A 72089-nucleotide genomic window follows, 5' to 3' on the forward strand; every position below is an offset into this window, starting at 1 on the left:
AACTTTCATGGCAGGGGTGTTCGATATCAATCTCTACATTATTCGGGACATAGAACATAGAATAGTATCGCACAGGTACATGGATAGGACAGGTTTAGAGGGATATGGGCCAAACGCAGGCATGTGGGACTAGTGTAGTTGGGACATATTGGCAGGTGTGAGCAAGTTGGGCCATAGGGCAGGAACAGGTCTTTTGGCCCTCACTACCCATGGCAAAAAAGATGCCAAGCCAAACTGATCTCTGCCTGCACAAGATCCATACCCCTCCATTCCCCACGTAACCGTGCCTATCTAAATGCTTCATAAATGCCATTATCGTATCTGCCGCGACCGTCTACTGGCAGCATGTTCCAGGTGCCCACAGCTCTCCTCTCGTAAATAATTTGCTTCTACACATCTCCGTTAAACTTTGCCCCTCTCACCTCAAGGCTGTGCCCTTTAGTCCTTGGCATTTCTCCCCTGGGAACCAAGTTTCTGATTGTCTATCCAATCTATCCCTCTCATAATTGTACATCTTTCCATCAGGTCTCCCCTCAACCTTCGACTTTTCGGAGAAAACAATCTAAGTGCTTCTTATGGGCAATACCCTCTAATCCAGGCAGCAATCTGATACTCAGGGAATGGCTGATTTGTTATTACATTTTGAATATGTGGAGTGAATGGTAATTTATAATGAACATACAGGTTGTTTCTGAGTCTAAACCCATTATTCCTGTAATATAACCCCAAGCACAGCATCACAGAACGCTAATGATATTCTCTGCTCACGGCGGGCACTCTGTGAACATCCATGTTGACTCACAGGTAATTTTTTATACCTTTTTTTTCTCTTCTGCATCCTCTTCAAACACTCCTCTCCCATCTTCCAGTGTAGAAACAAGGAACAGGTTTACAAAAAAAACCACACAAAGTACTGGAGAAACTCAGCAGGTCAGGCAATACCTGGGAGAACAGGTCAGGCAATATCTGGGGGAACATGGATAGGTGATGTCTCAGTTTGGGTCCCTTCTTCAGTCTACCCAAAACGCCACCTTTCCATGTTCTCTCGTTAAGCTGTCTGACCCACTGAGTTACTCCAACACTTTGTCTTTTTTTTAACTTCCATTGTCCAGCTGATTTTATCTTTTCCTTCCAATCACACTCACTGTGCCTTAGCTTCCACCTGCATATTGGTATCAGAATCCACCAAGGATCTATTCTTGGACACCTCCCAATCTCAACATGCTGTCCTTTTGAGATGCATTTAAAAAAACAGACATTAGGATCCATGTTTGCTTCCAACATCAATAATCATCGTCTCGCTCTCAACATCTTCACGATTTTTATGTAGATAGGTATTTGTAATAGACAAACAGAAATCTGAAATTAATTATTAAGCAGACTGACTCCGGTTTGTGGGGCTGGGCAGCTGAAGTGGAATGGATCCCAAATTGAAGGCAAGGGGAAGTAAAGATGCAACGGAGGCTGGAAGTGAAAGAACAGAGTCCTTCAAATGCCAAGGGGGCAATTGGAGAGCATGGAGACAGGGTGAAGAGTTGGCCATTGCATTAACTTTAGAGTTTAGAGATTACAGATACAGCATGGGAACAGGACCTTCTGCCCACTGGCTTCACGCCCACCATTAATAACCCGTTCACATTAGTTCTACATTATCCCACTTTTTCATCCATTCCCTATGCTCAAAAGTGCAATTTTACAGAGGCCAATTTACAACAAAAAAAACGGAAGTCTTTGGGATGCGGGAAGAAAACAGAGCACCCAGACGGAATCCACACGGTCACGGGGAAAACATGCAAACTCCAAACAGGTAGCACCTGAGGTCAGGAACACAACCAAGTCTCTGGCGTTGTAAGGCAGCAGCTCTACCAGTTGTGCCACCGTGCTGCCCATTAGAGAAAGCGGATGCAAATTGTTCAGGGCATTCTACTTGATTGGAAGTTCATGTCATTGGAGCAGAATTGGGCCATTCGGCCCATCGAGTCTACTATGGCATTCAATCATGGCTGATCTATCTTTCAACCCCATTCTCTTGTCTTCTCCCATAATCTTTGACACCTTTACTAATTAAGAACCTATCAATTTCCATTTTAAAAATACCCAAAGACTTGGCCTCTATTGTCGCCTGTGGCAACGAATTACACAGATTCACCACCCTCTGGCTTAAGAACCCCCCCCCCCCCCCCCCTCATCTTTCTAATGGTACACTATTTTATTTTGTTAGCTAAAAAAATGATTAAAATACATTAAGTTTTAAAGGAACAATTCAATGGTTGAATGGATGACTTAAAGGTACAACAGTCTTTGTTTCAGAATGACTGCAGCTTGAACATTCAATTACCACAGTGAGCTTTTCTGCATGTCCAGGGCAACAGATCTGTTGGCCGCTGTGTGATATTGTACATACCTTTGTGAGGAATGTGATTATTTATTGTTCTGTTGTGTGAATAGTGTTGTTGACACTCCAAGAAGTAACAACTACTTTCCATCACCAGGGGAAAAACGTTAAAAACATATTTACACTTCTTTTTCTTCAAAAGCATAATTTTAACACAAAATATCTTTGAGGTGGGGAGGAAAATTGCTTGACTAACACTCAAGAAACATCCATTTTAGTAACAGAGAACATATGATTTCCAAGTTCCAATTAATGTATTGCCCTAGATAGAGCAGATGTGGAGAAGATGTTTCCACTAGTGGGAGAGTCTAGGACCAGAGGGCACAGCCTCAGAATAAAAGGACGTACCTTTAGAAAAGGAGATGAGGTGGAATTTCTTTAGTCAGAGGGTGGTGAATCTGTGAAATTCCTTGCCATAGACGGCTGTGTGTAGACCAAGTCATTGGGTATTATTAAAGCAGAGATTGACAGATTCTTGATTAGCATGGTGTCAAAGGTTATGGGGAGAAGGCAGGTGAATGGGGTTGAGAGGGAAAGATAGATCAGCCATGACTGAATGGTGGAGTAGACTCAATGGGCAGAATGGCCTAATTGTGCTCTTATGAACTTACATTGAGATGATAAAATATCAGGATGGAAGATGAGACAAAAGTTCCTGGAATACATTTGACCAGTGACAAGGCCATATTGATGCCGCATTGATTCTCACGCATTTTACACATGCATGTTGCTATCAGAGGTTGCTGCTGATGGCTTTCTCCATGAACCAGGGCAGCTCGCTGATGAAGACTATTCACATTGTGACATTAGGTAGGATTCTCTCTGAATGATCATTCACAATATTAAGAGCCATCAGATTGTAGCAATGCAGTTACTTACATTGGCCAGAAGAGGGCATGAGGGGAGAGTTCCTCTGGTTCCATAGAAGATCGAGGAGATTCAGCATGTCGGTGAATACTCTATCAAACCTCGACAGAGAGCACACTGACTGGTTGCATCACGGCCTGGTTTGGCAACTTGAATGCACAGGAACAAAGGAGATAACAGATAGTAGACACATTCCAATCCATCACAGGTACCGACCTCCCCACCATCAAAGGGATCTACAGGTGACTCACAATGGCAGCCAATATTACCAAAGGTCCACACCATCCAGGCATTGCTCTCATTTCACTGCTACCATCAGGAAGCTGGTACAGGGACCTGAAAACCATGACCACCAGATTAAAGAACAGTTTCTACCCAGCCATCAATAGGCTCTTGAACATTGCACAACACTAACCTCAGCAATTATAATCCTTTATGCACTATGCCTTTGCTGCACTATGGTTTTCACATTTGTGCTGTTATGGTCACCTTGTGTTGCAATTATTCATTTATTGATCATTATATATTTATCTGTGTCTTATTGTGATAATGGGCCTGTTTTGCTGCAGCAAGTTAAATTTTCATTGTTCTGTTGATGATAATGTAACAATTAAACACTATTAACGCCTGAATGTTAGTGTATATTTGAATATTAGTGACAGGCAGGCAGTTGCTAAAGGACATTTTTCTGATAGTAGCATGCAGAGTTCACGAATGAATTCCGTTTAAATAAAGATACAAAGTGATGGAGTAGCTCAGCAGGTCAGGAGAACATCGACTGGTGACATCTTGGGTTAGTTTGCCAGTTTCCCATTTTTTAGATTCATGCACTGGTCTTCCACTGCAAGCAGTACTATACCCAAAATGTCACTGCACATAGCAGGTTTCATCCCAGAGAGCATTTAATTAAAAATCCCTTCACCAGCTTCTATAACTTGGCACCTTTCCTGAAGGTCACTGCTGAGAATTGGGTGGCGTGGTAGAACAGCGGTAGAGTTGCTGCCTTGCAACGCCAGAGACCCAGGTTTGATCCTGACCACGGCTGCATGTCTGTACGGAGTGTGTACTTTGTCCCCGTGAACTGCGTGGGATTTCTCACGGATCTCCAGTTTTCTCCCACACTTAAAAGACATACAGGCTTGTAGGCTAATTGGCTTGGTATAATTGTAAGTCACCCCTAGTGTGTGTAGGGTAGTGTAAGTGTGCGGGGATCGCTGGACGCCAGGGACACGTTGGGAAGAAGGGCCTGTTTCTGTGCTGTATCCCTAAACTAAACTAATTGCTCACAATTCCCTGCTCTCTACCCATGAGCCAAATACTACCCACTACTCCCATGGGCATTTAATCCCATGTCGGTCAGTTTCACCAACAACTATAATGTACTATTTTATTGAAAGTTAATTTACAAGTGACTTCCCTATGGTCATCAGCATTCACTAATATTCCAGAGAATACCAAATGTCACTCATTTGGCAGCAATTATTGTCCGTTCATCAATAAGTTATGCATTAATACTCATGCAATATTACCAATCACAAGGTAACAATGGGTGGATTGTTAAGCTTTGATGCTTGGTAGCACACAGATCAAACATTACTCACACAATAAGAGAGCACTGATTGTGTTTGTTCGTTGGTTACCAATGAAAGGATGTTGGCTTAGATTTTGAAGTGAATGGTGTATTTATGTATTGAACTAATAGCAGCCTTCCAGCAACATGCTTATTCTGGAAGTGCGCAGTGCAGGTGGCCAAATAGGGAGAAAGCAACCAAAACAAAAAGGCCACTCTTGGGTCGAACCAAACAAAACTCAACAAATGTCATGTAGCTCAGGCAAATTCATGATACTTACGTCATTGGATGAGAGAGAAAATACTTCAGAAATGTTTTCAATGATGCAAACTGATTTGCAGGAAGAAGGGGCAATCAGGTTCGATCCTGACTACAGGTGCTGTCTGTACGGAGTTTGTACGTACCACCATTATTATGCCCACCCAATATATTCAGATTTTTTAACTTCCTCCCAATTTATCTTGCCCAGAATCTGCAGGCTTTTGCAAAAGGATCTCCTAGATCAATGCAATGAAACAAGAGTGGGCCATTTCTAAGCATTGCCTATTGACATTTGTTTTCTGCATTCAATGCTGGTCTCTAACAGTACCTAGATGCTTGGCAATCCAGCTTTTGGCTTTGTACTTTTTCACTTCAGTTTCTTGTGCCAGACTCTAGGTACAAAGCGAATGCCCAGGTCAAAGTAACACCAGTCATCAAGGGACTATAATCTTCCACAAAGCACAAAATGCTGGAGGAACTCAGCAGGCCAGGCAGTATCTGTAGAGGGAATAGACAGACAATTGGAGGGAATTGATGGAGTACGACCTTTCAACCCTGTAGAACATCCTTTCATAGACACAAAAAGCTGGAGTAACTCGGTGGGTCAGACAGGCAGGAACGGGGTACTGATTGAGAATGATCAGCCATGATCACATTGAATGGCGGTGCTGGCTCGAAGGGCCGAATGGCCTCCTCCTGCACCTATTGTCTATTAACAGCATCTGTGGAGAAAAGGAATAGGTGATGTTTCAGGTCGAGATACTTTTTCAGTCTGAAGAAGTGTCTCAACCTGAAACGTCACCTATTCCTTTTCTCCAGGTATGCTGTCTGACCTGCTGAGTTACTCCAGCTTTTTGTGTCTATGGTTTAAACCAGCATCTGCAGTTCCTTCCTGCACATGGAACATCCTTACAATGAACTTCACCCTGGCAAAGGGACACATTGTCAAAGTGTGAACAACAGTGATAACTTGATTAGCATGCTTCATTTGAGAATAAGTTAGATTACAAAGGTAGAGATGCTGCCTCACAACAGTGTCCGGGTTTGATCCTGACTACAGGTGCTGTCTGTACGGGGTATGTACATTCTCCCTGTGACCACAAGTTTTCTCCAGGTGCCCTGGTTTCATCCCGCACTCCAAAGACATGCAGGTTTATAGGTTAATTGGCTTCTGTAAATTGTCCCTTGTCTCTAGGATAGAACTAAAGAACAGGTGATCGCTGGTCGGCTTGGGTTTGGTGGGCCGAAGAGCCCGTTTCCACGCTGTACCCCTAAACTATAGGAACAGTGTGTTTATTTTGTTCTTAAATTGGCAATGGTCCCTTTGAATGTCATGGGCTGAGCCAATTTTCCTGCAGAAAAATGAGTGAAGATGTAAAACTTCACACATACAAAGCTGGGCTTTAGAGATCGTGGACCATCCTTTTATTTCACTACTTACAATTTGGCCCATGGCACCACCATGTGGAATATTGAGCAAATTACAATGGTCAAGTCAAGTCAAGTTTATTTGTCACATACACATAAACGATGTGCAGTGAAATGAAAGTGGCAATGCCTGCGGATTGTACAAAAACAAAATTACAATTACAGCATATAAATTAAAATTAATACAGAAAAAAAATGTTAGTCCCTGGAGATATAATAGTTAACAGTCCTGATGGCCTGTGGGAAGAAACTCCATCTCATCCTCTCCGTTTTCACAGCGTGACAGCGGAGGCGTTTGCCTGACCGTAGCAGCTGGAACAGTCCGTTGCTGGGGTGGCAGGGGTCCCTCATAATCTTGCTTGCTCGTGACCTGCACCTCCTGATGTATAAGTCCTGCAGGGAGGCAAGTGTAGTTCCCATGATGCGTTCTGCCAAACGCACTACTCTCTGCAGGGCCTTCCTGTCCTGGGCAGAGCTATTCCCAAACCAGACTGTGATGTTGCCGGACAGGATGCTCTCTACAGCCCCAGAGTAGAAGCATTGAAGGATCCTCAGAGACACTCTGAATTTCCTCAGCTGTCTGAGGTGGTAAAGGCGCTGCCTTGCCTTACCCACCAGCGCAGGGAGGTTCTACTGCAGTTGTACAGGGCCTTGGTGAGACCGCACCTGGAGTATTGTGTACAGTTTTGGTCTCCTAATCTGAGGAAAGACATTTTAGCCTTAGATGGAGTACAGAGAAGGTTCACCAGATTGATCCCTGGGATAGCAGGACTTTCATATGAAGAAAGACTGGATAGACTAGGCTTATACTCGCTGGAATTTAGAAGACTGAAGGGGGATCTTATAGAAACATATAAAATTCTTAAGGGGTTGGAGAGGCTAGATGCGGGAAGATTGTTCCCGATGTTGGGGAAGTCCAGAACCAGGGGTCACAGCTTAAGGATAAGGGGGAAGTCTTTTAGGACCGAGATGAGAAAGCATTTCTTCACACAGAGAGTGGTGACGTTTTTTTCTCACACAGAGAGTGGTGAATCTGTGGAATTCTCTGCCACAGAAGGTAGTTGAGGCCAGTTCATTGGCTATATTTAAGAGGGAGTTAGATGTGGTCCTTGTGGCTAAAGGGATCAGGGGGTATGGAGAGAAGGCAGGTACAGGTTACTGAGCTGGATGATCAGCCATGATCATATTGAATGGCGGTGCAGGCTCGAAGGGCCGAATGGCCTACTCCTGCACCTATTTTCTATGTTTCTATATATGTTTCTATGCGGCAAAGTTGCAACTCATGATTGTCAAAATAAAGAAAACAATTGGGGCGTTTGTCCGGTGCAGTCCACTAACCGAGATTAAAAGTCGAAAGTGTGCTACACTTGTCGAGGAATTCTAGGGAACCATCTGATCACCACTTGCACCCGCGGCCCAATGTTGACGAAAGGAGGAGCCAAAGGAGATGCCAGGACGGTGAAGTACACAATCACAGCCCTGGTTATGGGAGAGGGGTGCAGGTGGAGAGCACAGTCAGGGTCCAGTGCTTGTGCTGAGGAGTTTAATCAGGAGTGGAGCAAAGTAGACCAAGCTGCACAAGTACATGTGCAGAGGGGGAATGTGGAGGATCGGCAGTTTAGGTTGTGAGTGGGGAGGAACAGTGAGGGAGGGGGGGAGATGATTGGGAGGAAAGCTGACTCACGCCCCCTGTCCGTGGGTGGAGTCTTATGATCTAGGTGGGTAGCTAATCACTTCAGGGATCTGGGCTGGTCTGCAGTGCAGTGCACACAGAAGCCATTCACAAGGAAAAACACAGCGCACATTCATTGCTCCAAAAGAAGCATTGCGCGAGCATTGATGTCATCCCAGAAATCTCATTGGAGTCACGAGGGCGACTGATACCAGGAAGTGCCCTGGCAAATGTTTGGAGAGATGCAGAATTAACAGCATTATATTGTCTCATTCCTGAAACAGGATGAATGATTTTCAATTGTACAATGTTGGGAAAGAAAGCACTCTCCAATTTAAATTTCTAGACAACCATCTTTCTTCAGAAGTATCTCCCATATTTGACTCTCTCCATCTGTAGAGAGAAGGATAGAATGTACACCATCCACAGGCACACATGATATGAGAGCACAAGTAGCTTATTCAGTCCTTGTGCTTGTTTAACTAGTTATCTGTGGCTGAACTTTCACCCCGACACCACTTTTCCTTTGCCTTGATTTCCTTAACGTCAACCGTTTGCCCAACTCTATCGTTAATATCTTCACAAAATGGATTCATGCTATGCTCGTCAGTAGGGAATTACAGACACTCACTAAGATCTAGCTAAAGAAGTATTTTCCACCACAATCCTGAACTTGCCAACCCCTGAGGACCAGAAAGGGAATATCATTGCAATATCTACTCTGTGGAACACTAAGAATGTTGTATGTTTGATTGCACTCACTTCTTACTCATCTGAACTCTAGCCTGCTCAATCGCTCCTCGTGGTTCAAATCCACCATTTCAGAAATCAATCTGGTGAACCTTCTCGATCTCAAGTATATGTTATTCTAGTTTAAAAGACCAGACGTGTGCACAATATTCTGGTGACACAAGGAACTGCAGATGCTGATTAACAAAAGAAAAGTTACTCCAGCACTGGAGCATTTAAGTCAGGCAACATCTCTGGAGGACTTGGATGGGTAACAATTCAGGTCAGGACCCTTCTTCAGATTTCTCTGGAGGACATTGATGGAAGACAATTCAGATCGGGACCCTTCTTTGCCCAGAAGAAGGCCCCTACCTGAAACATCACCTATCGATGTTCTCCAGTGATGATGTCTGACCCACTGAGTTACTCCAGCACTTTGTGTCTTTCTTTGTAAATCAGCATCTGCAGTTCTTTGTTTCTACCATCAGGCGATACATTGCTGTGTTAAATCCTAGCTTTTTCTACCCAAACACCTATAATGGGAAAAACTTTAGTGTACCATCTGCAGCCATTCACAAAAGCAGCTGTCAAGGAATGAACATGATGTTGGGCATGATGATGCACGAATAATTACAAAATAACAAATGACAGCAAATCTGCCAAGCCATACGCAGATCATAAGAGTGAATGGTGCAATAAAATTTGAACCCTGAACTATATATATATATATATATAACATTTTGTTCCATTGCATACTTCAGCTCTTTGGATCTCTGTGGTAGAGCCTAAAGTCAGAGTTTCAGTAAGCATGAGAAACGGTGGTTCAAATGGCCAAAGCTGCTGCCTCACAGCACCAGAGACCTCGGTTTGATCCTGTTTTCGGGTGCTGACTGTGTGGCGTTTGCAAGTTCTCCCTGTGGCCAGGTGGGTTTCTTCCAGAAGCTCCATTCTCCCCCCACATCCCAAAGACGTGCGGTTTGAAGGTTAATTGGCCGCTGTAAATTGGCCCTCATGGGTAGGGAGTGGATGAGAAAGCAGGATAACATAGAGTTGATGTGAACAGGCAATCAATGGTCAACGTGGACTTGGTGACACCAGTCTGAAGAAGGGTCTGGACCCAAAATGTCACACATTCCTTTTTTCTCCAGAAATGCTGCCTGACCTGCTGAGTTACTCCAGCATTTTGTGATCCCTTGGTCGACTGAAGAGCTTGTTTCCATGTCATATCTCTAAACTAAATTAAACAGGCATGACAAATTCTGAACCGATCAAACTATGGCAGAAGTGGCCCTAACAGAAGAGGCTTGAGAATTCTGTTGGGTATTGATGGCAGAAAATTCACCTAAACACTGCAGAGGAAAGAAATGTAATGATACAAATCGTGAACTTAGAACAATTGGAAAACCAATTGAAAGATATTAAAACTTGATTAGTAAAGGTGTCAAAGGTTACGGGGAGAAAGCAGGAAAATGGGTTTGAGAGGGAAAGATAGATCAGCCATGATTGAATGGTGGAGTAGACTTGATGGGCCGAATGGTTTATTTCTGCTCCTATGACTTATGAACTTGGATACTTCCATTGGCGTTCTGCCATTCTGCTGTGAGATTACAGGAAAGGTAACTGTTATAGACAATAGTCATACGATATGGAAACAAGCTCCTTGGCCCACTGCAGACTGCACTAGCCATTACGCTTCCATGTGCACTAGGTCCATTTTGGTCCCCCCCCCCACCCATCAAATCACCTCAGAATCTATGACTCACTCTACAGGCCAATGGTCAATTAAACTACCAACCGGCACATCCTTGGGATATCGGAGGAAACCAGAGTGCCCATGGGAAACCCAGTGGTCTCAGGGAAAGTTTTCTGTTCACAAAGAGAGTGTACAAACTCCACGCTGACAGCACAAGATTGAACCCAGGTCACCAGAGCTCTGGGCCACTATGCTGCCCATCACTGAAGATGAGCTACCATCTTTTAGAAAAGTACTGTGCTACATCTCCAAGGGATATACCGTTATGATAAAATCGCACAATCAGACGTTTGTAAGTGCTAGGAGCAGAATTAGGCCATTCGGCCCATCAAGTCTATTCCACCATTCAATCATGGCTGATCTATCGCTCCCTCTCAACCCCATTCTCCTGTCTTCGTCCCATAAACTCCGACACCTTTACTAATCTAGAACTTATCAATGTCCACCTTAAAAATGGCCAATGACCTGGCCTCCACAATTATAATTCCAGCCTGATTCAGCATTTTCTGTTATTATTAAAGCAAACAGAGCATTTAGACCTATGCACAGTGTAGTATACGAATATATTGTACAGTATATACAAACTAATCTGAACTTCACTGGAGTAAGATTGGCGATTGAGGCGGTGCGAAAACCGTCGTGCTACGGTTCGCCGTTTTGCTGCAATCGCTGTTACGAATATATCAGGCCAAACCACAAAAAAATATATATATAAGATCTGAGTTTTAGTAGTATATAGATAGATAGATAGATAGATATATATATATATAGGCTTTGAGAACTCAAATGTATCAGGTGATATAACTTTCTTGTGCACAGAAGTAGTTAATTATTAGCGGATGACTCCAGTGAAGAATCTTATGTTGAAGCTCTACCACAGACCGTGGGTCTTCATTGCAACATGGGCTGCAGTGAATGTAATAAGGGGAAGGACTGCAGACATTAGGGACTTCCTTGCAAAAGGTTACAGCATCATTGGTCCAGGACATGTAGCAAGTTTGTTGCAGTAGTCATATTCACCACTTTAGCTTCCCAGTGGCAATAGTTCAACTGGAAAACTGACAGCACACGTTTCGAGATCAACCACAAATTACTGCTTTGCTTAGTTTGGCATGCTGTCATTTCTGGTTTGAGTGCCAAAATTATGTTAGCACGGCTCAGATATAACATTGCTGAGCTAATTTTAACTGTAATTCTTCTGAATAGTTGCACGTCTTGAACTATCTTTTATTTGTACTGATGTTCTCCCTACTGTATTCATTTTCATGCGAAGAATAAAATACATTTGGTCCTACGAAAGAAGGGTGAAGCATCAGGGGAAAGAAGATAGTTTATTCCCAGAGCAGAATGTAATTACAAATACTTCTGGAGAGAACATGCTATTCCTGAGATTTACCTGGACACCATCAGTTGAAAAACACCCTTACACTAAACATAGGACAGAGAAAAGTACAGTGCAGGAACAGGCCCTTCGGCCCACAACATCTGTGCAGAACATGATGCCAAGATAAACAAATTTCCTCTGCCTACAAGTGATCCATACCCCTCCATTCCCTGCATATTCACAAGCCTATCCATTTAACAGCCTCTTAAACACCACTCTCGTATCTGCCCCCACCATCACCACTGACAGCATGTTCCAGGCACCCACCATGTTCTGTGTAAAAACATTTGTCCAACACAACTCTTTTAAACTTTGCCTTAAAGCTTTGCCCTCCAGTCTTTGGCATTTCCACCTTGGGGGGAAATGTTCTGACTTTCTACCCTATCTAGGCCACTCATCATTTTATATCCTTCTATCAGATCTCCTCTCAACCTCTGGTCCGATTGAAAACAATCCAAGTTTGTCCAACCTCTCCTTGGTGCCGACACCACCTAACCCAGGCAGCATTCCGGTAAACCTCTTTGGCATTCTCTCCAAAGCCTCCACATCCTGCGATGGGGCGATTAGAACTGATGATGCATGGGAGCATGTCATTCCTCAAAAGCAGGAAGTTAGATTATGTTGTATCAAGGTGCATTGGTAGCCACCTAAAACAGATCCCAGCCCAGCAATAGAAGAGCTGAGCTGAGCTGAGCTGAGCTGAGCTGAGCTGAGCTGAGCTGAGCTGAGCTGAGCTGAGCTGAGCTGAGCTGAGCTGAGCTGAGCTGAGCTGAGCTGAGCTGAGCTGAGCTGAGCTGAGCTGAGCTGCTGTCTGTGCAGAGTTTGCACATTCTCCCTGTGACCGTGTGGATTTCCACTCCAGCTCTCAAAGATATGCAGGCTGATTGGTTAATTGGTAACTTTAATTTGCCCCTGGTGGGCAAGTGAGTGTTTGAAGCTGGAGGGAAGTTAGAAACATAGAAACATAGAAACATAGAAAATAGGTGCAGGAGTAGGCCATTCGGCCCTTCGAGCCTGCACCGCCATTCAATATGATCATGGATGATCATCCAGCTCAGTAGCCGGTACCTGCCTTCTCTCCATACCCCCTGATCCCTTTAGCAAAAAGGGCCACATCTAACTCCCTCTTAAATATAGCCATTGAACTGGCCTCAACTACCTTCTGTGGCAGAGAATTCCACAGACTCACCACTCTCTTGGTGAAGAAATGTTTTCTCATCTCGGTCCTAAAAGACTTCCCCCTTATCCTTAAGCTGTGACCCCTGGTTCTGGACTCCCCCAACATCGGGAACAATCTTCCCGCCTCTAGTTGATGGGAATGTGGGGAGAATGAAATGGGATTTGCACAAGATTAGTACAAATGGATGATTGACGACATGGTGGGCCAAATCTGTGCAGAAATCTTTTCCAAACATCAAAATAATTTTTAAAAAGAAGAAAGTTGCAAATCATGTTTTTCACCTTCTGGATGATTAAATTCTAATGCCTGAGTATCTTCTTGAGTATTGCTGGCAGGTCAAAGACAGGCAAAACGTCTGTGTTTTTTGTTGTAATATATAAGACAAGGGGGATGTTGTGATATTGCTGGGACTACTTTGTGTATCCAAGGACTACTTTGTATGCCTGTGTATATAAGTGATTGGTGTGATTAGGCGGTGACTCTGGATCCAGGCGGCCTTGGAATAAACAGCCTGGAGTACAAGCTGCACCATGATCACATTTTAAACACGTGTACTCGTGGTCCGTCCAGCGTCACCACGGAGAACAACATGGTGGCAGCGGTTTGGGTGTTTAGCCTAGAAAAGGAAAACAACAAAAACCCCAAGAAAAAAAGTTAACAAGTGTGTAAGAAAGAAATAAAAAAGGAAGGTTAACAAAAAGGAACCCAGCAAAAAGGTTCACAGGTAGATAAGACAGAGCCCTGAAGAACGAAAAAAGTTTCCCGCTCGGTAAGGGGCCAATATATGTAGGTATACTTACCTGCTCAGTAGTCAGCGGTGAGCTGCCGACGTGACGCTGCAAGCTGCTGAGGGCGGTGTGTGAAGGCCCACATCGCGCCCCAGCACCTGTGCAGGCCCGAGATTGGGAGCCTGCGACTGCTTCGCGGGGGAGAGACCGGAGGCGACCGGGAGACCCGACACCCAGGGAGGTGTGCGGTGACCGGGGAAGACCGACACCCACGGAGGTGTGCGGCGACCGGTAAGACCGACACCCACGGAGGTGTGCGGCGACCGGTAAGGCCGACACCCACGGAGGTGTGCGGCGACCGGTAAGACCGACCACCCGCGGAGGTGCGGCGGCCGGTAAGGCCGAGGCACTACATACTTACCCAGGCGCGTCGACCATAGAGTCGGGACGGCCCTGGGCCCGAGACAGCGGCAGCGCGTTCAAATTGCGCGGCAGCTGCCGGGAGCACCTGTGGGCGGGGCCGGGGAGCACCTGTGGGCGGGGCCGGGGAGCACCTGTGGGCGGGGCCAGCGCGCAGCGGCAGCGCATTCGAAAAGTTGAGCGGCAGCTGCCGGGGAGCACTTGTGGGCGGGGCCAGCGCGCACTGCAGCGGAGGCGCGATCGCACCGCGATTACAGCAGTGGGAGCCCAGCAATGCCAGCCCAGCAGTGGGAACCCAGCAATGCCAGCCCAGCAGTGGGAGCCCAGCAGTGGGAGCTCAGCAGTGGGAGCCCAGCAGTGCCAGCCCAGCAGTGGGAGCCCAGCAGTGCCAGCCCAGCAGTGGGAGCCCAGCAGTGGGAGCCCAGCAGTGCCAGCCCAGCAGTGGGAAGCCAGCAGTGGCAGGCAAATCGTGGTGGTGGAGCATCTAGAGCCTACACTACGTTTGATCTACACAGCACGTCTTCTTGAGGGGAAGATATGGAACAAAATGAATATTTTGTGTTTAATGACCTGTGTAGTGATCTGTGTACTGAAAGCTTAATGTATTATATTTGATGCTTTTGTATATATGTATATATCTGTGGAGTGACCACACGGAGTGAGTGACCACCCGGCGATGAGTGAAATTCCACAGAGGAGTGACCACCATGATGGCGAAAAAAGCAATTGTGTTTAGTTGTGTTATTGGTTTTGTTTGCAAAAAGCAATGGTGTTTTGGTTTTCTTTGTTAAATATATTTTAGCCCTCGAATGGTAAAGAAAACAATTTTATATAAGACAAGGGGGATGTTGTAATATATAAGACAAGGGGGATGTTGTGATATTGCTGGGACTACTTTGTGTATCCAAGGACTACTTTGTATGCCTGTGTATATAAGTGATTGGTGTGATTAGGCGGTGACTCTGGATCCAGGTGACCACGGAATAAACAGCCTGGAGTTGAGCTCCAGCATTGTAACCTTTTATACATGTGTACTTGTGGTCCGTCCAGAGTCACTAAAGGTACAACAGGTACCGGACCACGAAGTACAACATTTTTCAACCAAGTGAATGATTAAAAAAAGTGTCTTCTTAACCTATGACCAATACTCCTCATTGAGAACATTGATTGGCAATACCATATTTAACTTCTAAAGTAATTGATTGGTCCATGCTAAACATGGCCCACACAATCAAATGTTATTTTTATTTTCTGCTAACTCTGTCCAAATGCCAAGGCAATTCATTGCTGTGTACCATAAGTTCATAAGTTGCAGGGGCAGAAATAATGGTTGATCTCTCTTTCCCTCTCAACCGCATTCTCCAGGACAACCACCATGTCCTTATGAACATGCTGTTCAGATACAGTACCGCTCAGGGGACAGCTTAGTTTAGTTTGGTTTAGAGATACAGTGTGGAAACAGGCCCTTCGGCCCACCAAGTCCGCACTGACCAGCGATCCCGCACACTAACATTACCCTACGCACAATTGGGACAACTTTTACATTTATACCAAGCCACTTAACCAACAAACCTGTACCTCTTTGGAGTGTAGGAGGAAACTGAAGATCTCGGAGAAAATCCACGCAGGTCACGGGGAGAACGTAGAAACTCCATGCAGCTAGCACCCGTAGTCGGGATCAAACCCAAGTGCTGTAACTACCGCTGTGCCACCATGCTGCCTAGTATCAGCCGCTATGGAATTAACTTAAATATGGAAAAGACCAATCCTTCACAAGGCACAGATTGATTAATGATAGTCAGTGTGGCTTTGGGTGTGAGAAATTGTGTCTCTCAAATTCAAAAGATGTTTTTGAAGAGGCATTCAAGAAAGCTGATGACAGTGTGGTAGACATTGTCAGCATAGACTTTAGCAAGGCTTTTGACAAGGCACCGCATGGTAGGCTGGTCTGGAAACTTTGATCACAGGTGATTGAGGATGAGTTAGCCATTTGGATACAAAAATTGGTTTGAAGGTAGGAGACTGGATGGTGATAAGAGGCTGTTTTTCAGACTGGAGGCTTGGAACAAAGGATGTGCCCTAGAGATTGGCGCTGAGTCCACGATTGTTCGTTATTTATATTAATGATTTGGATGTGAATGCAGGTGACATGGCTAGTAAGTTTCCGAATATCACTATAATTGGCAGTATAGTGGACAGTGAATAAGTTTATCTAAGATTCAATGCAATCTTAATCAACTGGGCAAATAGGCTGAGAAATGGCAGGTGGGGTTTCATTTAGGTGAATGTTTGGTGTTGCGTTTTGGTAAGACAAACTCCAGCATGGCCTACATAGTAAATGGTTGGTTGATGCCTGGGTGAGTGGGGTTAGAGCGATGTGGGACTGGATTGTGGTGGAGTGCGGACATTGTCAGGTTGGGCTGATCCACAGGAGGTGATGCATCAGTGGGCGGCATGGTGGCGCAGCGGTAGAGTTGCTGCCTTACAGCGAATGCAGCGCCGGAGACTCAGGTTCGATCCTGACTACGGGCGCCGTCTGTACGGAGTTTGTACGTTCTCTTGGGTTCAATCTTGACCTCAGGTTATGTCTGTGTTGAGTTTGTACATTCTCCCTGTAACCGTGTGGGTTCCCTCCAGGTGCACCGGTTTCCTCCCACATCCCAAAGACATGCGGGTATGTAACATAATTGATCTCTGTTAATTGCCCCTGGTGTGTTTGGAACAGATGCAGAAGTGGGATGCCAGGTGATCAATAGGCAACATGGACTCAGTGGGTCAAATGGCCAAGCTGCATCTTTCCATCAATCAATCAATATATATCCATTACATAAATGGTTAATTCATTGCAAGTCTAATCTTTGACAGGAAAAGTGCAATTGAGTATCCGGACTAGCACAATTCAAACCAGCATAATTATATTTCATTCATCAAATGTGGCTTTTGAAAGGAAATTGGATAGTCACAAGGAAAAGTTATTTGCAGAGCGACAGGGAAAGCTGGAGAATTGGACTGCTCTATAATAAGCTGGTATGGACTTGATGGACACAATGGCCTCCCTTTGAGCCATAACAGTTCAATGTTTAGTGTGGGAATGAACTGCAAGATGCTGGTTTACACTGAAGATTGCCACAAAATGCTGGAGTAACTCAGCGGGTCAGCCTGCATCTCTGGAGAAAAGGAATAGGTGACGTTTCAGGTCGAGACCCTTCTTCTTGTTTTAATGTCTCATGCAATAAAGATTGTAAATTGGAAATTTGAGAGCCATAAACACAACCGGGTGACTGTCCCTTCCAGAAATGGAGCGGTTTTGCACTTAATGCATCAAGCCATCAATTACTGAGGATGTTTGACATTGTTCCTCTGTTGCTGGGGGAGCTCTTAGTAATTTATTGCAGGGCGTTAGGTTGGCATGAGCATCACTGAACTTGAAATTTCAATATTTATGGTCTAATTATTTCTGATCTCAATAACATATTAGAATGTTCCAACAATTGTTATTTGTACCTTGTGGTGAAGGGAAGGATTAAAGGCCTGTCCCACTTTAGGCGATTTTAAGGCGACTGCCGGCGACTAGGCTTGCCGGGATATCGTGGGCATGATCGCGAGGAGTCTTCCAAAAATCATAGTGGATCTCAGCACGTCGCTGAGAAATCATCCGGTTTGAAATTTCTCGGCGACAGCTGGCTTGTCGGCAGGTATCGTTGCTTATTGCGGGCGCTGTCGCATGCTGTCCCCAGGTTTACTAGGTTCTCTTCGATGCATTTAGAAGCACATTATATTAAAATAAGAAAAGTCATTTCAAAATACCATAAAATGCTTGTTTAATCAATTTATTTACCGTCAGGACATTTGACAGGTTGATTGGAGGCGACAGTTTGACGCAGGTAAGCGTGGGAATTTTTGCGATGTTTATGACTATCAGCCATTACATTTAAAGTGGGCTCCAAACCCAGATATGCAACCCAGAAACCAGATCTAAAGTGTGTCTGTCAGAGGGGCTTTAAAGCAGTGCATTCCTTCTGAAGTGAGTATAAAAGATCCATGCCAGTATCCAAATAGTGAGGAAACAGTTGCATCCATGCTTAACTGAACCAAATTATCATTTTAATTTTGCTGCTTTATATGAGCTTGATGTATGTAAATTAGCAATGGCACTTCCTATAATTGGGGCAACATTTCAAAATGTTCTGTGAACAGTCTGTGAACTCCCTGAACTTGTATAACTCTTGAAGATCCTAAAACATTTTAAAGGGGTTCTCCGAGAATGCGCAAGTAATTTCAAATAAACAGAGACATCATTTGGATGCAATTTTGATTGATCCATTAAACTTTATTTGCACATAAACATTTTTACAATACAAACAAGATTATTTTCCTCAGAAAGACCCCATTTTCTTTTCCTTGATTGCTGTATATTATTTTAAACCATAAATTATGTACAATCGTCTGCCACAAAAAAAGCTTTGATGGTTTCTCAATGCATGAAAAAGGTTAGCATGCAGTGAACCTTTTGGTTGGTGTAATCTTCTCATAATTCTTCAGAGGTTAGGTCCTTCTGCATCATAATTAAAATGCATAAACACGACGGGTACACTAAGGATGAAATCACCACATCAAGGAATCATCGTATCTGTGAAAAGGAATATTGAAATAGGCAAAAAGTATATTAAGTGGAAGTTTACACCCATTAAAATGTCAAAGGAACGACACAGTAGTGAAATGCAAAACACAAAGAGCAGGAGCTACTTAATGGGTCAAGCAACATCTGTGGAAGAAATGGACACTTAATTGATACTTAATTTCACAGCCGGCAATGATACAATGTGAAAACAAGCCCTTCGGCCTAACTTGCCCACACCGGCCAACAATTCCCATCTAGACTACTCCCACCTACTCGTGTTTGGTCCATATTCCTCCAAACCTGTCCTATCCATGTGCCTGTTTAACTGTTTCTTAAATGCTGGGATAGTCCCTGCCTCAACTACCTCCTCTGGCAGGTTGTTCCATACACCCACCACCCTTTGTGTGAAAAAATTACCCTTCAGATTCCTATTAAATCTTTTACCCTTCACCTTAAACCTATATCCTTTGGTCCTCAATTCACCTACTCTGGGCAAGAGACTCTACATCTACCCAATCTATTCCTCTCATGATTTTATACACCTCAATTAGATTACCCCTCATCCTTCTGCGCTCCAAGGAATAGAGTCCCAGCCTACTCAACCTCACCCTATAGCTCTGACCCTCTGGCCCTGCCAACATCCTTGTAATTCTTCTTTGTACCCTTTCCAACTTGACAACATATTTTCTATAACATGGTGCACAGAACTGAACATAATACCCTAAATGCGGCCTCACCAACATTTTTTTTATTATCAAGAAATAAATATATACAAAACAGGTTCCTTCCAAAACTCCATCCGACATTCTCGGAGGCTACACATACATTCAATACAGATATTCAATACACCAATTACACAAAATTACCCCCCTCCCTTGCCACTCACCAATATCTTATACAACTGCAACATGACCTCCCAACTTCTATACTCAATACTCTGACTGATGAAGGCAATGTGCCAAACCACCCGATCTACCTGCGACTCCACCTTCAAGGAACCATGCACCTGCATTTCTAGACCCCTCTGCTGTACAACACTCCCCAGAGCCCTACCATTCACTGTGTAGGTCCTGCCCATGATACACTTCCCAAAATGCAACACCTCACCTTCCATCAACCATTCCTCAGCCCACCTGCCTAACTAATCAATGCAATCTTTCACAACCATCTTCACTATCTGCAAAACCACCACTTTTGTATCATCTGCAAACTTGCTAATCTTGCCGTGTGTGTCCTCATCCAAATCAGTGATATAGATGATAAACAATAACGGGCCCAGCACCGAACCCTGAGACACACTAGTCACAGGCATACAGTCCGAGAAACAATCTTCCATCATCACCCTTTGCGTCCTTCATGAAGCCAATTTTCTATCCATTCAGCTCTCTCTCTCCTTGGATCCCATGCGCTGCAATTTGAATTGAATTCAGAGATGTTATTATGTGAACAAAGTGCAACGTATGTGCGTAGAACTAATAAGAGTTTCATTTGGATTACCAGTTGTTCTTCAGATCTCAGCTTAAGCGATATCCTTATGCGGTGTGAATGTCCTGAAGCTTTGATAATTAGTGCGTACTGGTGCCATTTGGAATTTAAATTTTCTGACTGTGAACACACTGATCAAAATCTGGCAATGTGAGTAGAACAGTGATTTCAATTCTGTTCTATCAGGAATAGTCAGCGTGATTGAAAAACCACCAGGCTCCTGCAAATTGGGAAAGTTACCAGACTAAACTGTTGAGCAGTTATTGCAAGGATTGCGGGCAGTACAGTGGCGCTGCGGTAGAGTTGCGGCCAGACAGCGCCAGAGACCCGGGTTCAATCCTGGCATCAGGTGCTGTCTGTACGGAGTTTATACATTCTACCCATGAGCACGTGGGTTTCCCCTGCCTGCTCCAGTTTCCACCCACACTCCAAAGACATGCAGATTTGTAGGTTAATTGGCTTCAATAAAAATTATAAATTGTCCTCGTGTGTTGGGTAGTGCTAGTCTAAGGGATTACTGGTCAGTGTACTTTATCAATATTTACATGAAAATGACTGGAACATCCGCCATCCCTGATAGGAAATTACGTTTCTTGTCATGTAACTTGAAATAAACCCATTCTAAGTCAAAACCACAACAAAATTGAACACACACACACACACACACACACACGTTTGTCTGTGCAAGGCACCACCAAGTGTACTTTATCAGCAGAGTTTGCATGCATTTAGAGAGCTTTTCCCAGTGGAATACTGGATTTACATTGTGCCGTCATGTCACACCAATACCAATTGCCAGTCCCACTCTTTGAGCCACGTTAGCACAGACTGTGCAGTGGTAAAGATAGTGGAACTTCCAGGGTTCCCATACAGCAGTGACAACTCTTTACGAGCTTAGAAATGCAAAAACAGAGCAATTTGGTGCAGGAATAAGCCACTAACCCTTCTGAATCTCATCTGCCATTCAATAGGATCATAACCCAGAGTACGGGTGTCACGAACCAAACGGCATAGGTTTCATGTGAGAGGGGAAAGATTTAGTAGGAACCTAAGGGGCAACTTTTCTTCACACAGAGGGTGGTTCAATATGGAAGAATTGAACAACTCAGTTCAATATGGAATATGGAACAACCAGAGGAGGTAATGGAGCTAGGTACTCTAACAACATTAAAAAGATATTTGCACAGCTAAATGGATAGGAAGGGTTTGGAGGGATATGGGCCAAATGCGGGTAAGTGGGACTAGTGTAGATGGGGCACCTTCTTCGGTGTGGGTAAATTGTGCTGACTATGTGACTCTATCAACTGATCAATATTCTATTCCAGTTTTCCCCATATTCATTGATCTCTTTAGCCAGTAGTACGCTATCCAACGCCTTTCTTAATATAGTTAATAATTAAATCTCAAACTGCCTTCTGTTGTAGAGAATTCCATAAATTGGTCTCACTTTGGCTGGAGAATGTTCTCCTCATCACAGTCTTACTTGGCCTCGCCTGCATCTAATGGCCGTGACCCTGATCTGAACTTCCCAACCCCCGGGACATTTTTGTGCATTTAGTTGGCACAGCTCCATCAGGGGTTTATGAGTTGCAATGAGATTTCCTCTCATTCTTCTAAACTTATATGAAATTTACCCCAGATTGCCCAATGTCTTTTCAATCATCAGTCCTAGAATCTGTCTTCACTACATTCATTCTGTAGCAAGAATATTCCCATTTGGAGTATTGCGTGCAATTCTGGTAGCTCCACTGCAGGAAGGTTGTGGAGGCTTTGAAAATAATGTAGGAGAGGTTTACGCGAATGCTGCCTGGATTGGAGAGTATTAGCTGTTTTGAGAGTTTGGACAAACGTGGACAATTTTCTCAGGAGTGTTGAAGGCTGATAGAAGTTTATAAAATGATGAGGGTAGACAATCAGAACCTTTATCCAAGTATGGAAATGTCAAAGATCAGGGGGCAAACCTTTAACATGAGATTAGCAAAGTTTAAAGGAGATGTGCGGGGCAAGTATTTTTCTACAGAGGGGGTGGTGGGTGCCTGTAACATGCTGTCAGGTGTGGTGGTGGAGGCAGATACGATAGTGGCGTTTCAGAGGGTTTTAGATAGGCACATGAATATGCAAGGAATGGAGGAGTATGAATCGCTGGCAGTCCGAGGTTAACTTGCCATCGTGTTTGGCATGGACATAGTGAGCAGAAGGGCCTGTTCTTGCGCTGTACTGTTCCACATTCTATCAGATAACAAGATTCGAACTGCAAACCGTACTCAAGGTGAGTGTCACTGAGTTCCATACAATTGCAATAAGACATTGTTCCTTTACTCACTCCATCTGGTTATAAAATACAACATACCTGGTGCCTTCTTAATGGTCTGTTGCACCTGTATGCTTAGTTTCATTGAATGGCACACAAAGACATCCATGTCATACTATACCTCTGCCTTTCTTGGTCTTTCACTGTTCCGATAGTAATCTGTCTTCTGGTTTTGACACTGAGGTGAATAACTTCACATGTATCCACACCATACCGCATTCTGAGCAAAACACTAAGTGCTGGAGGAACTCAGCGGGTCAGAACGCAACTGGCCTTTCTCTCAACCTGGTCAAATACCACTAGAGATTCTCTATATCCTCCTCACGTCTCATGATCCTCCCCAACCTTGTGCCATCCACAACTCAGGAGAGTTTACATTTATCTCCCTCACCTGAATCATTCATCTAAATACTTGTGAATATCCCAAATACTTTTCAATGTGAAAGCCCTGAATTTGCTTTCAGTTGTCTGGGGCTCACATCATAGGATGAACTACTGTCTGGCTTTGTCCACTGACATCATCTCAATTGATCAGACTGTTACACATTTAAGCTATTGATGAATTAGTCCTACTATACAATACTCTGAAAAATACACAATCTGAATTTTTTAAGTTATTCACTATAAAATGCACCAGGAATGGAACAATTAAATTTTTTGCTAAGCCATTATTACAACTGAGTAAACCATCTGACTGGAGAAAAAAAAATTGTGTCTACATTGGAGTACAGGTTTTGCAGTTCCCATTGCAATCATACTTTTTTTTTAAATGAATAGAGTAATTTTAAATAATTGACATTTCTTCTAATGGCAGAAGAAAATCCATGTATTCTTTTGAAAAGGCGGGAACAAAAGATGTCTTTATAATTATTGAAGAAAGGTCTGAAGAAAGGGTCTCAACGTGAAATGTCACCCATTCCTTCTCTCCAGAGTTGCTGCCTGTCCTGCCGAGTTGCACCAGCATCTTGTGTCTATCTTTATCATTACTAAGTTGGTTTTAAAGTTATCTGAGTGAGTGAGTCAGCATCAATTCACTGCAGGATGCTGTCCGCTCAAGCATTAGCAACATTCTCCAAGCTGTGTTTACCTTGACTTCCCAATATGATCTCTGCTTTCATCAAAAGGGGAATCCGACAAAGCTTCTAGATTATCTCTCTTCCCAAATCTGTTCCAGAAAAAAACAATAAGTTTAATTACAGATTAATAATTACCCCAGTACATCAAGCTGCAATATATCACAATACTTTCCATTCAGTCACAACTGATATTTTTAAGGCAGCGATTGACAGGTTCTTGATTAGGTGTTATGTCGAGAGGGCGGGAGAATGGGGTTGAGAGGGAAAGATAGATCAGCCATGTTGGAATGGTGGAGCAGACTTGATGGGCCAAATGGCCTAACTCTGCTCATGGAATTTATGAACTTATGTCCTCTAATTGGAATAAAATAGTTCATGCAGATTTCCAGTCACCTATACAAATATATTGTGATAGTAAATGAGAAATGTGCATTTGATTTATTTTAATTATTCTGGGACACTCTGGAAAGATGCAAGTTCGGAACATGTGACAGATGGTATTTAATAAGTGAATTCTGATCTTACTCTGTGAAAACAGGGCTCGCTGCAACAGTTGTAAGGCACATCCGTCAGTAGTGAGATAATATGAGTATTACACTCTCCACACATCTTTTGTGTGCAAAGTTGATCAAAATTGAAGGCATATAATATATAATCAACTGCTGTTGATTGTGCTGGTGCAGTGCAGTATTTGTTAGAGAACAGGAAATTATCTGAGGCAAGATAGGTAATGCTTTCTTTGTGAGTTTGAGCATGATAAAACTGTCTGGACCAGTTGGGTGAAAGTTTTATTATAAAAATATACATTGAATTCATGGCCCAAGTGATCTGTAAAGATATTTTATACCACACATAAGACTTATCGCACGCTCTCCACATATCCTTCCATCTCTCATTCATTGGCCTAGTTCTCTTTCAGTAAATCCATGTCATTTGATTTAACCCAATGGTACCATGTTTTGGGATAGAGATTTCCTGATAAAATTTATTTCCTGAGCATAATTCCTGTCTGTTTTGAGGTCAACAGATATCTTGGTAGGCAAGTGGTCAAGAATGAATAATTGACATTGAAAGATTAGATAAATATTCTGTATTGGCTTCTGGGTGCTTTGGAGCAGATACATAAATGTTTCACCCGGAGTTGTAATGGATTGACTGAAGATGGTGTTGATTACAACTGGTTTGATTTTCTCTCATTCCATGTTATTTTTTCTTTATATATTATTTCTCTGAATTTACTGCTGAGCAGGAAAATCAGGAGAACTAAAGTGAAATGGCATGAACGCCAAAATAAAGATGGGCAAGAAGATGAGAGAATACAAAGTGCTGGAGTAACTCAGCGGGTCAGGCAACATCTCTGGAGAACACGGATAGGTGATGTTTCAGGACAGGAGCCTTCTTCAGAAATGTCACCTATCCATATTATGCAGAAATGGCACCTGACCCGCTGAGATACTCCAGCACTTCATGTCTTTTTGTGTCAATCCAGCATCTCAATTTCCTTGTTTCTACATGGGCAAGAAGATGTAAGAAAATAACTGCAGATGCTGGTACAAATCGAAGGTATTTATTCACAAAATGCTGGAGTAACTCAGCAGGTCAGGCAGCATCTCAGGAGAGAAGGAATGGGTGACTTTTCCCGAAACGTCACCCATTCCTTCTCTCCTGAGATGCTGCCTGACCTGCTGAGTTACTCCAGCATTTTGTGGGCAAGAAGATGATAATGTTGACACAAAAACCAGCAGACCATGAGGTCAACTTTAAACTAATTGGCACCAAATTGTTTGGAAAGATTTCTTAATGCAGTCAGGTTAATGGAAGATCACAGCAACAGAGAAATAGAGCTTTATGCTGGAGTACATTGAGTAATGCCATGAGGAAGACATCACCCTGTGAATACATTATACTGCCTCTCAGCTCTGCAATCCAACACAGTTTCAGGATCTGAACAAGGGTTCCGACCCGAAACGTCACGCATCCTTTTTCTCCAGAAAATGCTGCCTGGCCCACTGAGTTACTCCAGCACTTTGTGACTATCTTCAGGATATTGTGCTCTCTATAATTGTGGACTATTTACTGTAATTGATCTTATTAAAAGTTTTGGATGCAAGTTTTTTTTTAATGTGTTAACTGTTCGATCACTCTTCTTTTTGCCAAATGTCTCCTCCTTCCACGGTTTATACTTGGGATTGGCACTGGCGATATTCCAGTGCCGTTTCTGGCATGACTGTTCTTGGTGTCTGAATCCTGGACTCAGAGAACCCTTGGCAGATTGCACCATCAAGACCACCATCAGAAGGGAGTCCAGACCTCTATACTTCCACACTCTGCAAATATTCCCATGGCACAAAGGCAAGGTTATCATTCCATGATCAAACTATCTCTGCACTGTAGCTACCTGCAGTTAAATGCATAGCTTTGCCAGCTCGCCTGTAAATTCATGCTACTGTAAATACGAATCTGTGCCATGTCTATAATTAAAAGCAAGTCAACTAACTCGCCAACTATTTCCCCTCATTATCCCTGGCTGGTTGCTACATGTAGTTACGCAACAGCTTGGGTTGAGTGAGAATGGTGCAAGATAAAACACCTACACTTGATTAACAATGTTGGATTAATGCCCGCTTGGCTATTTATACTCAAAAATGTTGTTGGACTAATAGAAATAAGCAATTTTAACTGCAATAATTTAATACAACTAATTGGTGAGTCACTAATGACTGCATCGCCCCTAAGTCTGGGTTGAGTGCGTGTATAAAATGCATCACGAGCCCTGAAGATGATAATTAAGGACCCATCTGCCAGTCACGTTTTTTTACGATGAACATCACTACCATGTACACGCCAGATGTAGGTTTGTTACATCAGTAGCACATTTACTTAATTTAGAAGAGAGCACATGACCATTCTGGGATTTTAATGCAGAAGTTAAGTTAAAGCCTCAGACAGCTCTGTTTCAGATGAAATGCAAATCTACGGTACTACCTGCCAATTCAAGTGAGATAAATAACCCATTGTGCTATTTTGAGAAATTTTCTTGATCAATAATCATATCTCAACCAATACAACCACGCACACCAGCTGGTCATCCATTTTTTTGCTGATTTTAAGATAGATTTTTAAGATTTAAAAATACCAAATGTTATTTTGCTATTTGGTTTTCAATTCGACTCTACATTGACAATAACCTCACTTTAAACGAGATCCACAGATTGTAATGTGTACTGGGGCACAAGAAAAGATTGCAATTATATAGTTTATTTTAGTTTGGAGAGCCAGCGTGCAAACAGGCCCTTCGGTTCATCGAGTCCACGTCCACCATCGATCACCTGCTCGCAATGGTTCTATGTTATCGCACTTTCTCATCCACTCCTTACACACTAGAGGCAATTTACAGAGGGCAATAAATCTACACACCTACATGTCTTTGGGATATGAGAGGAAACCACCCAGAGGAAATCCACGTGGTCACAGGAAGAACGTGTAAACGCCACAATGACAGCTCCCGAGGTCAGGATCAAGCCCGGGTCTCTGCAGCTGTGAGGCAGCAGCTCTACCAGCTGTGTCATTGTGCCTACCCATTGTGCTTTCTATTGAGTAAAACTTTTCAAGATATTCTACAAAAATATTAATAGCAATATTTGATTTGGGGTCTTAGGAGGAGATATTAGAATAGATGAGCTAAAACTTGGTGAAGAGATAGAACAAAGAGCACGGAACAAAGAAATTGAAGAGGTGGAATGGTTAGAGTGGAAATTATGAAGCTCAGGGCCAAAGCAGCTAAAGAATTGACCACCAATGGTGTTGTGATTCCAAGCAGGAATTTAAAAGCAACCAAAAGTGGGGGAGCAAAAACATCTTGAAGGGTTGTCGGGGCACGTTGGAATACAGAGATAGAGAGAGGCAAGTTAGAGAATTTTTAAATTGAGGGAACTGTTGAAAAAGACTTGTAGTGAGAAATCAGTTGTCCATTGTTCCTTAACTAAACTGGCTTCTGATCACATTTATATTACCAATAAAAACAGAGTTGTTTATAAGTCGTATAAAAAATAAAGACTAAACTGTTCTGTTTTTTGCAATGTAGATCCAAGGAAAGGGAGAATCATTTGCTAAATTGATCTGTGTAAATAAAACACACAATGTTGTCAAATGGACTAAATGTTCCTGATGTTACAGCCAATGTGAAAGTACTAAGAATCCACTATGTATACCAAAAATGCTCTAACAACTGTGTCTTTGTACAGTCACCCAATAACTGTCTGATCCAGCAATCTTTTTTAACTTGCATCGGGACCTGGTTGAAACCTTGTGCTTTCTACAATATTACTCTCCTTTAAATCCTTTTCAGGAAACTGTTTTTGACTGTACTCTTTCGAAAGACTATCAGAAAGCCACTGGTGTGAAGGTAAGATCAATAAGCTGCTGACAAACTCAATGTTAGCATTTATTTTAAGTGGGTTTGGATACAAAAACAGGGATGTAATGTTGAGGCTCTATAAGCCACTGGTAAGGCCGCATTTGAAATATTGAGAGCAATTTTGGGCACCATATCTGAGGATGTGCTGGCTCTGGAGAGGCTCCAGAGGAGATTTAAAAGAATGATCCCAGGAATAAGTAGGTTAACCTATGATGAGCGTTTGTCGGCATTGGCCTGTATTCGTTGGAGTTTAGAAGAATGAGGGGGACCTCATTGAAACATACAGAATAGTGAATGGCTTGGATGGAATGGATGTGGAGAGGATCTTTCCACTAGTGGGAGAATCTATGACTTGAGGTCACAGCCTCAGTATTAAAGGACATTCTTTTAGGAAGGTGATGAGGAAAAACTTCTTTAGTCAGAGGGTGGTGAATGTGTGGAATTCTTTGCCACAGAAGGCTGTAGAGGCCAAGTCAATGGATATTATTTCTAAGGCAGAGATAGAAAGATTTTTGATTAGTACAGGTGTCATATGTTATGGGGAGAAGGCAGGAGAATTGGGTTAGGAGGGACAGATAGATCAGCCATGATTGAATGGCAGAGTAGACTCGATGGGCCGAATGGCCTAATTCTATTCCTTAAGACCTGATGACATGTACAATAAGAACGGTGTAGTGAATTGAACTGTCAGATTTCTGATTTAAGATGGAACAGGATCATCAGTAAACAGAAGGTCAGGAAGTTAATTAGCTCCAGCATTCCAACTTGGCAACGTGGCTACAGTCAAGCATAAAATGTACAACATATGTTTATATTTATTTTGGGTAAACAAAACTGGTAGAATCATCAACTGGTAGAATCATGGGATTGTCTTAAAATTGCATCAATGAATCTTGCAATATTTGAGTGTATGCTATCTGCAAAGCGATAAAGAATGATGATGTGCAGATACAGGAAAATCTTTACTCTAACAATGAGCAAAATTAAAACTCCTGGATTGCACCTAGATGCCTTAATTCAGAATAAACTGAAAATAATGTAAGGAAATGTGGCACAGAAACTCAGGTCCACTTGAGCAAATAATTGGAATGAGATCTTGCCTGTTGAAATCATGGTTTAATACCATGAATATTATCACAGCCAGACAGACCACAATGCATGTTGAGGACGGCAGGAGCTTAAGAGGCAGCTCAACACTAGTTTGTGAAGGGCAATTGAGGCTAGAAAATATATACAGGACCAGCCACATTCCATCAAAGAAAAATTGTGATTTCTAATGTTAAATCTGATAGACCTGAAAAGTCAGCACTGTTGGCGTGTTGGTTTGAGTTTAGTTTAATATTGAAATACAGCACAGGAACAGGCCCTTTGGCCCACCAAGTCCACACCGACCTTCCGTTCACACCAGTTCTATGTTATCCCACCTTCGCATCCACTCCCTACACACTAGGGCCAATTTACAGCGGCCAATTAACCTACAAACCCGCACTTCCTTGGTTCATGAGAGGAAACCGAAGTACTCGGATGAAACCCACGCAATCACAGGGAGAATGTGCAAATTCTGCAGAGACAGCACCCGAGGTCAGGGCCAAATCTAGGTCTCCGGCACAGTGCCACCCACATTGCTGGGTATTTTCTGTTTCTACTTAAGGAAAAAATGCAATCTTGAAAACAAATATTCGGAATGCATGGGTACTTGTACTTTATAAGGGAAATATTTCCCAATACGAATGGCTACCTGGTTTCCTACTGTGACCTCAATTCACAAATGTTTTGACTATATGCACTCTGATATCTCAAGGCTCTTGGAATTGTTTTATAATTGCAAGTTAGTTATTTTCCATATATTCTAATGTGATGTTGAGTCGTGCACTCCTGATAAAATATCGGCTCAATAAATGTAAATGTTCTCAATCTTCTGTTGATATCAAACCAAAATTACAAAAAGCAATTAGAAATTAAATAGCTCATCTTCAATGTCTTTATAGTCCCACAATGACCATACTACTGTTGAATAGGACTGTAACGTGCAGGAAGACGGATTTGCAAATCACTGCATTAAGAAGCTTCAATTCAAAGACAATATGTAAACACATGTAGCTGCAATACTTGAGACAAAATTGCCTTCACTTCATTCTCAGACCCAACACGCTGGAGTAAGTTAGCCGGTCAGACAGCATCTATGGAGAACATGGATAGATAATGGTTTGAGTCGGAACCCTTCCTCAGACTGTCGATCATCCATCACATTCTTCAGCCTGAAGAAAGGTCCTGCTCAAAGCATCACCCTCCGTCCAGAGATGCTGCCTGACCGATTGAGTTACTCCAGCACTTTGTGTCTAATTTTTGCAAACCAATACCTGCAGTTCCTTGCTTCTTCGTTTCATTTTTGATGGTTTATGTCAATTACTGTCAGTACTTCATAGAAGCAGCTAAATTTCTAATATGTGGCTAGATTGTTCCTGACGGAAGGCCACTGGAAACAGCGAGAAAGGCCTGATGCCCTTCTCATATGTTAGAACAGCAATTACACTCCAAGAAAAGAGCATCACTGAATTGAGTATAGGAGCAGAGGTCCTTTTGCAGTTGTATAGGGCCCTAGTGAGACCGCACCTGGAGTACAGTGTGCAGTTTTGGTCTCCAGATTTGAGGAAGGATATTCTTGCTATTGAGGGGGTGCAGCGAAGGTTTACTAGGTTAATTCCCGGAATGGCGGGTCTGTCGTACATTGAAAGACTGGAGCGACTAGGCTTGTATACACTGGAATTTAGAAGAATGAGAGGGGATCTTATCGAAACATATAAGATTATTTAGGGGTTGGACACGTTAGAGGCAGGAAACATGTTCCCAATGTTGGGGGAGTCCAGAACCAGGGGCCACAGTTTAAGAATAAAGGGTAGGCCATTTAGAACGGAGATGAGGAAAAACTTTTTCAGTCAGAGAGTTGTAAATCTGTGGAATTCACTGCCTCAGAAGGCAGTGGAGGCCAAGTCTCTGAATGCATTCAAGAGAGAGCTAGATAGAGCTCTTAAGGATAGCAGAGTCAGGGGGTATGGGGAGAAAGCAGGAACGGAGTACTGATTGAGAATGATCAGCCATGATCACATTGAATGGTGGTGCTGGCTCGAAGGGCCGAATGGCCTACTCCTGCACCTATTGTTTATTGTCTATTGAGACATCCAGAGGATGCTTGGTGAGTTTTCTGTTTGAAACATTTTGTTTTTCCCTTTGCTCCACAAATCTACAAGCTCAAACAATTGCCAGCACTGGTCATGATTAATGGGCCTAACCCTGCCTCGAATTCAGCCTGAACTGTGAAGGGTGCACTTGCTGAAAGGCCAGCACAGTGCACACCCGGGTGTGTTGCTGCCTTAGAGCGTCAGGGACCTAGGTTCAACTCTGACCTCGGGTACTAGGCGTGTGGAGTTTGCACGTTCTCCCTGTAACCACGTGGGTTTCCTCCGGGTGATCCAGTTTCCTCCCAAATTCCTACGACGTGCGGGTTTGTAGGTTAATCGCCCCCTGTAGTTTGCCCTTCGTGTGCAGGGAGTGGATGCAAAAGTGGGATAACATAGAACTGGTGTGAATGGGTGATCGATGGTCGGCGTGGACTCGGTGGGTCAAAGGATCTGCTTCCGTGATGTATCTTTCAATCAAGCAAAGCTACAGAGAGATTTATGAGTATATTGTATGTATGAAAAAATTAAACAACAATGGGAATAAAGTATTCAGATCAATCACATGATACGACAGCTTAGCACTGTCAATGATTTGCAGCAGGATCTGACTGTCGTGTGAGGTATTAATATGCAGTGTGAATAGATGCTAACTTGGTTGTTATCTTACATGTTCAATGATGTGTGGTTCCAGCTTACCTCTGTCGTGTGATCATATTGATGTAATGTCTGAGCTCAAAGTAGTACTTCGCCAGTTTCTCGGGAGATGCATTTATTCCTGGGTACGTGGGTTTCGGAGGGTAGGCATCCACCAAGGTCCCTAGGCACACCAGCACACACACTGCAAGGAAAAGCAGGTTGGTCCAAGGTTTCTGCACAGCTACCATCTGTTGCATCGAGGAAAAGAAAAACAGATAACAGTGCAGTGCACCAAGATTAGACTCTGCAAAATCAGCAAAAGCCCTTCCATAAAGTTTACAGTAGTCCTAAATTATCCAGAATTATAGAGACATACAGCACGGAAATAGGCCCTTTGGCCCAACTTGTTCATGCCGACCAATATGGCTCACATATGTTAGTCTCAGCTGCCTGCATTTTAACATGTTTCTCTAAACCTTTCCTCTCCATGTACTTGTCCAAATGCCTTTTAAATATTGTTACATTACCTGCCTCATCTAGCTCCTATGGCAAATAATTCCATATACCCACCACCCTCTTTGTTATTCTCCTACTCTGGGTAAAAGACTGTGTAGTCACAGTATCTATTCCCCTCTAGAGTAGTAGAGAGCCACATAGAAATTCGAGCTAAACACAAAGTACTGGAGTAACTGAATGTGTCAGGCAGCATCTGTGGCGGAGATGTTTCAGGTCAGGACCCTTCTTCACTGAGATTATCTAGAAGCTGGTTTTAGTTTTAAAATTCTTAACATTATCTTATTTTGACCTTGGAACAATTTCAAAGTCCTTTTACACATTTAGTAGCATCTTTAACAATGAGTACTGATTAAAGAGAGGGATTCTCAAAATCGGAAAGGAGCTCAACTGCCTCAATTGAAATTCATGAGTTTCATTAAACATGGCATTGAGTAGTGGGATGAACAGTGATGTTCTCAAACTGAGCGAGCCACAAGGTGCTGCAGTAACTCAGCATGCCAGGCAGCATCTCTGGAGAAAAAGGATGGGTGATGTTTCGGGTCGGGACCCTTCTTCAGACTGAAGAACTCTGGGTCTATCTTTGGTTTTAGCCTGAAGAAGGGTCCCGACTTGAAATATCACCCATCCCTTTTTCTCCAGAGATGCTGCCTGACCTGCTGCGTTACTCCATCACTTTGCATCTCTCTCTGATGTAAACAGCATCTGCAGCTCTTTGTTTCAAAACATTTTCAACCTGGTTGGGAGAAGGGTCAAGTGACAGATATTGAAGAGGAAGAAACTGGAGTGACTGGATGAACATTCGAACAACATCTCTTGTCTACGAGGGAGAATCACACGAACTTAATCTGGAATTAATACTAAATCCACCTATTCTGGCTTCAACTAAAAATATTGTCAAGCAAATATAGCGAGGCGTAAAAAAAGCCTTATTGGGTGGTTTCAATTTTCTAAATAAGTTTAAAATGTTAATGTATTACGGGGCTCAAGTTGTTCAGTGTCAAAACATATGTTTTAAGCTATGCTGGATAAACAAAGACACCATTTTTGAAATTAGATATAACAAACACATGAATACAATTCAGATCATCACAAATTAGACAGCAAACATGTGATATCAACACAAAAATTAAAAGTGGTCAAATTAAGGAGATACAATGGGGGAGGAGGAAGGTAAAAGACTAAACCGTTTTCTACATTAATTACATAATAAATTTAATCACGTAACATTACTTATGCTATACCATCACTACTACAAGTTACACATTGTATGCCTAATGTGGAAGAGAAATGGAAAATGAACCATTTCTTTATTCAGCGTCCAGACATGAAAATATCCAAGGAAAATAGAGGAGATTCTAATTCAAGCTCAATTAAATAAAATAACTTCTGGGAGAGCAAATGATGGGTGGAGTAGTGTAAGAAAATAACTGCAGATGTTGGTACAAAACGAAGGTATTTATTCACAAAGTGCTGGAGTAACTCAGCAGGTCAGGCAGCATCTCAGGAGAGAAGGAATGGGCAACGTTTCGGGTCGAGACCCTTCTTCAGTCTGAAGAAGGGTCTCGACCCGAAACATCACCCATTCCTTCTCTCCTGAGATGCTGCCTGGCCTGCTGAGTTACTCCAGCATTTTGTGAATAAATGATGGATGGAAATATTTTGAAGATTTTGAATAAATAATCTGAGTATATCATAATACATACATCATTCTATTAACGATTAAAGACATTGCATTCTACTTTATTGGTAAAAATGGAAATTCTGAATTCCTGCTGATCTGCACAAATAAAGCCTTATAGTTCTCATGAATTGTAGCTGTCACACCCATGTTCATTCCCTCACACTCTTTCAATTCCATACACCCTTTGTCGCTGACAGTGACATAAAAACAGTAAACTCAACTGACAAAAGTTACCATGAGTTCCCAATAAAAAGTGGCGCAGCTGGTAGAGCTGCTGCCCCTCAGTGCCAGAGACCCGGGTTCAATCCACACCTCAGGTCTTGTGTCTGTGTGGAGTTTGCACATTCTCCCTGTGACGGCATGGGTTTCCTCCGGGTGCTCCGGTTTCCTCACACTTCCCAAAGAAACGAGAGTTGGTAGATTAATTGGCCTCTGTACATTGTCCTTGTGTTTAGGGAGTGGATGTGCAAATGGGATAACATTGTGTGACTAGAACAGGTGATCAATGTTTGGCATGGACTTGGTGGGCGAAAGGGCTGTATCTTAAAATTATACATTTTTTAAGTTGCCCATATTTCTTCCTTTTATTGCCGCTAAAGATGTTTAATAATGTTATTCCCCCCTCCCCCCCGCCCCCACTTATAACCATGCAATGTCCAACACTAACCAATGCAGTGGAATTTAGGTAGATGAAGAGTAATTCCAAAAATATAGATTCCTGCTCCCACTCGGTTGTGATTCAGATATAGAAATTATATTAATTATCTGGAGAACTAATTCAGCTCAAGTTATGTCAGAGCAAAGGCAAAGCACACAAAGAATGCAGCATGCAGCGGCAGAAAGTCAAGCAACGGAAAGCAATGTTCAATGTTAAATGCATCTTTGCACCTAACTGCAGGACGTTAAAATGATTTTCCATTAAAAGAGAGATGTGTGATTTTATGTACAGCAGCCCATAATCAATCAATAGACGCTAAGCACATCAGACTCAAAGCATGAATAAAACAGTTTTGTTTCCCCTCAAAACACAAAAACGCCACGCTTCGAGGATGAAAGCAGTTTAAGTTGATATTTATTAAACAGCTTGTGTATCCTGTAGACAAATCGATACCTTCTCCTCCGCACACACATCCCACACCTTGGAGAATAAAGTCAGAGATGGATAACATACACCTATTGGAATGATAGTGACTAAATATTAACTTAGAGCTAGCAAACTCGCATGGAGCAGTACTATAGAGACAGAAAGTTGTATTCCCTGAAGTTTGCATCCGCCGGTTGTGGCTGTCACAGCTAGATCATTTTACACTTTCATTTTGAGAGATTAGAACATTTCAACTGGGGGTGGGGTGTCGATGGGAGTGGGGGAGGAAAACAGTATAAAGTATCTCGGGCATTGGAAGCAATGCACTTGGATAAAGAAGACATGTACTCACGTTCCCTATTGTCTGAGAGTCTTGCCGGCGATCAGAGAAAATCTCCTTGTACCTGTACCTGTACCTGTCCCGACTGACTGATTCGCTCAGCCGTCCTCAGCTTGCTTCTGATGCCGCTCGACATCCCGAGTCCCTTTTATATGAGCGGACTCTAAGACCACGAGGGAGGCGCTTCGTTGTCATCACCTCCTTTGACTTACTCTGCATTAATGAATTATCGGAAAATCGATATCCACTCCACCGCCCTTGTCCCCCCCCCCCCCCCCCCCCCACACGGAGATAGCCTAACTTCCGTTTTTCGAGTAAAAAGTTGTCAAGACAAACAGAACAAACAGACACGTACCAGAACAGACACTTAAGGATCATTCCCCAGCTACCTTAATGCCCCAGTCTGAAGAAGGGTCTCGACCCGAAACGTCGCCCATTCCTTCTCTCCCGAGATGCTGCCTGACCTGCTGAGTTACTCCAGCATTTTGTGAATAAATACCTTCGATTTGTACCAGCATCTGCAGTTATTTTCTTATATTAATGCCCCATTTGGTCATTTCCAACGATGCGTGCAATAGTTATATACAAATGGCTAAGACTACAAAAATATTCATGCCAGCTTTTAAATATATATATATATTTATTTTTTCTTCTGGGGAAATAGACATGGTGTTTTAACGAGTTAGTAGACAGGAAGGATGTTTAAATAATGAATTACAAACATTGCAGTAATATTTAGTAAATCAATCTTTTAATTTAAAAATGATTCGAACAGAATTTGAAATACTTGAGGGTTTTTTTTTTTGACTGAGAGTATCTTTAAAATAAATCATGACATCGGTTGATCGACTTTTTGTAAAAACTCAAATAGCCCGGTGAACTAAATCCAAGCAAAGCAGGAGCGTGCAATTAGTCAGTCCACAAACACTGATGGTCGAAGATAGACACAAAAAGGTAGACCCCCCTCGACCCGAAATGTCAACTATACCCTTTCTCCAGAGACGTTGTCTGATCCGCTGTGTTAACCCAGTTTTTTTGTGTCTATCTTCAGTTTAAACTAGAACCCAGCTTTTTGTGTCTATCTTCAGTTTAAACTAGCACCCAGCTTTTTGTGTTTATCTTCAGTTTAAACTAGAACCCAGCTTTTTGTGTCAATCTTCAGTTTAAACTAGCACATGTCGTGCCTTCCAACGCTGATGGTCGTCCGTGTATTATGAACGATGCTACAAGAATAAATTGAAGTCTCGTTCAAAGTTGCATCGGACCTGGCGCAACGTTTGGATTGGAAGCATAAATCTAGGCCATTATCAAAACACTTTAAAAACAGCAATCTTTAACATATCGGCGATGCAGGATTGTCACAGATACAAGCTCAGAGAAACATTCACTCTCCCTTCCTTTAGTTAAGGATTTAATAAGTGTGATTCACTGTAAACCCCGCCTGATGAATTGGTATCAACAAATCTTTTTTTTTCCACGCAGAGTGGTGAGTAGCTAGCTGGAAGAAGCTGCAGAGAGCGAGCGCGGCTAATGCAGTTTCGCTGACTGCTGCTGAGAAGTGTGTACGAGCCTGGGGATCAAATGCTGGAAATAGGCACAAAATGCTGGAGTAACTGGGGAAGAAGCGTCTCGACCCGAAACGTCACCATTCCCTTCTCTCCTGAGATGCTGCCTGTCCCGCTGAGTTACTCCAGCATTTTGTGTCCATCTTCGGTGTAAACCAGCATCTGCAGTTCCTTCCTACACGTTTCAACCAAGTGCTGGAGACAAGGGGGTTAATATCAGTGGTTCTTTACTGTTCAGCGTGGACATGGCGGACCGAACGGCTGCTTCCTCTCTGTATGATTCCCTAACTCTACATCAAACGCTTCAACCCCCTCTCTCTCTCCCCCTCACCCCACCATTGTTTTGTGTTAAATGTACATCTGAGCAAAATACAAAGTGCTGGAGGAACTCAGTGGGCCAGGCAGCAACTGTGGAGGCGACGTTTCGGGTCGGGACTCTTCAGACTGATGATGGGTCCCATCCCGAAACGCTGCCTATCCATTCCCTCCACATATGTTGTCGAAACCACTGAGTTCCTCCAGCACTTTGGGTTTTGCTCAAGATTCCAGCACCTGCATTCCTTGTGCAACTGCACTTCACGACTCCACCTCATCAAAGGTAACACAATCACACGAATACTAATCGGAGCACTGCACATAACTTGATCCGATTATTTCTAAATATTTCAGTTCCTTTGTGGCGTTTTTACTAAATGATATCCATCAGTGCTACACTTGACAGAACATGACTGATTACTTGAACAACAACTTTCATCGTGAGCTCTGGTAGCTCGTTGAAATATTTCACAATTTTGTCAATATCTGCTTAGTCAAGGAGAAAAAAAAGTGAACTGCACTAAAATATATGTGTAATTGGAATGTTTCCCCACCATTGATCTGCTGAGTGCGTACAAGACAACTTTAGTGTTTTGAGATGGATTAGAAAAGGTAGCCTCGAGAGACTGCAGATGCTGGAATGTTGGGCAAAGCACAAAGTGCTGGAGGAATTCGGCGGATCAGGCAGCATCTGGGGAGGGAATGAACAGGCGACGCTTTGGGTCGGGACCCTTCTTCACGAGTCAAGAGTGTTTTATTGTCACATGTCCCAAACAGAAGAATGAAATTCTCAGCACAACAGAATATGTAAACTTCAGTGTGTAAACAAGTTCAGTGTGTGTATAAAGAAATAGACACAAAATGTTGGAGTAACTCAGCGGGTCAGGTAGCATCTCTGGAGAGAAGTAATAGGTGATGTTTCGGGTCGAAACCCTTCTTCAGACCATATATATGTAAAGAGAGTCATACAGTGTGGAAAAAGGCCCTTCGCCGAACTACATACATACATACATACATACATAGAAACATAGAAAATAGGTGCAGGAGTAGGCCATTCGGCCCTTCGAGCCTGCACCGCCATTCAATATGATCATGGCTGATCATCCAGCTCAGTAACCTGTACCTGCCTTCTCTCCAAACCCCCTGATCCCTTTAGCCACAAGGGCCACATCTAACTCCCTCTTAAATATAGCCAATGAACTGGCCTCAACTACCTTCTGTGGCAGAGAATTCCACAGACTCACCACTCTCTGTGTGAAGAAATGTTTTCTCATCTCGGTCCTAAAAGACTTCCCCCTTATCCTTAAGCTGTGAGCCCTGGTTCTGGACTTCCCCAACATCGGGAACAATCTTCCCGCATCTAGCCTCTCCAACCCCTTAAGAATTTTATATGTTTCAATAAGATCCCCCCTGTCTTCTAAATTCCAGCGAGTATAAGCCTAGTCTATCCAGTCTTTCTTCATATCAAAGTCCTGTCATCCCAGGGATCAATCTGGTGAACCTTCTCTGTACTCCCTCTAAGGCTAGAATGTCTTTCCTCAGATTAGGAGACCAAAACTGTACACAATACTCCAGGTGCGGTCTCACCAAGGCCCTGTACAACTGCAACAGAACCTCCCTGCTCCGATACTCAAATCATCTTGCTATGAATGCTAACATACCATTCGCTTTCTTCACTGCCTGCTGCACCTGCACGCTTGCTTTCAATGACTGGTGCACCATGACGCCCAGGTCACGTTGCATCTCCCCTTTTCCTAATTGGCCACCATTCAGGTAATACTCTGCTTTCCTGTTCTTGCCGCCAAAGTGGATAACCTCACATTTATCCACATTATATTGCATCTGCCCACTCTCCTAATCTATCCAAGTCACTCTGCAGCCTCCTAGCATCCTCCTCGCAGCTAACACTGCCACCCAGCTTCGTGTCATCCGCAAACGTAGAGATATTGCATTCAATTCCCTCGTCCAAATCATTAATATATATTGTAAATAACTGGGGTCCCAGCACTGAGCCTTGCGGTGCCCCACTAGTCACTACCTGCCATTCCGAAAAGGACCCGTTTATTCCTACTCTTTGCTTCCTGTCTGCCAACCAATTCTCTATCCACCTCAACACTGAACCCCCAATACCGTGTGCTTTAAGTTTGTACCCCAATCTCCTATGTGGGACCTTGTCAAAGGCCTTCTGAAAGTCCAGATATAACACATCGACTGGTTCTCCCTTATCATATCATATCATATATATACAGCCGGAAACAGGCATTTTTGGCACTCCAAGTCCGTGCCGCCCAGCGATCCCCGTACATTAACACTATCCTACACCCACTAGGGACAATTTTTACATTTACCCAGCCAATTAACCTACATACCTGTACGTCTTTGGAGTGTGGGAGGAAACCGAAGATCTCGGAGAAAACCCACGCAGGTCACGGGGAGAACGTACAAACTCCTTACAGTGCAGCACCCGTAGTCAGGATCGAACGGATCTACTAGTTACATCCTCGAAAAATTCGATAAGATTCGTCAGGCATGATTTGCCTTTCATAAATCCATGCTGACTTTGTCCGATGATTTCACCACTTTCCAAATGTGATGCTATCACATCTTTAATAACTGACTCTAGCATTTTCCCCACTACCGATGTTAGGCTAACTGGTCTATAATTCCCCGTTTTCTCTCTCCCTCCCTTTTTAAAAAGTGGGGTTACATTAGCTACCCTCCAATCCTCAGGAACTACTCCAGAATCTAAAGAGTTTTGAAAAATTATCACTAATGCATCCACTATTTCTGAGGCTACTTCCTTAAGCACTCTGGGATGCAGCCTATCTGGCCCTGGGGATTTATTGGCCTTAAATCCATTTAATTTACCTAACACCACTTCCCGACTAACCTGGATTACCCTCAGTTCCTCGATCTCGTTAGATCCCCAGTCCCCTGCTATTTCCGGCAGATTGTTTATGACTTCCCTAGTGAAGACAGAACCAAAGTAGTTGTTCAATTGGCCTGCCATCTCCTTGTTCCCTATGATCAATTCACCTGTTTCCGACTGCAAGGGACCTACATTTGTCTTAACTAGTCTTTTTCTCTTCACATATTTATAAAAGCTATAAAAGCTTTTGCAATAAGTACATACATAAGGGTCTCGACCCGAAACGTCACCCATTCCTTCTCTCCTGAGATGCTGCCTGACCTGCTGAGTTACTCCAGCATTTTGTGAATAAATACATACATACATATATACATACACACATACAAACATACTACATACATACATACATCACACATGTAAAACAAACAAACAATAATAGTGCAAAAAGACAAAACCAATGACAATGACAGACTGGTGAGGGGAAAGGATTTGGTGTCGGTTTGGGTCAAAATTGCATCCGCCAGGTTCCGCCAGCAATTTGCTTTCTGCTCTGCGTTGGAAAGCCAGGCGGACCGACGTTGAACTGGTGCTGAGGGTTTAACTGCAGAGGAGAATCGCGACACATGCAAGAAGTGTGGCAAGAAAGGGCATTGGGCAAAATGCTGTAGGTATAAAGTGGATCCTGTGCGCCCATCTAAATGGTCCAGGGGCAAATACAAACGAGTTGACGAGGTGCAGCAGCAGTCCCATGACGGTGATGCATCGTGCTGTGACAGTCAAGAGGAAGGATCGGATATGTATTTCCATACTATCACCATTTCAGGTATGGACAGGATGCCTCCAATAGGTGATGAGGCATTTGCGGTGTTGAACATCATATGCCCGTCAATGAAGGGGCAACATCGACTGAAGGTGAAGATAGACACCGGGACTGGAGGAAATACCCTTCCCCTTCAGATCATACGAGACATGTATCCACATGACAAATACAAGCAGCACCTACGACCAAGCAAAGTCCGTCTGACAGCATATAACGGGACGGAAATCATGTGTGTTGGAACTATATCCATTTCGTGCCGATATCAGGGGTCGATGTGGTGTCCTCAGGAATTTTTCGTGGTAGACGTGGCAGGATCCACTGTCATAGGCCTCCCAGGTATTAAGCAACTTCAGGTTGTCACGATACATGCTATGGGAACAGAGGAGCACCCATCAGATGCTCGGAAGGAGCAAGACAGTTTCAACTCGGTGGGGGACCTAATGAAGAGATGGCCTAATCAGTTTGATCGGATTGGCAACTTCAAGGGGCCAGCCACCCTTCATCTCAAGGAGAAGGCCACACCACACATTGATGCGCCAAGGAAATGTAGTATCCATCTCAAAGACAAGTTGCGGGCTGCGTTGGACAAGATGGAGGATGATGGAGTCATCCGAAAGGTGACTCACCATACGGACTGGTGCAGTTCAATAACCACCTCTGTTAAGAAGGATGGGTCAATCAGGGTATGCCTAGACCCAAAGCGTTTGAATGCAAGTCTCAAACGTTGCCCACACAAGATCCAGACACTTGAGGAGATCAATCCGGCTTTTGCCAATGGGAAATTGTTCTCCAAACTCGATGCTAAAGCGGGTTATTGGTCTGTCCGACTTGATGAGGCTAGCCAGGAACTTACCACGTTCCGCATGCCTTTTGGCAGGTATTGCTACAAGAGGTTGCCTTTCGGTTTGTCGGTGAGTCAGGATATATTCCAGCAGCGTATGGACACGATCATAGAACAGGTTCCTGGATGCGTCTGCATTGCGGATGATATTGTCATAGTGGGATCCACAGCGCAAGAACATGATTATAATCTGAAGAAGCTGTTAGAGGCAGCGTCCCGGGAAGGACTAGCTTTCAACAGTGCGAAGTGCGTAGTGAAGGCTAACTCCATCAACTTCTTCGGGACAATGTATTCAGACACAGGCATCAGGCCAGATCTTGGTAAGGTGCAGGACATTCATATGATGCCAACACCACAAGATAAGGAAGATTTACAACGGTTCCTGGGGATGATGATTTTTTTATCGCCATACATCCCAAAGTATGCTGACCTGGTCGCCATTTTGAGGGATTTGCAGAAGAAAGATGTCCCATTCTTGTGGCAAGAAGACCACCAGACGGCGTTCTGTAACCTGAAGAGCAGCATACAGGAGGAGTCTGTACTCCAGTACTATTGCCCTGATGCTCCTGTCACCCTTGAGGTGGATGCATCAATGAAAGGAGTAGGAGCATGCCTTTTCGCAGGAAGGACGGCTTGTTGCGTACGCTTCGGAGGCACCGTCTTCATGCCCGTCCAACTATTCCAATATTGAACGCGAGACCCTTGCCTTGGTTTTTGGAATCACAAGGTTTCATACGTACCTATTTGGGCGGGATTTTAAGGTGCTGACTGATCACAAGCCTCTTGTCACTATCTGTGGCAAACCACTCACGAGTGCCCCACCCCGACTGCAGCGGTTGCTCATCAAGGTGCAAGGATACAACTTCACCATAGAGCACAGACCTGGGGCTGAGATGATCATTGCTGACACTCTCAGCAGGCTGCCCAATCCGGAGAAGACAGAGAGCATAGATCTCGATGTACATGTAGAGAGCATCTTCTTCGACAACATCGAAGACACACTAGATGTCGACTTGATACACTTCGGCAAACTCAAAAGGGTGGAGCTGCAGACAGAAACTTGTCGTGACCCTATACTGCATAGGGTTATGCAGTATGTCCATTCCGGATGGCCGGCGACCCTACAGGAGATACCTACCGACCTGCGGCCCTACTGGCCTTTTCGAGATGAGTTGGGCATGTCAAATGGGGCCATTTGCAAAGGACGGCAAGTAGTCATTCCTGAGTCGCTGAGACAGGATGTCTTGCAGCAACTTCATGTTGGCCACCAAGGCATTGAGAAGACGAGACTTCTAGCGAGACAAATGGTCTTTTGGCCCAACATGAACCAACACATTGATGACCTTGTCCGAAGGTGTAGTCCGTGCCAGATGCACATGCCAGAGCAAATGAGGGAAACATTCATGCCACATGAGATACCAGTCACACCTTGGACCAAAATAGCAATGGACATGTTTGAACTTGACAACGTTCCATATCTTGTCATGGTGGATTACCATTCCAAGTTTCCGGTGGTCAACCGACTGACTAGCACCACGAGTGCCATGGTTGCTAATATGGTGACTGCAATGTTTGGTCTGCTAGGAGCACCGACGGAGATCATCTCCGACAATGGTCCACAATTTGTGGGTGAAGCTTTCCAGTCCATGTGCAAGCAATGGGGAATCACCCATACGACGTCCTCGCCTAGGTACCCTCAGTCGAATGGGCTGGTTGAGCGCATGGTACGAACGGTGAAGTCTGTTATCAAGAAGTCCTTGGCAACGGGACAGAGTGTAGCAGCAGCTTTACTCAACTTGCGCACTACACCGATTGATTCCAAGTTACCGTCACCGGCGGAGATGATGTTTGGAAGACAGATTCGGACGCCTCTCCCCACGAACCTTGACATGAACAAGGCATACGAAGGGCAGAGGACCTTTGAGCGACTTGAGGAGCGTAAGCAGAATATGAAGGCACAGTTTGACAGTTCGGTCAAGAGACATGACTTGTTGCCATTGCACGCTGGACAGAAGGTCCGGGTTCTGGATAGAGCGAATCAGGTCTGGATTCCAGCAGAAGTGAGACCGGTCTGCGACGAACCCCAGTCAAGGTCTTACATTATTGAGACGCCGAATGGACATCGGTTCAGGAGGAATCGAGTGCAGTTGAGAGATCTTCCACTGGAGAAGCCAGGTGTTGGTCCTCATTGTGTCCCCCCAGATAGCAATAGGGCTGAGACCCAATGTGCAGAGGAGGAACGACCGGCCCGTAATGATGATGGGGATTATGTGACACGCTCGGGACGTGCCAGTAAGAAACCTGCACGTTACCGTTGATATTTGTTAATGTTTTATGTTGTTTATAAAAAACGTTTGTGTTTAGAGTTTGTTGTTCCATATATATTTATTTTATAAGACAAGGGGGATGTTGTGATATTGCTGGGACTACTTTGTGTATCCCAAGGACTACTTTGTTTGCCTGTGTAGGAATGTGTATATGAGATTGGTGTGATTGGGTGGTCACTCTGGTTCCAGGTGGCCACGGAATAAACAGCCTGGAGTTGAGCTCCAGCATTGTAACCTTTTATACACGTGTACTTGTGGTCCGTCCAGAGTCTCAACAAAGGTACAACACGAAGTACAACACATTTAGTTCCCATTTTTGCTGCTTCAATTAGAAACTAGCTGAAAAAAGACTCCCCATGTGTGTATATATATACATGTGATCTATATATATGTGTGTATTTGTGAGTATGTGTATATATAGGGTATTTATTCACAAAATGCTGGAGTAACTCAGCAGGTCAGGCAGCATCTCAGGAGAGAAGGAATGGGTGACGTTTCGGGTCGAGACCCTTCTTCAGACTGATGTCAGGGGGGCGGGACATAAGAAGGATATAGGTGGAGACAGGAAGATAGAGGGAGATCTGGGAAGGAGGAGGGGAAGAGAGGGACAGAGGAACTATCTAAAGTTGGAGAAGTCGATGTTCATACCACTGGGCTGCAAGCTGCCCAGGCGAAATATGAGGTGCTGTTCCTCCAATTTCCGGTGGGCCTCACTATGGCACTGGAGGAGGCCCATGACAGAAAGGTCAGACTGGGAATGGGAGGGGGAGTTGAAGTGCTCGGCCACCGGGAGACCAGTTTGGCCAACGCGGACCGAGCGCAGGTGTTGAGCGAAGCGATCGCCGAGCCTGCGCTTGGTTTCGTCGATGTAAATAAGTTGACATCTGGAGCAGCGGATGCAATAGATGAGGTTGGAGGAGGTGCAAATGAACCTCCGTCTCACCTGGAAAGACTGTTTGGGTCCTTGGATGGAGTTGAGGGGGGAGGTAAAGGGACAGGTGTTGCATCTCGTGCGGTTGCAGGGGAAAGTGCCCAGGGATGGGGTGGTTTGGGTAGGAAGGGACGAGTGGACCAGGGAGTTGCGGAGGGAACGGTCTCTGCGGAACGCAGAGAGGGAAGGGGATGGGAAGATATGGCCAGTGGTGGGGTCCCGTTGTAGGTGACGGAAATGTTGGCGGATGATTTGTTGGATCCGCTGGCTGGTGGGGTGGAAGGTGAGAACGAGGGGGATTCTGTCCTTGTTGCGAGTGGGGGGAGGGGGAGCAAGAGCGGAGCTGCGAGATGTAGAAGAGACCCTAGTGAGAGCCTCATCTAAAATGGAAGAGGGGAAGCCTCGTTTCCTGAAGAATGAGGACATCTCTGACGCCCTAGTGTTAAACACCTCATCCCGGGCGCAGGCACTGTATATATAGAGAGATTGCACATGAGGTCGTAAGGTCAAAGTGTGTGACGCACGGAGTCGCTCAAGCCGTCTGGAGGACATTGTACACTAGTAACACATGCGTTCTTACCTTGAAAAAAACTCCAAAATGGTCAATTTTTGTGCTGTAAAAAAATGTGGAAGTAGGAGTGACCGTGAGAGATGATGCTGAACTTGTTCCGCAAGATGATGCTGAACAGGTTAATGATGAAGAAAACTTTGAACCGCAGCTGCAAGTACACCATGAACTTCACATGGAAACACAAACACCAGTGAAGGAGACAATGAACACATCAACACAAACAGAAATGTGTGCAGCAGACATAACAGTACTGGAAGCACAAGCAGACTACAACAATAAAGAGCTCGCTAAAGCAAGACAAGAAGCAGCCCAAATTTAAGCTTACTGAAGAAAGCATTTCCAAGGACGACAAAAAGGTTAAGTTCTACACGGGTTTACCAACATTTGATGGTGGTCTTCAAATATGTTAATGACAAGCCCCCCACTAGGCATACATTAACACATTTTCAACATGATCATCTTGATGAAGCTCAGACTTGCAGTGCCTCATGAAGATCTTGCGTATCGATTCCTTGTCAGTGAATCCACAATATCGCACGTATTCAATACTTGGATTGATGCACTTTATGGCATTTCCAAGTTCATTGCTTGGCCCGAAAGAGAGGTTCTGTGGAAGATCATGCCCATGCAATTTTGGCGGACATTTGGAAAGCGTGTGGCAGTGGTTATAGATTGTTTTGGTATTTTGTAATAGATCTACGAGTTTAGAGGCGCGTGCCCAGACTTGGTCAAACTATAAACACCACAACACCATCACATTTTTAATAGGTACTCGGCCAAGTGGACACGTTGGGCCCAAATCTCTCCTGCATTGATGCAGCACCCTCTCCTCCTCCCTCCCCCATCCCCCTCCCCCCTTCCCCTCGCTCCACCCCCCCTCCCCCTCCCCCTCCCCCTCCCCTCCCCCTCGCTCCCCCCCCTCCCCTCCCCCCTCCCTTTCCCCTCCCCTTCCCCTCCCCCCACTCCATCCCCCTCAACCCCCTTATCCTCCTTCCCCTCCCCCTCCCTCCCTAGGAGATAGATTTAAACTTTAAAATGTGAATAACTTTAAAAATATAAAACCGATTTCAATGAAACTTCTTCCATTAACACCAAAGGGACGACGGTGAGTAAGGTGGACCTAAAATTGTCACGCTATCATGTACCATTTTGGCTGTAGTTCGGGAATAAACAAACGAGAGTTTTAGTATATATATTCATTCTACAATTGTTCTCTTTTTCTTGCAGATACATGATAGTTGCATGTTATACATATTGAAGTCTGTTCATTATGCAGCAGGTAATTGAGATTCTCCTTGCTGTTCAGAAACTTTTGTTGGTGTGATCTATCGTGTACCGTTTTGGCTGTAATTCAGAAACAAACTAACAAACAAACGAGAGTTTTAGTATATAGATAACACCATGCGGTGTCATTTCATTTTTATCTGCGCCATAGGGCACAGATGAAACAGTTACACTTTCATCGAACTTTTTTGACTACCTGCTCCCTGGGGATGTCATTTTAGCTGATCACGGTTTTGACATAAAAGATGATGTCGGATTTTACGGTTGTGAAGCAGAAATTCCTGCATTTACAGGAGGGAAAGCACAACTATCTGCGCTGGATGTGGGAAAAACCCGTGTGATTGCACATGTACACATTCATGTAGAGCATGTGATTGGTACTGTCAAGCAAAAATTGGTACTGTCAAGCAAAAATACTGTCAAGCAAAAAAAATAATGGCTCATCAGAATTCATTATGAATGAAATTGTAAGTAATTGTCAAACCTTTGAATAACAAGCACAGAAGTTGAAGTGCACTTAGATTTAGATTTTAGATTTAGAGATACAGCGCAGAAACAGGCCCTTTGGCCCACCGGGTCCGCGCCGCCCAGCGATCCCCGCACATTAACGGCCACTAGGGACAATTTTTACATTTACCCAGCCAATTAACCTACATACCTGTACGTCTTTGGAGTGTGGGAGGAAACCGAAGATCTCGGAGAAAACCCACGCAGGTCACGGGGAGAACGTACAAACTCCGTACAGACGGCGCCCATAGTCAGGATTGAACCTGAATCTCCGGCGCTGCATACGCTGTAAGGCAGCAACTCTACCGCTGCGCCACCGTGCCGCAATTGAACTTAAATTCAACAGTTCGAAAAAGAGACTGTTGTGTGAAAACGACCACAAAATGTCATATTATGTGATTTTATGCAGTGCAATGCAAGACCTGGTATTTCTGTTCTGCAAAACACTTGACAATTGAACGGATGCTGGGTCAGAAGACAATGCTGATGCTGAACTGCAGTACACGGCTTGCCCTCCAGATGGCGCGGGTCAGAGGGAGTGACCTCGCCTGCCGTGTAGCCACCCTATACACACACTGAACTTTTGTTTTCTCTCTTGTTTACAGTGCACTATGTTTACATATTCCGTTGTGCTGCTGCAAGTAAGAATTTCATTGTTCTATCTGGGACATATTGTATGATGATAAAACACTCTTGACTCTTGATGACTTATGAACTTACGAGCAAAGTGGAAATGTTAGAGTACAACAGGAATAGAAAATCAATGGCAAGATATAAAACATTGAGTTACCCTTAATATCAAGACACCATCTGACTGCCAACTGGCCCATTGCATCAAGACCTGAGCCTTTCAATGGCTGGAATCACATCTCAATGAAGGAACATGGTTGTGTTTGTTGGAGATCAATGGATCCCAGCTCCAGGGCATTGCTGCAAGAATTCCTCAGAGCTGCGTTACATTGCTAACCATCTTTAGGGGTTCATCAATGCCAACATGTAGTGTCATCTTGATATCATCAAGGCAGAGGTTGATAAGTGGGAAATTATGTAACTATGGAGCAAAGAGGTCCTTCTAAAGTTGTACCGGGCCCTGGTAAGACCGCACCTGGAGTACTGTGTGCAGTTTTGGTCTCCAAATTTGAGGAAGGATATTCTTGCTATTGAGGGCTTGCAGCATAGGTTCACTAGGTTAATTCTCGGAATGGCGGGACTGTCGTATGTTGAAAGGCTGGAGCAATTAGGCTTGTATACACTGGAATTTAGAAGGATGAGGGGGGATCTTATTGAAACATATAAGATAATTAGGGGATTGGACACATTAGAGGCAGGAAACATGTTCCCAATGTTGGGGGAGTCCAGAACAAGGGGCCACAGTTTAAGAATAAGGGGTAGGCCATTTAGAACGGAGATGAGGAAGAACTTTTTCAGTCAGAGAGTGGTGAAGGTGTGGAATTCTCTGCCTCAGAAGGCAGTGGAGGCCAGTTCGTTGGATGCTTTCAAGAGAGAGCTGGATAGAGCTCTTAAGGATAGCGGAGTGAGGGGTTATGGGGAGAAGGCAGGAACGGGGTACTGATTGAGAGTGATCAGCCATGATCGCATTGAATGGCGGTGCTGGCTCGAAGGGCTGAATGGCCTACTCCTGCACCTATTGTCTATTTTCTATTGTCTAGAAACTTAAGCTGGACAACCACATAGGGTAGTGGGTATATGGAATGAGCTGCCATCAAAGATAATCAAAGCAGTTATTATAACAGCATTTAAAAAAACACTTGGACAGGAACATGGATATGAAAGGTTTAGAGGGATAGGGGTCAAACACAGGCAAATGGGATTAATTTCGATGGGGCACTTCGGTCGGCATGGACAATTTGGGCTGAAAGTCCTGTTTCCCTGCTGTGTGACTCTATGATACAGATAGAAGAACAGGGCACAGGCTATGTGCCCAAAGGCAAATGAATGATTAATCCATTGCTAGCCCAAACCCTTCACATTATTTCCAGGAAAGTCACAAGCAAAATGAAATATTCTCTAAATCTTTGAGGATAAAGGATCCTATTTGATTGCCACCTCTTCTACGGTCGTGAACACATTCGATCCACCACCACTGCACAGTGTGGCAGTGTGAGGCTTCTATAAAATGTATTGGACTCTGAAAACATACCCAGACCTCTGCTCCCTACTGCCACTCAGGACAAGGACAGTAGGTGCATGGGTACGCCACCATCTGCGTGTGTCAGATCAACCGCCCCGACTTGGAAAAAATATCCCTATCTTGTTATTGGCTGGGTCTAAATCCTGCCATGCCCTGCTCTGAAACATCTCAGGAGTATCGCCACTGGAAAGGATCTACATGAGTCACTGCCTCAAAAAGGCAGCCAGCATCACCAGAGACCCACACCACCCTGACCGCACTCACATTTCACTCCTGCCATCTGGAAGAAGGTATCGGAGTCTGAAAACTATAACGTCCAGGTTCAGGTTCAGCTTCTTCCTGCAGCCATCAGGCTATTAAACACTATAACTGTCACACCTGCCACACCTCCAGACTATTGAGACTCTCTCTACGTTCCTCCCCTGACCTAGTCATGAGTTACACCTGCATTCCCTCTGCTCCCTTTATCAGTCATCAGTCAAGGGTTATACGCCTGCAATCCACATTCACTCCCTGCTGACTAATCAGTCGGTTACGTTCCCATTTGGATTTTGGTTTCCTCCTGGACTTGTCTCGGTGTGCCTGCATTCCAGTCCTCTCCATTCCTGAGCCTTCTGACAGATTAGTCGGCCGGTGTGGACTCAGCGGGCAATCCTGGTCAGCCCGACCAGAGTTTGGGTGCCCCCAATCCCGAGATTGAGGATTTATTGGCTCATTGACGCAGGGCTGTTCAACACCAAGGCGGCTCCACTCGCGGCGCCCATGAGGCTCGAATAGACCTACTTACTGGTCGAATAGACCAACTTACTAGTACCGTCCAGCAGTTAACAACCCGTGTCAACCAGCTCCTGGTACACTTTGCACCGCCGCCAGATCCTCCCGACTCCACCGCTGCCTCTCCGCCTCCGTCCACTCCGAGCCTTATCCAGTCCATTAAGGGACCAGTTCTTCCCACCCCGGAGAGGTACCGTGGCAATCCAACTGCCTGCAGGTCCTTTTTGTCCCAGTGCTCCTTGGTTTTGGAGCTACAACCGTCCTGCTTCAGCGCAGAATGCTCCAATGTTGCCAATGCCATCTCCCTGCTGTCGGGATGTGCTTCAGCTTGGGAGAGACAGCTAGACTTCTGTCAGGACTTTGCCCATTGAGCTGGGAAGGGTTTTCGACCACCCTTTAGTCGGCAGCCCAGAGGATGCTGCATCTCTGCTCTGTTGCTGATTATGCCATTGACTCTCGGACCACGGTTATACAAAGTGGTTGGTGTGATACCGACCGCTCTGCTCAGTGTCATCATTCATGGCCTCAATGAGAAGCTGAAGGATGAGTTGGCCTCTCGTGACCTCCCCTCTGATCTGGACTCGCTGATTGATGTAACCACCCGGTTAGATAACCGGCGCCGAGATCGAAAGCGAGCTAAGCGACCAACAGCTCTTCAACCAATCACCTAACCCTTCACACTCCTCTCATCGTAGTGAGCCTATTGTTCCACTTCCCTCAGAAGCGAGAAGCCTCACACATCCCGGCCCTGATCCAATGGAGTGGGGGGGGGGGAATGCAGGTCGGCCGCACCAGCCTGAGCGAGGCCGAGCGCCTGAGACGCAAACAGGGGAGGAGTCGTCTCTACTGTGGAGGTCGCTCACCTCATCGTGAACCAGGTCATCAGACTCCATGGTTCCTCTCAAGACATCATCTCAGACAGCGGTCTGCAGTCCACCTCAGTTCTGCAAGGCTTTCTGCTTCCTGGTGAGCTCCTCCGTCAGCCTCATCTGGGCTCCATCCGCAATCTAATGGCCTGTCGGAGAGAGCCAGCCAGGACCTGCAGACCATCCTACATTGCCTGGTGTCTGCCAATCCTTCCTCCTGGTCTAGTAGCTTGGTGTGGATTGAATAATTGTCGGCCCACAATTCCCTGCCCAGTTCTGTCTCCATTCTACTGTTCCCTTGGTTATCAGCCGCCTCTGTTCCCTGACCAAGTGGAGGAGGTCTCCGTTCCCTCTGCCCAGGAGTTTGTGCGCCCTGGTCGTCGGACCTGGATGGAGGCCAGTTCTGCCCTGCTCCGCACCGCTTCCAGGTACAGACGACAGTCGGATCATCGCCGGACCCCTGCCCCTCGTTACCGCCCTGGGCAGAGGGTATGGCTGTCCACCCGAGACCTCCCCCTCCGCGTTGACTTCTGTGAGTGAGCACCCCGGTTTATTGGTCCTTTCACTCTCCTCAGAGTCATCAACCGCTCTGCTGTCCGCCTTAGACTGCCCCGGTCTCTGCGTATCCAGCCCACCTTCCATGTATCCCGGGTTAAGCCTGGGTCTCCTGCTACCTCTGCCACCTCTGCCACCGCGCATCATTGACGGTGGACCTGTGTTTACACGGTGAAGTGACTGTTGAAGTCCCGGCGGTGTGGCAGAGGCATCCAGTACCTGATTGACTGGGAGAGCTACGGACCAGAGGAGAGGAGCTGGATCCCTGCCCGTGACATCCTGGACTCTTCCCTCATCCGTGGCTTTCATCAACAGCATCCGGATCAGACTCGGAGGATGCCAGGAGGCGTCCGTCAGAGGGGGGCTCCTGTCACACCTGCCACGCCTCCAGGCAATTGAGACTCTCTCCACATTCCTCCCCTGATGTAGTCATGAGTTACACCTGCATTCCCTCTGCTCCCCTCATCAGTCATCAGTCAAGAGCTATACGCCTGCTATCTACATTCACTCCCTGCCGACTAATCAGTTCAGTATTCAGTCGCGTGTGGATTTTGGTTTTCTCCTGGACTTGTCTCGGTGTGCCTGCATTCAAGTCCTCTCCATTCCTGAGCCTTCTGACAGCAACCTCCAAATAGGCTCCAAACTACAAAGACTTGGGAACATTACGTTGTGCTACCATTGTCTATTTATTTGTCTGTTTGTTTTTGTTAGAAATACTGAACTTTTTTGTTGTTTATTACGGGTTTTACAGAGTAATATGTTTACATATCTGTTGTGCTACTGCATGTAAGAATTTCATTGTTCCATTTTGGAACATATGACAATAAAACACTCGTGCCTCTCTCTCTCTCTCTTAAAAATGATCACCTGAACCTCGTCAAGGACATCTATATACTAAAACTCTTGTTTGTTTGTTTGTTTGTGATCGAACTACAGCCAAAACGGTACACGATAGCATGACAATTTTAGGCCCAACTTACTCACCATCATCCCTTTGGTGCTAATGTAAGAAGTTTCATTGAAATTGGTGTTATATTTTTAAAGTTATTCACATTTTTAAGTTTTAATCTGTCTCCTAGGGAGGGAGGGAGGGAGGGAGGATAAAGTGGGTTGAGGGGGATGGGAAGGGGAAGGGGAGGTGGGGAAGGTGGGGAAGGGGGAGGAAAGGGTGCTGCACCAATGCCGGAGAGGTTTGGGCCCAACGGGTCCACTTGGTCCAGTTTAGATATATAAATTAATACTAACCTTGCCATCAATGCTCAATTCTTCAGGCATTTATTGATTAAAAATGGATTGTTTTTTTGCCACAGTGTGCTCTGTGGGAACTCTGTGCTCTGTGGAAACTTAAAAACAAGTTGCATAAAATGATGGGAGGCGTGGATAGGGTAGACAGTCAGAATCTTTCCCCAGGGCTGGCTGAAATGTCAAAGACCAAGGAGCATAGCTTTAAGATAAGTGGGGGAAAAGTTTAAAACAGATATGCAGGGCAAGTCTTTATTTTATACAGAGAGTGGTGTGTGCCTGGAACCTGCTGCCAGGGATAGGTGGTGGAGGTAGATACAATAGTGGCATTTAGGAGGCTTTTTAGCTAAGCACACGGATGCAGAGGGAACGAAGGTATATGGATCATTTGCAAGCAGATGAAATAAGGTGAACTTGACATAATGTTCAGCACAGGCAGTGTGGGCCGAAGGGACTGTTCCTGGGCTGTTCACGGTTCTGTGGCAGAGATATTTTAAAACATGGTTAGCAATTCTGCATCCCCACAGATAATGTAAATGATCATTTATTTTAGAAACATATCTTCCACCACTTTCTTTCCACTCATTGGTGTTGCTAGGATGAAATGACCTAACGTTCACATGTCAAGTCCAAGGTTTGATCAAGCACCCAATCGAAGGCGCTGGTCCATTAGCAGAGTGAACACCCACACAAGCAATGGAGAGAGCCACTTATCTGCTTCCCACCCACTAGGTAAACATCTTTCCAATCATTTGTCCATTAGGTAGCCTTATCCTTGTGGTATTAACTTTCCTTTTAAAGATAGTAGTGGTGCTGAGCAAACAGCAATTTAGTTACTGTTTGCATTTTTAAGATGGAAAGTTTAAAGCTATTTTCCACTTGTTTGCAACATTATCAGTCATTTCACTCGAGTCTTATATGTACTAGATTGAAAAATAAATCAAAGAAAAGTTTCTTTTTTTTGTTGTAATTCAGCCATTCTGGCAATGCTTGCCCTATGAAATATTAGACTGGTAATATGAAATATTAGAATTGGGCCGACCTTAACTAGTGGTTCCTTTGTGAGTTGCCAAGTTGCAGGAAAGGCAGACCTGCTGTGATTCCAGGGTACACTGAGTTACAAATGCTGAGCCTCAATGTTGAGCTGATTTCCTTATTCGTAGGAAAACTCGAGGCCTTCATTCTCGCTGTCGTAGTGTCTACAGTCCCTATCTTCTACAACATGGACTACGTTTACTTACCAAGCTTGTCCCAAACCTGTCATCTCCACCACAAGGGCAGCAGGTACAATAGGACACCACCAGTCTGTCTGATCAGTCTGAAGAAGGGTCTCGACCCGAAACATCACCCACTCCCTCTCTCCAGAGATGCAGCCTGTCCCGCTGAGTTACTCCAGCATTTTGTGTCTACCTTCGATTTAAACCAGCATCTGCTGTTCTTTCCCACACATAGAACACCACAACCCACAGGTTGCTCATTCACTGGGATTTCTCAGTGTTACGTCAGGCAATCCACCTCTCCAGGTGGCTCAGAGACAGAGGGCAGCTCACTGGCACAGATGTTAGAGCGGCTGCCGCACAGCTCCAGGCACTTAGTATCAATCCTGGCCTCGGGTGCTGTCAGTGTGGAGTTTGCACGTTCTCCCTGCGACCACGTGAGCTTCCTCCCGCTGCTCCAATTTCCTCCCACATCCCAAAGACATGCAGGTTTGTAGGTTATAGAAACAAAGATATGCAGATGCTGATCTACCAAGGAAAGAAACCAAATGCTGGAGTAACTCAGCAGATCAGGCAGAATCCCTGGAGAACATGGATCGGTGACGTTTCGGGTCGGGACTCTTCTTCAGGCCTCAGTTTGTAGTCTAATTGGACTGTAAATTTCCCCTGGTGTGTGTGTGTGTGTGGGGAGTGGATGAGAGAGTGGGATTATATAGAACTGGTATGAATAGGTGATCGATAATCGGCATGAACTCTGTGGGCCGAAGGGCCTGTTTCCACGATGTACCTCTAAAACTGGTCTGGAGGTCTGGAGTAAGATCTGCCTCAATTCATTTGACTGGCAATTCCCTACCTGAAAACTTGGAGGGAAAAAAAGTGATTTATTTTTACTTGTGGGTAAAAATGAGATATTAAAAAAATTATTAGTGAGTTTTATTTTTGAAAATATTGACAGACATTTTAATAGTTTGTACTTGTTCCTGATTGTTAGAAACAAATAAAAATGATAAAAAGTTTTGACAGAAGCCATTAGTCAGCTCTCATCTTTAGCCTTTCGCTAAAGTGCATTCAATCAATTACATTTCCCCGGTGTGGGACAAATAAAGGAATATATTATTATTATTATATTATTATTACTGGGTCTCTCTCCCACGAGGCCTCATTTACTGATGCTTCAATGCATTTGACCATGGTTCTGAGTGTGGGGAGGTCAGTGCACTTGGCCTTTGCATCTAGTTTAGTTTAGTTTAGAGATAGAGCGTGAAACAGGCCCTTCGGCCCACCATCTCCGTGCCGACCAGTGATCTCCAACACTAACACTATCCTACATACTGGGGACAATTTACAGTGATACCAAGCCAATTAACCTTCAAACCTGTACGTATTTGGAGTGTGGGAGGAAAAGGGAGATCCTGGGGAAAACCCACGCAGGTCACGGGGAGAACGTACAAACTCCGTACAGACATGCACCCTTAGTCAGAATCAAACTGGGGTCTCTGGCGCTGTAAGGCAGCAACTCTACCGCTGCACCACCATGCCGCCCTAGGTAAGGTAGACCACTCTATTCTAGATAAGTATGTGCTGTCAGGGTCTATTAAATCCAAAAGTGTAGGAAGGAACTGCAGATGCTGGTTTATACCGAAGATGGACACAAGGTTCTGGATCAACTCAGCGGGTCAGGCAGCATCTCTGGAGAAAATAAACTGGTGATGTTTCGGGTTGGAGCCCTTCTTCAGACTGAAAGTATGGGGAGGGGGGAACTGGTGGTAGGAAATGGCCAGTTCTGTTTTTTTCCCTACCTCCAGTTCTCTCCCCTCCTAAACCTGTCCTATCCATGTACCTGTCTAAATGTTTCATAAACGTTGCCAAGACCTGATGTAATTTCACAACACAATATTATTATTCACCGTATAGCACAAGGAAATTAATGTATGAGGAACTGATTGCATGTGTGGTTAATCACTTTCATACTTCCATAAGGTGTGATCTTCAGTTCAGTTTAGGGATACAGAGTGGTTACAGGCCCTTCGGCCCATCGAGTCTGCACTGACCAGTGATCCCCGCATATTAACAATTATCCTACACACACGAGAGACAATTTACATTTTATACCAAGCCAATTAACCTGCAAACTTGCACTTTGGAGTGTGGGAGGAAGCCGAAGATCTTGGAGAAAAGCCACGCAGATCTAGTTTGGAGCACCTTAGATTAATATCTCTTCTCCCTGGTGACTCTGCAGTAACAGGAATAGTGTGAAAAACTATCAAGACAAATACTCAATCCAAAAGGAGAACAGCAATAACTTAAAGCATTAATGGCCACCACAGCAAGGTTGCAGTGATACCTGTCAACCATACATTTCTTGATGGTCCATACGCATAAACGGTGACGAATCCCGACAGTTTATTCTTAACCTTGGTTCCTCTGTCGCTTGTGAAAGCTCAGAGCAAAATCTAACAAACAGAGAAACACAGGAAACAAAAATATTACAGCTGACTGCAATGTCTGATGCTGATTTGAACACACTGCCGATGACACTGTGCTCAGGTGTCATTTTACCCAAGGAAATCCAAGTGGTGCAAAAAATGTGGCGATTCTCACACAAGCGCAAATAAACACTGATTCTGTCAGCCTTCATCTCCGTCACAGTTACCAGCAATCAGAAATGTATTTTTATCCATCCACACGAGTTTTGTAGCAGAGAAAGAAAAACCTGACCGATGGTACCTGCAGAAGAACCAATTATAGAACAGCACCACGCAGGAACAGAAGAGCTGCCTGATGCTGTCTGTCCCACTGAGTTACTCCAGCATTGTGCGTTTATCCTCGATGTAAACCAGCATCTGCAGCTCCTTCCTACACAGGAACAGGCCCTTCAGCCCACAATGTCTGTGTCGAACATGATACCAAGTTAAACTAATCTCCTCTGCTTTCACATGAACCACGATCCTCCATTCCCTGTATATCCATGTGTCTATACAAAAGCCTCTAAAACACCACTATTATATCTACCCCCACCAGCATCCCTGCCACCCACCATCCTCCGTGTTCAAAATCTTGCTCCGCACAAATCCTGTACACAGCCCCTCTCACTTTCATGCTCCGCCTTCTCGTCTTTGACATTTGCATCCCGGGATGAAGGTTTTGACTGGTTTACTCTAACTAGGCCTCGCTCATAATTGTACACACTTCTATCAGGTCTCCCCTCAGCCTCCAACACTCTAGAGAAAACAATCCATGTTTGTCCAACCTCGCCTTGTAGGTAATACCCTCTAATTGAAGGCAGCATTCTGACAAACAAGACACAGAGTGCTGGTGTAACTCAGCGGGTCAGGACATGGAGAGGCAATGTTTTGGGTCGTGACACCTCTTCAGACCTGTACCAGGTGCTGGAGTGCAGCTACTCCAGCGTTTTGTGTCATGTTTTGTAAACCAGCATCTGCAGTTCCTTGTACCCAGCAGTCAGATGAATCTCTTCTGTGCCTTCTCCAAAGCCACCACATCCTTCATGTAATGGGGCGACCAGAACTGCACACAACACTGCAGCTTAACCAAAGTACTACAAAGCTGCAAGATGACTTCCTGACGCTTATACTCAATGCCTGGACCGATGAAGGCAAGCCTACCATATGCCTTCTTTACCGCTCTGTCTACGTGATACAGCTTGACGCATTGGATTAGGGGCAGATGCACAGCAGACAATGTCACCACCTGGCAACTCCTCACCCCACTCTCACTCCTGTACCCCTCCACTCCACCGACTCATTCCCCACCCTCGCCTCAAGTTGATTTAAGATGAAGCACAAACAACTCATCTGAAGAAGGGTCTATGACACGAAACATCCCCCTATTCCTTTTCTCCAGAGATGCTGCCTGACCCGCTGAGTTACTCCAGCTTTTTGTGTCTGGCTTTGGTTTAAACCAGCACCTGCAGTTCCTCCCCTCACAACCTGCTCCGTTAGTTTGGTTCTGACCAGAATGCGTCCCTCATTTATCATTGGCAAAACGAACATTACCTGATAATGATCACATTACTGTTTGCAGAAGCCCATTGTGCGGAAAGCAGCAGCTGCATTTACTGTATTCTAAAAGGAGCGCATTGGCTGGAAGATCTGAAAGGGATATGAACGGTACCACATAAATGTGACATATTTATATCACAATGGGTGAGCACTAATCCATTGGATCCAAAATGGCCGTGCGGAACAATCCCATTCATCTCAACTTCATTCCCCTGCAGCCCCGCAACCAATCCTCCTTGACATGCTCAACACCTTCCTTCCATTCTTTGCCATTTACCTCCACTAGCAATAATTTACAGTTGATAATTAAACATGTACGAGGAAACCGAGCATTTCATTTTACAAAATTTGTGAGCCATTTGTAGTGGGGATGAAATTCAATTTCTTTCTCTGACTAAGAAAATGGGCATATGTGCTTTTTGTCGAACGTATTAGAGTGGCTCAGCAGTAGAGCTGCTGCCTCAGTGCCTGAGCCCTGGGTTTGATCCTGACTACAGGTGCTATCTGTGCGGAGTTTGTGCATTCTCCCAGTGACCGTGTGGGTTTTCTCCGGGTGCTCCAGTTTCCTCCCACGTTCAAAAGACATGCAGGCTTGGAGGTTAATTGGCTTCTGCAAATTGTCCAAGAACCGCAGAGAAGAACAAAATGGAGCACAGTTTTGGGAAAAGTAACAAAAAGCTTTTTGTGGAGATACGTTCGCGTAGCATACACAAACATTGCACCATACAACAGAACATCCAGGCTTGCGCTGATTGTTTCAGAACAGTAGATTAATCAGAATACAACTGCAGAGGATTCCAGTCCTGTTTAAAATGGAGAACATCTGGGTGCTCGTTAAAGGTATTTTGAGAAATCACCTGCTATTGTTGGACTGCTTTACGTACATTGGTGAGAGGTTAAAAACTCAATTGTAATTGAAGTTCCCCTGAGCTGGTAGTGTTGTGTCTGGTGTGCTCGTGATTCGTGTGGTGTGAAGAGCATCACTTCTATGCCATTGAGTTAAGCAGCTGAAAAGGTCTCAGTCAATGAAATTATTACCTGGAATTCTGACAACATTTCACGCCACATGATTATTACATCGTTGAACACTTACACGTTATTGGAACGCAGCGCAAAGTGATACGAAAACCTAAATTGGTTCTTTTTGAAGATTGAAATCACATTTAGCATGACAGGGGCCAGGGTGTGTTTGATGCAAATTATGTTTACGGTACGACCTAGGTTCACTGCCAAAAGCCTGTTATTACTCTGCAGATGACAGATGTTACAAGTCAATGCAAGAAATTATCCAAACTGAGCCTAATTAAAGCTCATGAACTCGCCAGTGACTATTATGTAGCAAGAGTGTGGAGAATGTATACATATTAATGACAATGTCATGTAAACAAGGCAAAATATTTAAATTGTATGAAATTAGCACAATTCATGAATACTGTACATAAATATAGGAACGTTTAGTTTAGTGTAGTTTAGAGATACAGTGCGGAAACAAGCCCTTCGGACCGTCGAGTCCGCACCAACCAGCGATCCCCGCACATTAACACTACCCTACGCACACCAGAGACAATTTTACATTTTACATTTATAGCAAGCCAATTGACCTACAAACCTGTAGGTCTTTGGAATGGGGGGGGAAACCGAAGAGCACGGGGAAAATCTAAAGCAGGTCACAGGGAGAACGTACAAACGCTATACTGACAGGCAGCCACCTGTAGTCAGGATCGAACCCGGATTTCTGGCGTTGTAAGGCAGAACCTCTACTGCTACGCCACCTTGTGTATCCTCAACTTGTGTATCCTAAACCGATTATTAAAAATAAATCATACTTCTTTTACATCTGATACATTTTCCATCATAGGCTCTGGCTGTCTCGGGAGATGGCTCTCTCTGGCGGTGTTGGGAGTAGGCTCTCTGGCGGTATTAGGAGGGCTCTGGCTCTCTCTGGCAGTCTCGGGAGAAGGCTCTCTCTGGCTGTGTCAGGAGGAGGCTCTCTCTGGCTGTCTCGGGAGAAGGCTCTCTCTGGCTGTCTCGGGAGGAGATTCAGCCATGGCCTTGCAGTAGGTGTACAATGGCTGGGATACAACATGGCCATCCTTTCAGCAGAATTGCTGGTGCAGGATATATGGGTTATGCCAGCTCTTGTAGGTATCTCACCCATTATCCCTGCTGTGCCATGCTAGCTGCTACAAGTCCAGCAAACCATTGAGGTGAACGAGAGAAATCAGCTGAAAGGAGCGTGGTAAATAATTATCTTAGTTCATTAATTTAATAATTGTTGGGCAGCACAGTGGGGCGGCGCGGTGGGGTGGCACAGTGGGGCAGCTGGTAGAGCTGCTGCTTCACAGCATGAGAGACCCGGGTTCAATCTGTGTGAAGTTTGCACGTTCTCACTGAGACTGAGTGGGATTTCTCTAGGTCCTCCGGTTTCCTCCCACATCCCAAAGACATGCAGGCTTGCAGTTTCATTGGCCTCTGTAAATTGCCATTGCCCAGAGTATGTAGGGAGTGGATGCTAAAGTGGGATAACATGGAATTAGTGTGCACAGATAATCCATAGTTGGAATGGACACGATGGGCCAAAGGGCCTGTTTCTCTATTGTATCTGTCAATGCTTCAAAGTCAAAGATTCAATGTGTTTTAATCTTTGGATCCTTATTTTAATAATATTATCATTACTTTTACTTTTACCATGTTTCAGTTTAGTTTAGTGATACAGCATAGAAACAAACCCTTCGGCCCATCAAGTCCATGCTAACTAAACTAAAAACAAATCATGGACTATTGTTTGTTGTGGAGGCTGTGGTTAGGGCTATAAACTTATATTAAATGGGTTAATAACTCTTCCAAATATCAAATGCAGAAACTTAATAGAATATACTTATCCGTACAACTGAAAAGGAAGTAATTTCCACACCTTCACAACCCTAGCTTTGCTGCCAATATAATGTTTCTGAAATGTACTTATCATCATTATAGAGTATATATAATCTACTGTATTTTAACCTTCTGATGAAATTTGATAAATGCTGGAGGACATGAAATTGGTTTGGAAACTGCAATAATAGTGCATCAACCCATTAACAATTCAATGGTATTTGACAGGAGTGAAGCCCTCTGCCTTTTAAATAGGGGAAGTTCAGATTCAATGTCATTTTTCATGAATTGATCAACAAATGTTTACAGCGACTTTTCAATCTAATATCCAGGCTTGTGATTATTCTGTCGCTGTTAGCCGCAAAAGATCAAATACATTTCCGCATGATTGACTGCCTAGTTATACTTAATAGCGCAAATTTATACTTTATTGAAAGGCAATGCATCTGTTGTTAAACACAACTCATTGAGATAATGAATGTTAGGAATGTGGAAATTGAAAATTTATGTCAGCATGTTTTCAAATCACTTTGTCTATTATCAATAATATAATTGATAATTATTCATTCTTGTGTGTAGATATTCTTCAAATATCCTAAGCTGTGGATTAAAACAAAAGAGGCCCAAAATTTTTTTATGGATATTTCCTGAGCAAAGAAGTTCTACCATGGCAACAATCCAAACCCAGAGCACAAAAGGATTTCAATAGAATTTAATAATAGGTTTATTTGTGTGAAATCAGGCAACTAACCAGAAACATGGAAGATCAGACAAGCAAACAGCTGAAATGCCACATAACCATTTTCCCTCCCCATTCCTCCACTGACCACTCTATCCTTGGCCATTGCCATTGCCAGGGTGAGGCCAAATACAAATTGCAAGAGCAGAACTTTTTACTCCACTTGAGTAGATTTCAACCCAACACCATGAAGATTGAAGAGAGACGTTGGAGTATTGTTGGAGTAACTCAATGGGTCAGGCAGCACCTCTGGGAAAAAAAAGATGGCTGACATTTCGGGTGTGGACACTTCTTCAGACTGCATCTGCAGTTCTTTTCTACATAGTATGAACTTTGAATTCTCCAATTTCAAGCATTCCCCCCCCCCCCTTTATTCATGCCCCTTCTCACCCCATTGCACACAGATCTTTACCACCATATCGACATTTCACACCTCCTCCTCCTCTCCATATCTGATATCCCTTTTTACCTCTAGCCTTTGTCACCTACTCCACCTATTGAAGATAGACATAAAAAAGCTGGAGTAACTCAGCAGGTAAGGCAGCATCTCTGGAGGAAAGGAAGAGGTGACGTTTCGGGTCGAGACCCTTCTTCAGACTGACCGTCAAGGGAAAAGGAAATGAGAGATGTAGGTGGTGATAGAAAGATATAGAACAAATGAAAGATATGCAAAAAAGTAACGATGATAAAGGAAACAGGACACTGTCAGCTGTGGGCTAGGTGAAAACAAGTTCCAGTCAATGAGACTCAACAAGACGACTTTGAAACTAGTGCAACGACTTGGTTGGGGGGGAACGGAGACAGAGATGGAGAGAGGAGGGATGCAAAGATTACTTGAAGTTAGAGAAATCAGTTTTCATACCACTGGGTTGAAAGCTGTCCAAGCGGAAAATGAGGTGCTGTTCCTCCAATTTACATTTGGCCTCACTCTGATAATGGTGGAGGCCCAGGACAGAAAGGTCAGTATGGGAAGGGAAGTTCTAATTGTTGGTAGGGTGGTTCCGTTGCCTGATAACAGCTGGGAAGAAAATGTCCCTGAATCTGGATGTGTGCATTTTCACACTTGTGCCTGGATTAGAGGATATTAACTGTAGGGAGGATGCTGGTTTAAACCAAAGGTAAACACATAAAGCCGGAGTAACTCAGCGGGACAGGCAGCATCTCTGGAGAGAAGGAATGGGTGACGTTTCGGGTCGAGACCCATCTTCAGAGGATAAAACTACAAGGAGACATTGGAGAATCTTGGGTTGTTTTCTCTGGAGCATCAGAGGCTGAGGGGAGACCTGATAGATGCTGTCAAATGATGAAATGGTGTAGACAATGTATTTTTCTCGGAGTGTAAATGTCAAATATTAGAAGGCAGAGCTTCAAGATGCGAGGGGGAAAGTTGGAAGGAGATGTGCGGGGCAAGTTTCTCTATACACGTAGATGTTGGGTGCCTGGGACATGCTGCCAGAGGTGGTGGGTGCCTGGGACATGCTGCCAGAGGTGCTGGGTGCCTGGAACACGCTGCCAGAGGTGCTGGGTGCCTGGAACACGCTGCCAGAGGTGGTGGGTGCCTGGGACATGCTGCCAGAGGTGCTGGGTGCCTGGAACACGCTGCCAGAGGTGCTGGGTGCCTGGGACATGCTGCCAGAGATGGTGGGTGCCTGGAACACGCTGCCAGAGGTGGTGGGTGCCTGGAACACGCTGCCAGAGGTGGCGGGGGAGGCAAATATGATCGTGGAATGTAGGAAGCTTTTCGATTGGCACATGGATATATGGGGAATGGAGGGGTATGGATCACCTGCAGGCAGAAGGGGTTTGTTGAACCACCTCATATTTGGCATGGACATGGTATGTCTGAAGATCCTGCTTCTCTGGTGCATTAGTTCCACATTCTATGTTGAATGTTCACTAAGCCTAGCATTGTGCGATCTCTTCTGGTGGGGTTCTACCCATTTTGAGAAGATTTAGTCGATGGGCCCCAACTAGTTAGGTGTCTGGATCTTCACTGGATGTCAGTGCGAATTATGAGCAAAAAAACAAACTGCTGGAGGAGCTCAGCGGGTAAGGCAGCATCTGTGGGGGGGGGGGGATGGACAGATGACGTTTTGGGTCGGGACCTTTCTTCAGCCTTGTGGATATTGCTCCATTAACTGAGCAATATCAAATAGATGTTTGAAATTCAGATACTTATTGCTGAGCAGCCATCTTTTGGATGCACACATCTTCGATTCTACAAACTATCTAATCGCACACAATCTCCCGTAACCTCCTTGCAGAGTTATGCAGATGATCTCAAAGTCAAAGCACTGAAGGATCAGTGTAGAAAGAAACTGCAGACGCGGGACTATACTGAAGATAGACACAAAGTGCCTATCTGGGATGGATCAGGCAGCATCTCCGGAGAAAACGGATGGGTGACGTTTCCGGTCAGGGCGTCTGAAGAAGGGACATCTTCAGACATCTGGAGAAGAGTCCTGACCCTAAATGTCACCCATCCTTTTTCTCCAGAGATGCTGCCTGACCCATTGAGTTACTCCAGCACTTTGTGTAGGAAACAAAAAAACTGCAGGTGCTGGTTTAAGTCGAAGATAGATATAAAATGCTGGAGTAACTCAGCGGGTGAGGCAGCATCTCGGGAGAGAGTTGCCCATTCCTTCTCTCCCGAGATGCTGCCTGACCCGCTGAGTTACTCCAGCATTTTGTATCTACCTCCAGCACTTTGTGTCTATCTTCACTGAAAGATTCGGCTTTGTTAAAAAAACTTTCCCAATTGAGCAACAAGACTGCGGATTGAGCATTAATGTAGTTCAAATCACTTTAACCAAATCTACAACTATTTTATTCCATGGAAAAAAGACACAAAGTGCTGGAGTAACTCAGCAGGTCATGCAGATCTGTGTAGAACATGGATAGCTGGCGTTTCAGGTTGGGACCTTTCTTCTAAGATCCCTTTCCTTGCTCACATATCATGTTCATAACTTAAGTTTCTTTGTTTCCATCAAGATTTCTGTTACAAGTATTCAGAAAAGAAATCACTTTCTTACCGCTGTAATAGATTTGTGAGCAGAATCTAGAAGTTCTGAATAAATACATACAATTCGCAATACAATAATCTATAGTCTTAACAACATGAAAGCACTCTCTAAATGAGGCTTCAGCTGCAGTGAACATGAAGCAAGTGTTCCAGAAAGCAAACCTCGCATTTCATAAATGTAAATCATTACCCTGGAATTTTCCTTCAAAGAGAAGATTGGATCTGAGAGTCTTTTGTTGAAACCTTTTCAATTCAGGTAGATGAGCATGAGAGGGGTGGGGAAGACACAGGGTGCCCTGTGAGGGACGGTAGGAGAACCAAGGGGTGTGGTGGGGGGGGGGGGGGGCACTCTAGTTTAGACTCCTCTGCCCAGGGGATAAGTCTGTGCTCATTTGTTTGTTTGTTCATTTGTTCCGGTGACGGTGCAGCCAGCCAGCCAACAGTCGCTTGTCTTTTTCATTTTGTTTTCCCTTTTAATTTCAAGTCTTTGTGGGCCTTGTGCGTTGTGACTGTCGGCAGACCAATTTCCCTCTGGGGATGCATAAAGTTTCATAGTATCGTATGATAGCTCTGCCTCGCCATTGGTATGAGATTGCATCAAAGATAGTTTCATGCAAGATCCACAAAGCTATTTCCAGATGGTAACCTCGTACATCTTGAGCTTCCTACTGGGGGTAGAGGGTTGGGGTTGTGCAGAATGGGGGAGAGAGATGAGGGGCAGCAGGCTGAAGTTGTAGCTCAATAGGAAATTGCATTTTTTTAATGTCTGTGTTGTCCATTGAGGGTCTCGGACTCATGAGTGTTTTATTGTCATATGTCCTAGAACGGAACAATGAAATTCTTGCTTGCAGCATCACAACAGATATGTAAACATAGTACCCTGTAAGTTTGTGAACTTAGGAACTGAAAAGACCTGAATCCATTTCCCTACCAGCTTTGGACATTCATCTTCAAGTGTCCACAGGCATCGATGCCAACTCATTTCCTGAGAATAAGATCATTATGAGGCAAAACATAATGGTGCTCACCTCAATAATAGGTCAGGAAGCATCACGCTCTCTCCCATCACCTCACAGAGGCATAGAGTCCCACAGCACTGAGACAGACCCTCCTGTCCAACGTGGACTAGACAAGCTAGATGCAGGAAAAATGTTCCCAATGTTGGGGGAGTCCAGAACCAGGGGACACAGTCTAAGAATAAAGGGGAGGCCATTTAAAACTGAGGTGAGAAGAAACTTTTTCACCCAGAGAGTTGTGAATTTGTGGAATTCTCTGCCACAGAAGGCAGTGGAGGCCAATTCACTGGATGAATTTAAAAGAGAGTTAGATAGAGCTCTCGGGGCTAGTGGAATCAAGGGATATGGGGAGAAGGCAGGCACAGGTTACTGATTGTAGATGATCAGCCATGATCACAATGAATGGCAGTGCTGGCTCAAAGGGACAAATGGCCTCCTTCTGCACCTATTTTCTATGTTTCTATGTCCATGCTGACCAAGATGTCTCATTAAGCCAGTCCCATTTCTCTACGTTTGGTCCATTTCCTTCTAAACCTTTCCTATCCAAGTACCCGTCAAAATGCCTTTAAAATATTGCTGTGGTACCTGCCTCAACTACTTCCTCAGGCAGCTTGTTCTATATATGCACCACTCTCTGTATGAAAACATTGCCCCTCAGGTTCCTATTAAATCTGTCCCCCCTCACCTTAACCCGATTCCCTACTCTGCATTCGCCCTAACTATTTCCTTCATGATTGTATACACCGCTATAAGATCACCCCTGTCTCCTGCGCTGGAAAAAATAAAGCCCTGACCTGCCCAACCTCTCCCTGTAGCTCAGGCCCTCGAGTCCTGGCAACACCCCCGTGAATCTTCTCTGCATTTCTCAACTCCTCTGCCAGCACCAAAGACAAACATGGCCCATCTTGTCTCCTTGACAGTCCTGCCTGTTTGCAGTCTGCCAGAGGAGTTGACGGTGGGAGGAGGTGTGGGGAGGTCGATAGTAACTGCAACTTCCCAATATCACTGGGTGGCACAGTCGTGCAGCGGGTGGAGCCACTGCCCCACAGTGCCTGAGACACAGGTTCAATCCTGACCCCAGGTGCTGTCGGTGTGCAGTATGCGCATTCTTTCTGTAACCGCGTGGGTTTTCTCCGGGTGTTCCAGTTTCCTCCCACATCCAAAGACGTGCAAGTGTGTGGTTTAATTGGCCTTTGTAAGTTGCCCCTGGTGTCTAGGAAGTGAATGCAAAAGTGGGATAACATAGAACTAGTATGAATAGGTGATCGATGCTCGGGGTGGACTCGGTGGGCTGAAGGGCCTGTTTCCACCCTATCTCTAAACTAAACTAAACCAACCCAAAAATGAAGCTGAGTCCTTGTATAACTGCAATCCAATCAAGATTACCTCTTTCTTCCATCTTCCTAAATTTAGGATCTCATTTCCAGTCTGAGAAAATAGGCTGATTCTCGTGCATACACCAGCTGTTGAAAACCAGCTGTATGAGGAGCTATGTCCCTTGTCTGTGCTCTGTGCATGGTCTGCATCGAGCCACTGCCAGGGGCAGAACGACAGGCAAACTCAGTACTTCATTCAAGAACTTGGATCCAAGACCAAGCACTTCTTACCCAACCGCATCTGAACTGCAAAACTTGTTTCACTCCTCCTCGCTCACACCTCCTGAGTGTTTTTGTGACCTCGCCCTTTAATAATCTCCAGTATGGGTTTTTGTAAAAATATCCTACAATTTAGACGCAAAGCCATTAGTGACAAGCGTGACGGATTAGTTCACACTGTGAATTAGCTGCAAATTGAGTCTGATTCAGCAGTGTGTCAGGTATGTTGCATAGACCAAGACGTTAGTGTCGTCAGTGATCCTCCTCAGCCTCAGTGAGTCAAACCGCAGCAGGCCGGCAATCAAATGGATTCAACTGAAGCTGCTTTGATTTCAAAATGTCTATTTAAAGCACTGTTCTCCAGTCAAAGAAACTTAAATTGCATTCATTTCACTAACTGACAAAACCTTGCCTGAAATACAAGTGATGATTTATACAGTGTCATATATTTACATAGCCAGGCTGAGCGGCAGTAGTTGTTAACTATTTAGATCTGGATCTCCATGCAGATGTTGAACTAAGATCCATTAAGATTAAAACAATCCAGAGAAAAGGTTTAACAAAGCCATTAACATTTCATTGGTGCTATTACAAGCAATCGCTCAGCCTTCTGTTCACCTGAAAATAAAAGATGGCATTTGCCAGATGAACAAACACACCTTTCTGATATCCGTTAAAGCACAAAATATTGGAGTAACTCAGCGGGTCAGACAGCATCTCTGGAGAACATTGACATGTGACGTTTGAGGTCGGGAATCTGTAATCAGTTGTTATTCTGTTCTGTAAGAGGGGCTGGTGCAGGAATGAATGAATAGTGGGACAATATAAGAAAATAACTGCAGATGCTGGTACAAATCGAAGGTATTTATTCACAAAATGCTGGAGTAACTCAGCAGGTCAGGCAGCATCTCAGGAGAGAAGGAATGGGCGACGTTTCGGGTCTTCAGACTGAAGAAGGGTCTCGACCCGAAACGTCGCCCATTCCTTCTCTCCTGAGATGCTGCCTGACTTGCTGAGTTACTCCAGCATTTTGTGAATAGTGGGACAAAGTACTTCCTATTTTCTATTATTGATTAGGTGTATCTCCTAAGAAATTGTTTTCAAAGCACTGCAATTATACTGAGACACAAGATGCTGCAAATGCTGGAATCTTGAGCAAAACACAAAGTGCTGGCAGTGTCTCAGGCAGCATCTGTGGAGGGAATGATCAGTTTGAAGATGGGTCCTGAGCAAAACGTCGCCTGTCCATATCCTGCACAGATGCTGCTTGACACACTGAGTCACTCCAGCACTCTGTATTTTACTGCAATTAAAACCACACCTGGAATATTTTAGGTTTGTCAGGCTGGTTCCTGTGATGATGTACTTGTCACATGAGGAGAGACTATAAACATGTTCAATCCCTGTTCAGAAGAAATTGAGTGAACACAAAATTCTTAGAGGGCTTAATAGAACTGAATGTTTCCCTGTGCCAAGGAGTCCAGAACGAGGGGACATCGTCTCAAAGTATACAGTCCATTTCGGACTGAAATAAGGAGAAATTTCTTCGTCAGTGTCAAAGAGTCATGCAGCACGGGAACAGGTTCCTCAGCCAAACGCCCATGCCAACCAAGATGCCCTGTCTACACTAGTCCCACCTGCCCACGTTTGGCCCGTATCCCTTTAATGCTTTCCTATCCATGTCCCTGTCCAAATATCTTTTAAATGTTGTTATGGTACCTGCCTCAACTATGTCCTCCGACAGCATGTTCCATAATTGTTCTATAATTGTTCCACCACCCTCGATGTGGAAAATGTCCCTCAGGTTCCCATTAAATCTTTCTCCTCTCACCTTAAACCTATGTCCTCTGGCTCTTGACTATCTCACTCCAGGTAAAAGACTGCGTTCATCCTATCTATTCCTCTCACATTCTTATGCACCTCTCTAAGACCACCCCTCATCTTCCTGTGTGCCAAGGTATAGTCCCAGCTTGCTTAACCTCCCCTTATAACTTAGGCCCTCAGGTCCTGGCAACATTCTCGTAAATCTTTGCACCCTTTCCAGCTTAACAACATCCTTCCTATAATAGGGTGACCAAAACTGAACGCAATACTCTAAGTGTAGCTTCACCAACATCTTGTAAACTGTAACATAACATCTCGACTTCTATACTCAATACTCTGACTAATAAAGGCCAATGTACTGAAAGATTTCTTGACCACCATATCTTAACTTCCCTAAATGCAATTAGAATAGAATAGAATAGAATAGAATTCCTTTATTGTCATTGCAACAGGTACAACAAAATTAAAATAGCAATCCTGACAGTGCATAACACACGAGAAATAAAACATATATCCAAAAACGCAAATACAAAATGTAACAAACAAGCGAGTAGTTGATAAATAAAAAATAAATAAATACAGGAATGAATATGGATCACATTGTAGTGCAGTTTAAAAAGTGTAACCTAGTGCTGAAAGTCAGTGTAACAGTGCGTGTCAGTGTTTGAGAGTGTTCGGTTCACGTATGGCTCTGGGGTAAAAAATGTTCTTGAGTCTGTTTGTGCGAGATTTGATCGACCTGAAACGTCGACCAGAGGGCAGAAGATCAAACAGATGGTGGCCAGGGTGGGATGGGTCTTTTATTATTTTGTCTGCTCTGCTGAGGCAGCGTAGGCTAGACAGGTACTCCAGAGAGGGCAGTGAGCAGCCGATGATCTTCTGGGCCATCCTGATGACCCTCTGAAGGGCCTTCCTGTCCTTCTCTGAGCAGCTGGCATACCATGTGGTTATACAGTATGCCAGCACACTCTCCATGGAGCAGTGGTAGAAAGACATCATGAGCTTCTCCTGCAGGTTGGGTTTCCTGAGGATCCTCAGGAAGTGGAGTCTGCTGTGCCTTCTTCACTATGGTAATGGTGTTGGTAGACCAGGAGAGATCCTCTGCGATGTGCGTACCCAGAAACCTGAAAGCGGGTACCCTTTCCACACAGTCCCCATTGATGTAGAGTGGGTCGGGTTCTGCACTGGTTTTCCGGTAGTCTATTATGTTCTTTTGTTTTTGAGGAGTTCAGGACAAGATTGTTCACTGAACACCATGCTGCCAGTCTTTGGATTTCATCCCTGTAGGCTGTCTCATCTCCTCCTGAGATGAGTCCAACCACAGTCGTGTCATCCGTGAACTTGATGATGGTGTTGGTGGGATGGGTGGGGGCGCAGTCATGAGTGTAGAGGGAGTAGAGGATGGGGCTCAACACACAGCCCTGTGGTGAGCCGGTGCTCAGTGTAAGGGTGGAGGAGAGGTGAGGGCCTATTTTAGCGGTCTGGGGGCGGTTGGTCAGGAAGTCCTTGATCCATTGGCAGATGGTTTGGGAATTAACTGCATTAAACTGCATTAACTGCAATTAACTGCATTAAACCATTCCCTTGCACTTAACTGCATTAAACCATTCTTCCACCCACTTGCCCCACTGATCATGATCCTGCTGTCATTTTTGATAACCATCTTCATTCTCTATGATACCACTCTCTTTAGTCTCTGCTGAAAACTCACCAATTGTGCTTTCTACATTCTCATCCAAATCATTGACAAACGGAAATAGCCCCAGCACCAATCCCTGTGGCACACCGCTAGTCTCAGGCCTCCAGTCTGAACAACAACCTTTCACCATCACCCTCTGCCTTCTTCCAAGAAGTCAATTCTCTATCTGATCAGTTGGTTTTTCTTGGACCTGATGTGACCTAACCTTCCAGAGCAGCCTACTATGCAGAACCTTATCAAAAGCTTAGCTGATGGCCATATCAATGTCTTTGCCTTTACCCTCTTTAACCTTTTTGGTTAGTTCTTCAAAAATCTCATCAGATTTGTAAGACACCATCTACCATGTACAAAACCTTGCTAACTCTCCCTAATTCGCCCCCATTTATCCGAATGCATATATATCTTATCCCTCAGAATCCCCTCTAGTAACTTGCCTACCTTCGATGTCAGGCTCACTGGTCTATAGTTCCCATGCTTTTCCTTGCTGCCCTTCTTAAATAGAGGCACATTAGTCACGCTCCAGTCATTTAGTAGCTCACCCGTATCTAATCAGGGGTGCCTAGGAAAATAACTGCAGTTACTCGTTCAAATTGAAGGTAGACACAAAATGCTGGAGTAACTCAGTGGGTCAGGCAGCATATCAGGAGAGAAGGAATGGGTGATGTTTTGAATCGAGACCCTTCTTCAGTCTGATGTCAGGGGAGGGGGCGGGGCAAAGATAGGATGTA

General features: G+C 44.4%; 1 protein-coding gene across 1 annotated transcript; it reads right to left on the reverse strand.

Annotated features, from left to right (window-relative positions):
- Positions 1-18697: 18697 nt before the first annotated feature.
- On the reverse strand, positions 18698-35870 carry LOC144607486 (peptide YY-like). The gene is given in 5 exon segments (XM_078424361.1): positions 18698-19018; positions 23893-23970; positions 32174-32361; positions 35747-35800; positions 35802-35870. Coding segments are annotated over 5 exon segments (414 nt in total). The 3' UTR covers positions 18698-18993.
- Positions 35871-72089: the final 36219 nt, after the last annotated feature.

Source organism: Rhinoraja longicauda, chromosome 29 (genome assembly GCF_053455715.1).
Source record: "Rhinoraja longicauda isolate Sanriku21f chromosome 29, sRhiLon1.1, whole genome shotgun sequence".
Lineage (NCBI taxonomy): Eukaryota > Metazoa > Chordata > Chondrichthyes > Rajiformes > Arhynchobatidae > Rhinoraja > Rhinoraja longicauda.